The 71,435-nt window shown below is 46.6% G+C and overlaps 2 protein-coding genes across 20 annotated transcripts in view; both read right to left on the reverse strand.

Moving 5' to 3' along the window:
• Positions 1 to 2,478: 2,478 nt before the first annotated feature.
• On the reverse strand, positions 2,479 to 35,265 carry LOC309652283 (uncharacterized protein). Of its 14 annotated transcripts, XR_014258649.1 has the most exons (8): positions 34,670 to 35,252; positions 29,339 to 29,425; positions 15,559 to 15,755; positions 13,657 to 13,883; positions 10,598 to 10,717; positions 7,786 to 8,059; positions 4,155 to 4,374; positions 2,479 to 2,848 (listed from the first exon to the last, which is right to left on the reverse strand). XR_014258649.1 is itself a non-coding variant. In XM_082445892.1 (4 exons), the coding sequence occupies exons 2-4, from the start codon at positions 5,823 to 5,825 to the stop codon at positions 2,836 to 2,838; spliced, it is 846 nt and encodes a 281-aa protein (XP_082302018.1). In that variant the 5' UTR covers positions 5,826 to 5,969; positions 34,670 to 35,258; the 3' UTR covers positions 2,479 to 2,835. The 14 variants fall into 14 exon arrangements, 3 of the variants coding, with proteins under 3 accessions (XP_082302018.1, XP_082302017.1, XP_082302016.1); XR_014258650.1 differs by lacking the exon at positions 29,339 to 29,425 and having other exon boundaries at positions 15,559 to 15,730; positions 34,670 to 35,251; XR_014258651.1 differs by lacking the exon at positions 29,339 to 29,425 and having other exon boundaries at positions 34,670 to 35,251.
• A 7,542-nt stretch (positions 35,266 to 42,807) lies between these two features.
• The window catches only part of LOC309653204 (uncharacterized protein), a 34,154-nt gene continuing 5,526 nt past the window's right edge, over positions 42,808 to 71,435 (reverse strand). Inside the window, exons 2-7 of one of the 6 annotated variants that reach the window (XR_014259026.1) lie at positions 70,762 to 70,848; positions 68,080 to 68,164; positions 56,941 to 57,137; positions 55,037 to 55,263; positions 52,003 to 52,122; positions 44,405 to 44,535 (exon numbers count right to left, since the gene is read on the reverse strand). Coding sequence is in view for 3 of the 6 variants with exons in the window: in XM_082447697.1 (XP_082303823.1) it covers positions 42,999 to 43,011; positions 44,316 to 44,535; positions 45,370 to 45,982 (846 nt within the window). In the remaining 3 variants the exon portion in view is untranslated. Of the gene's footprint in view, positions 43,012 to 44,315; positions 44,536 to 45,369; positions 46,127 to 49,411; positions 49,465 to 52,002; positions 52,123 to 54,755; positions 55,264 to 56,940; positions 57,138 to 68,079; positions 68,165 to 70,761; positions 70,849 to 71,435 lie in introns of those variants that run through there. The other 5 variants (XR_014259028.1, XR_014259027.1, XM_082447696.1 and 2 more) reach the window with 5 other exon arrangements.

The raw sequence follows: 71,435 nt of genomic DNA on the forward strand, positions 1-71,435 counted from the left end.
TGAGAGGCTTCAGGTGCATACATGTGGGTAACGTAGCCCACGTGTCCTGTTCCCTGTATACACAGCCAGCACCTCGTAGATACCTCTCAGTCCTGAGAGTATAACACTGACGGTGCCACTCAGCTCTCAGAAGCACAGACTCAGTGAAGAGGAACACACATGCCTCTTGGGGCTTGGGCCACGGGGCCACCTGGGGAGTAAAGTCAGGGCCCTAGGGAACTGGAGCTCGGTAAGGGGCAGGGACACGGACTCCCAGCATGCACCAAAAAAGGCTTATCTCAAAAAGAGGTGTGCAGGCGTTTGTCTAAAGTGAACCTCCCGGGACTTCCCTGGCGGCCCAGTGCTTAAGACTCTGCGCTCCCAATGCAGGGGGCACGGGTTCGAACCCTGGTCGGGGATCTGATATATCCTGCATGCCGCACGACGTGGCCAAAAAATAATTATAAATAAATAAATAAATAAATAAATAAAGTGAACCTCCGAAAATTCTTAAGCCCAGGTAAAGGCCTTTAACATTAACTATAGTTAATACATTAACTGTATTAACACAGAAATACACACATACACACCCTGCTGGCATGGCATGAGCCATACAGAAGCAAACCAATTTGAGGCCTTTCGAGGGACCCTACATGGATAAATTTCTACTTGGACTGTTCTTTCATTAAACAATGGTGACAAAAGGCCTTGTGCCGTTTTCTGTTGTTGTTCTAGCCATAAGGAATACCCTGTGTTACTATAGGATAATGCATTTTTAAATGTCAACCCCAGTGACAGGGGAAAGGGTTGCGGATACCTCACACTAACTTCACTTTAACAGACCTTTATCAAGCATCTGCGAAGAAGGAAACACAGTGCTTTAGGAGAGAGAAATAAATAAAAGCCTTTAAGTTCCAAACAATTCAGAAGCTCACACGTTAGGCAGCTGGGGAGATACACACGTAAATAAATAATGTTAATCTACCCTAGGATACGTGAGGCACTAGCACAGAAAACAGAAAAAGGTATTGATGCTAACTAGCAAGCTCTCAAGCAGCCTTCACTAAATATAGAAATAAGGCCTTCTACCCTCAAACCCCCGGTTCTCCCCTTCTATGGTCCTCTGCTCTGCTCAAGTACCCCTTCCCCTTTTTCCCTTAAAGAAGTTCCAGATATTAGGCCCATTTCCTCCTTTCATTTTCTTTAAATTAGGACATATTTCAGACCTCGACAAAGGTACAGAGAATGCTACACCCATGCAACCATCAGCCGTCTTAAGAAACGTAAGCTTACAAATGAAATTGAAACCCAGTGTACCTCTCCCCAACTGAATTCTCCCTCTCTTTCCATACATTTAACCACTGCCTTAAATGAGTTTATTGTTCTCATACACACCTTTCTGCATACTACATATGTATGCATTACTCCTATGTATGCCTTTTACTACAAATACATGTACCTATAATCAATCTAATAACTTTTGCATGTCTTTAAACTTCATACGTGCATGGTATCATAATGCTTTTATCCTTTTGGAACTAGGTTTTTCCTTCATCTTTTTCTCCCTTCCACTACTGAATCTTTGCCCCTTGTTATAAGCTGAACTGTGTCCCCGCAAAAGATATGTTGAAGCCTTGACCCGCGGAACCTGTAAATGTGACCTTATTTGGAAATCGGGTATTTGCAGGTGTAATAAAGATCAGATGAGGTCATACTGGATTAGGGCGGGCCCTTAATCCAGTATGACTGGCGTCCTCATAAGAAGAGAAAGAACACAGAAACAGAGACACAGGGGAAAACACTATGTAAAGATGAAGAAAGAAATTGGAATCATGCATTTACAAGCCGAGTGATGCCAAGGATTGACAGCAGCCACCAGAAGCTAGGAGAGAGGCATGGAACAGATTCTCCCTCCGAGCCTCCAGAAGGAACCAACCCTGCCGACACTTTGACCTCAGACTTCTGGCCTCCAGAACTGTCAGAGAATAAATTTCGGTTGTTTTAAGCCACCTGCTTTGTGGTAATTTGTTACGGTAACCCTAGGAAACTAACACATCCCTCCGGGAGCTCTTTGTGTCTCAGGCCCCTGAGAATTCTAGTGTCTTCCTCAGCCCAGATCTTACCATCCTGTTCAGTTTACCTGCAACAGTACCAAGTCAGTGAATTAAGGCTGGTCCTACCGTAGGTGTACTTAAACGTTTCCCCCATTGCCCTAAAGCAGTGGTTCTCAAACTTTAGTGTGCTTCAGTAGCACTTGGAGGACTTGTAAAACCCGATGGCTAGCAGCCTACCTTCAGAATATCCAATTCAGTAGGTCTGGAGCAGGCTCTGAGAATTTGCATTTCAAACAAGTTCCCAGCTGCGGCTGCTGCTGCTCCATGGCAGGCCAATAGCGCCATCTGGTCTCCAGGCAAGCTAGGTCATCCGTCAGGTCCTTTCAATAACATATACTAGAGGCTGGGCCACCATCTCTCTCGTCACACAACTTGTTTGTAATCTAATATTTTAATTTATTTGAGGCTGCAATAAAAGGATTTGAAACAGGCTTACCAAATAGTTGAAAGAAATCCCTTTCAATGACAGTAAGGTGGGCCGAAAGAAACAGAACAAAGATACGTTGGAGTCAGTGTTATTTAGGTTAAAAAAAAACTGCAGCTTATTCATGTCAAACAAACTTTTATTTTCAACGTGAACAATACTATCAGATTTATCTGTAAAAGGTAAGAATAAAGTCAGATGTCAGTTAATATCCTTTTGGGATGCTGAACTTTGGAACAAAATTTGTATTGTGGGCTAATGAAAACTAGAATATCCGTGAAGAACAAATTCATCTTTTCTTTCGCCGTCCACTTCTTTTTATGCCTTCCAACTGTAGGATGGGATAAGAGTCAATTAACAATTGTACACCAATAACATGCAGCAGGGACTTTCTAAATATGAGTCAATACTATGTACATCTGTTGGCTCTCCAAGGAGAGAACAAAATGTTTTCTTCTTGTAACCCAGAGCCTTGGTTGTCAGGGTGCACATCATTTCATCACACCAACCTCATCTCTCTCTTGCCCACCACTATAAACGCTAGATTTTTTTCTTGAAAGGCCACTCTGCGATTTAAATGTCTTTCCACCTTAAGAGCCTATGCTCCTTACACAAATCATAAATCCCTTATAATCCCAGACCTTCAGTTTCCGTATCTGTAAAATGAGAATGAGGCTGTTATCAAACATCCACAGGTGTGAAAATTAAGAAAGAAAGAGCGTGATACTGAGAGAGAGAGAGAGAGAGAGATGAGACAGAGAAAGGAAAAGACGAATGGGTAGAGGAAGGAGAAACTAAGATTGAATTACCGACTCAGGGATAGCCAATAATCTTACTATGGCTAATTTTCTTTTCTTTTGAATAAAAAATCTCAATCGAACTAATATTTGTGAACTACTCATGAAATGCAGTCTTATGTGAAATCCTTAACTTTTTACTACTTTGTAAGGAGTCACCTTCTCAAAGGCATTGTTATTCCGAGAGACTCCATTTCTGTGGCCAGGGGATGAAGGTACAGCTAGTGCACAGCTTACTCGCTTTAGCTGCTTCTTCTGGTGACCATTCTCTAAAACTATAGGTCTCTATATTTTAGACCTCTAAAAACATATAGGTCTCTATTTCCAGGTCTGATAAATTTCCCATCTGTAGTAGTCTTAAAGCTACAGGACAAAGGACTTGCAGCTGCAAATGAAATACTTTTCAGAACACACTTCCTTCTATATCATCTAGAATACAAGTCCATTAGTAACATTAAACCGTTTTTCCAAAACTAAATTTCAACAATTTTTTCTTATTTACTTTACAAAAAAAAATTAAAACACGATAGATAGCTAGTGGGAAGCAGCTGCATAGCACAGGGAGATCAGCTCGGAGCTCTGTGACCACCTAGAGGGGTGGGATAGGGAGGATGGGAGGGAGACGCAAGACGGAGGAGATATGGCGATATAGGTATACGTATAGCTGATTGACTTTGTTATAAAGCAGAAACTAACACACCGCTGTAAAGCAATTATACTCCAATAAAGATGTTAAAAAAATAAACCAAAAATAAATTAAGTATGTAAACAAAACAAAACAAAACATAAAGCTGTTAGTAACAGGTATATGTCAGGAATGGTTGCACTATACAATAATACCTGTATTCTCCAGAGCTGCCCTCTGCTGAGACCGTATCCACTTTGGGTCCTTCTTCTGCTTTTTCATTTCCATCCTCTTTCTCTTCCTCAGCATTTTCATACTGATGTGCACTCTCTTCTTTAGTGTCGAATGATACGGACTTTGGCATCACAAGGTGGTGGGAAGCATTTCCCGATTTAAAATCAGCAGCAGAACCTAGTTCTCTGCCCTCAGGAGGTTCTGGAGAAGAGAAATATGTCAAAAAATAAATAAATAAATAAATAAATAAATAAATAAAAAGAAGAGCTGGCCATGTTCCTACTGGTTGATACAACACTTCCATGGGCCTCACACTTCTGCTGCTTGACAGTTTTCACAACATTTTCCCCCTCTTTCCAGTAGACCTCACAGACTGTGCTGCTGATTATTTCTGGCCCTTTGGAGAAGGGATCGAAATCATTTGATTCTCAGAGCATTTTTGTATGTTTCTGCCAGAACGTCACTGGAAAATGTTCACCCAATTTAAAGACAAGTTCTACCGCGAAGCTCACTGATTCCTCAACCACTGAAAAGTGCCCCTGTGCCATTTCATCATTTTCTCAGGTCATCCTACTGGGAATCTTTGCATTTGTAGAAGCCCGTCAACCAAAAGTGAGGTATGCCATTTGTTTGCCCCTAGGTTGGTAGAAAGCAGCATACTTTTTCTCAAGATCATAAAGGCCTTTAGAGAATTGGGCTTCTACTTGTGCATATCGTGCCTGAAGGTTTTTGAGAGCTTTGACCCGCTGCTTAACCGCCAGAGGCCAGCGCTGAGCGCGGCCTGCCTTTCAGGCCGATGCCCCAGCAGGGGCTGCGAGGGCCTGGGGACTGGGCCGCCCCTCGCCAGCCTCGGCCCCGTCGTCAGGTCCACACGCCCCAGCCTCCCAGGACTCGGAGGCATCAGCCAGGACCTCGTCCGCCCAGAACTCGGCCTCCGCCGCCGGTTCCTCTGCCTTCTGGGATGCCGCCCCCTCTGCAGGTTCCTGCGGCTCCCAGGGCGGGGTGCCCTCTGCCTGGTACTCGCCCCGCCAGACCTCACCTGCCTCTCCCAGGCCTTCCTGCTCCTGAGGAGGCGCGGCATCCTCTGCAGGGTCCGAGGGCCGTCGGGAGCGGCGCCTGACCATCACGCGGCCGGCGTGGGGCCCGACCAGGACACGGTCGTTGTAGTGGCTGTGGTGCACACGGCAATGGACCAGATCCCGGAACAGGGACTGAAACTGCGCCGTGGGGGGCCCGTGGCCCGCGACCACTCCCGCGCCCTCGGGCCCATTCTCGTCCTCCTCTTCTGTCTCTTCCTCCTCCTCGACCTCTTCCTCAGTTTCGTCTCCCTCTTCTGACTGGTACTCATCCTCCTCCTGGTCCTCGATCTCTAATTCAAACTGTACCTCCTCCTCCTCCTCCTCCTCCTCCTCCACCAGCTCTACATCCCAGTCTTCTTCCACTGCGGCCTGGGCGGCCTCCTGCCCACCATCCTCCCCGTGAAGGGCTCTGGAGAGCCCCAGGGAGGCCAGAAGGGCCGCGGCCCCCTCGGCTCCATCCATCCCTCCCGAAGGGGATGCGCGGACCCCGAGGGGACTGGGGTCGCCACCCGCCCCGCCACCAGCTCCGGCCTGGCCACCTGGGATCGGCCCTCGCTCCTCTGTGGCAGACATGGCAGGAGGGACGCGCCACACACGGATCGGGCTGCAGTGAAGATCGCGGGGAAGATGGCGGCCGCCGGGCTGAGTATCGCTGAGGGAGGGGATGATGTTGGCAGCGGGGCCTCCGGCACGGGGTGGGGGTTGCAGAGAAGCCGGCTGCACAGGGGACAAGGGTCTGCCAAGATGCCTCTGGGGGCCCCGCCACGGGAAGGGCAGACCGCCGGCCTGTGGAGTGCCCCACCGAGACTGCGCCGAGGCCGCTGCGCACAGGGCGGGAAAGAGCCTGACTGGCTGGCGACGGGAGGCGGACCTTGGAAGGGTCAACCAAGGGCCACGTCCTCCAGCGCCGGCTCTAAGCTCATTTGCCAGCAGCCAAGGATTGACAGCACCGCCGTCCAATGAGTGACCAAGGTCTTCAGCTTCCCTGGAAGCCTTAAAGGCCCAGCTCACCCTGAGCCTCGGTGAGCCCACAGGAATCCCTTCCTTTTCATTCCACCACTGCAAGAGCAAAGCTACAGTGTCCCTATAGGGCGGCGCCCTGGGGTATGAGAACCTGCATGTGTTCCCCATTTGCCACCCTGGGGCAGCTCACGCTGACTGAGACACACTTAGTTCAAAAACGAGAGAGAGAGAAGGTGTATAGATCAAATCTCAGCAACGCTTAAAACCTCCCACAAGAGAGAGCAAGAGAATTTGGAGGTTTTAATGCTGTAAAAGCTACTTAGAAAAGGACATACAAAGTCGATATGGATGCAGTGAGAATGGAGAGTGGAGAGAAAGCAGTAAAGACAGGAGCCGGACAGTGTTTCATCAGGGCTCCCCAATTCATTTCCAGCCTCCAAGAAATGAAGACAGAGAGAGAGAGAGAGAAGAGAGAGACACAGAGACAGAGACAGTGAGAGAGAGAGAGAAGAGAGAGACACAGAGACAGAGACAGAGACAGAGAGAGATACTTCTTTCAAAGACTGGGCTGAGCACATGCTCTGCACTGGAGTGTGTACATCCCCTGCCTCCCCAATTCATACGATGAAGCCCGTCCCCCACCCCACCCCGCCCCCAGGAGATGGTATTTGGAGACTGGGTCTTTGGTAGGTCATTCAGTTTCGGTAAGGTCAGGAGGCTGCGGTCCACACGTTGGGATTACTGCCCTTACAGGAAGAGACCATAGATGGTGCTCTCCGCCCACCACCCCAACGTGAAGCCACAGGAAGAAGGCGGCTATCTTCAAGCCAAAACGAGGGCCCTCACCAAGAACTCCACCATGCTGGCACCCTGACCTTGGGCTTCCTCGCCTCCAGAACTGTAGGAAATAAACCAATGTCTTGTTTAAGCCGCCCAGCCTATGGCATTTTATTAGGGCAGCCTGAGCAGACTAATACAGCACGGCACACGTTAACAGGACAGGCTTCCTAGAATGATTTCTCGGTCAACAGTCCGAGACTTTTTGTTGTACTCAGCCCCACTTAGCCGAGTGGTCAAGGGTAACGAATGCTTAAAACGAGGAAGAAATCGACAACTATTTTATGCTAATCCCACTTACTATTGTCGCTGGGCACAGAAGCAAGAGTGGGTGTTAGCTGTAACTTCACGTTCAGGAGAACATAAGCCATGTCCCTTACTTCCAGTAAGCACACCGCCTTGGGATCCAGGACATCTAATTTGACAGACCCTAACGTTTCACGGATGGGAAGCACACATTCTGCACTGCGCTCCTGGGAAGGTTGGCGAGAAGAGCTGTTGTTGCCATCCTGAGTCAGTATGGACCCCTACCCCAAGTTGGGTTCAAAGGTCAATCAAGACTGGTGACACCACACACACACACACACACACACACACACACACACTACCGAGACGCGATGCAAAGTGTATTCCTTACATGAGGAGGCTTCTGCCTCTGTATTTTCAATCATATATGAGAACAAAAAGAGGAGATATAAACCAAAAGTGCAGCAATACTGGCTTTTGCGTTTACCTGTGTAGTTACCTTGGCCTTTGTGGTTTATTTCTTCATATTGCTTCAGATAGGTGCCCAGCATTATTTCAATTCAGCCTGAAGGACTCCTTTTAGTACTTTCTGTAGGGCAAGCTTACTAGCTATGTACTCTCTCAGTTTTTGTTTGTCTTGGAATGTCTTTAACTCCCCTTCGTTTTCCCCACATATAGAATTCTTGGTTGAAAGGGTATTTTTGTTCATTTGTTCTACGCTTTTAATATGTCATTCCAATGCCAGCTGTCCTCTATGGTTTCTGTAGAGAAATGGGCACAAATCTTACTGAGGATTACTTGTAGGTGAGGAGTTGTTTCTATTGCTGTTTTCAAGGTTCACTCTTTGTCTTTGACTTTTGATAACTTGATCATGGTGTGCCTAGGTGGGGATCTCTGATTTTATCCTGCTTGGAGTTTGTGGAACTTCTTGGGTGTGTAGATTCATGTCTTTACTCCGAGTTTGGAGGTTTTCAGGCATCATTTCTTCAATGATTTCCTACCCCTTTCTCTCTCTCCTCTGCCTCTGCAACTGTCATTATGTGTACATTGGTGAGCTTGCTGATGCACATAAGTCTCATAGGCTGTGCTCATTATTCTTCATTCTTTGCTTTTCTGCTCCTCTTTTCCTTTCCAGAGACTGGATATTTCAACTAACCTTTTAAAACTCGCTGATTCTTTTTCTCCTGGTCAAATTTGCTGTTGGACATCTTTTATTAATTTTTCATTTCACTTACTGTGCTTTGCAGCTGAAGAACTTTTATTTTGTCCCTATTTATAATATCTGTCTCTTTGTGATACATCTTTCTCATTGTTTCCTAGTTCTTTGATCATTGTTTCCTTTCGCTCATTGAGTTTATTGAAGACAGTTGACTTAAAATGTATTCTTCTAGTAACCCAAATCCTGTGCTTTACCTCTGACAGTTTAGAGTAATTAATTTTTTCCATGTGAACAGGACACACATTCCTCCCATCCCCTCCAACTTTATGGAAGTATAATTTACAAATAAAATTTCTATATTCACGGTGAACAGTGTGATGCTTGATGTATGTATACATTGTTAAATGATTACCACGGTGAAACCGATTAATACATCTATCACCTCACATAGCTAAAGGTTTTTTGGGGGTGGTGTGTGGGATAAAACTAAGATCTACCGTCTCAGCAAGTCTCCAGCATACCACACAATATCTTAAATTATATCAGCATGCCGTACATTAGATCCCTAGAATGTATTTATCTTATAACTGATCATTTGTACCCTTTGATGAACCACCCCCCAAATAACAAACCTAAACCTGGAGGCATCATGCTTCCTGATTTCATTATTTTACAAAGGTATAGTAATCAAAACAGCATGGTATTGGCATAAGAACAGATGTATACATAGACCAACGGAACAAAATATAGAGCCCAGAAATAAACCCTCACATATATGCTCAACTATTTGACAAGAACACACAACGAGGACAGGAGAGTCTCTTCAATAAATGGTGCTGGGAAAACTGGATATCCACATGCAAAGATACTATATTGGACCCTTATCTTACACCATACCCCAAAATGAACTCCAAATGGATTAAAGACTTAAACGTAAGGCCTGAATCTGTAAAACTCCTAGAGGAAAACACAGGGGTAAGCTCCTTGACATAGGTTATGGCAATGTTTTTTTTTTGAATTGACACCAAAACAAAGGCAACAAATACAAAAATAAACAAGTGGACTACATCAAACTAAAAAGCTTCTGCACAGCAAAGGAAACAATCAACAAAAGGAAAAGGCAACTGACCTATGAAGCAGAAGAAAATATTTGCAAATCATGTTATCTGTTGAGGGGATAATATGCAAAATATATAAGGAATTCAATCAACTCAACAGCAAAAAAAAAAAAAAAACACAAAACCAACAAATAATTAATAAAAGGGCACACGGTCCAAATATACATTTTTCCAAAGAAGACATACAACTGGCTAATAGGTATATGAAAAGGTGTTCAAGATAACTAACCATCAGGAAAATGCAAATCAAAGCTGTAATTAAGACATTACACCTATTAGGATGGCTATTATCAAAAGGACAAGAGATAGCAAGTGTTGGCAAGAGTGTGGTAAAAAAGGAACCCTCGTGCCCTGTTGGTGGGAAAGTAAAATGGTGCAGCCACTATGGACAACTGTATGGAGGTTCCTCAAAAGATTGAAAATAGAACTAGCAGATCAGCCAGCAATCCCACTCCTGAAAACAGATCCAAAGGAGGTGCTTTCTGCTCTGCTCTCTTATGCTCATTGCAGCATTATTCACAATAGCCAAGGAATGGAGACAACCTAAGTGTTTTGGGCAGATGAAAGGATCAAGAACATATCATATATATATATAAAAGACATATAAAAGAATTCTTCTTAAGAATTCATCTGAGGGCTTCCCTGATGGCACAGTGGTTAAGAATCCACCTGCCAACGCAGGGGACATGGGTTCGAGCCCTGGTCCAGGAAGATCCCACATGCTGCGGAGCAACTAAGCCTGCGCGCCACAACTGCTGAGCCTGCGCTCTAGAGCCTGCGAGCCGCAACTACTGAGCCCGTGTGCTACAACTACTGAACCCCGTGCGTCTAGAGCCCATGCTGCGCAACAAGAGAAGCCACCGCAATGAGATGCCCACGCACCGCAACGAAGAGTAGTCCCCGCTCGCCGCAACTAGAGAAAGTCCATGCACAGCAACGAAGACCCAACGCAGCCAAAAATAATAAATAAATAAAAACAAAATAAATAACTTAAAAAAATTCATTTGAAAGACTATTCTTACCTTTAGTGGGGTGATACAGAGAGGAACAGGAACAGAGAGAAGACATAGTAGAGTCTCCTTCCTTCAGACTTCTTGTCTCTCTCAGGAAATCTCTACAGGCACAGCTTAATAGTGAGCCAGCTGGAAAGGCAAAATAGGGTTGGCAGAGACCCAGAAACTTAGAACAGGTTATAGAATTTTGAGTGTGTCGTATGTGGGATAATAATTTCTGTCGGGAATGTGGGAGCATGTTCATATGTGGGACCAGGTACTCTGGGGACTTAACACGTAAGTATATTTACATATTGAGTATGACTGTGTGTGTGATCAAGTTCATACGTGTGACTGTTGATGAGCATCAGCACGTGTTTGTGAGTACATGTGAGATTGTCTCTGTGCGAGAGTAAATTTGTTTGACGTTAAGAGTGAATAAATATATACGCATGTCCTTATCTGAGGGTGTTCATCTGTGGGTGACTGTGTGAGCGTGTTCATGTGTATGAGGTATTGAGTGTGTTTGTAGGTGAATAAATGTGTAAAGACATTCACAGATGATTGACTGCCAGCAGCATGATAAAGTGAGAGCATATCTGTGTGTGAGTGAATATGTGGGTATTTTTGCTTGTGAGCAGGCAAATGTGCATGCATAAGTGAATATGTGGGTGTGTCCATGTAAGCAAATACAAGTGTGCCAGTGTGTAAGACTGTTGACTGTGTGAGCCCATTAACATCAAGTATGCCATTGTGTGGGAGTGAATGTGTCAGTGTGTTGATGCCTGTGAAGGAACGTGAGTGATCTTGTGTATGCGATCATATTCATGTGTGCAAGTGAATTCATAAGCACTGTCATGTATGTGAACATGGTATTTCAAATATATCTGGGTGCCTGAACATGTAGATACATGTTCGTATACCAGGGTATCTACAAGTGCTAGTAAACCTGTGAGTGAGTGTGTGAGCATGTGCATGTGAATCTTTAAGCTCGTTTGATTGCGTAAGCTTGTTAATGTTTGATTACATTTGAATGAGTGAACATGTGAGTGTGTATGAAGTTATCTGAGTGTATCCATATGCATGAGTGAAGGTGTGAACTTCATGGTGTGTGAGCATGTTTGTGGGTAAGTGAATATGTGAGCATGCCTGTTTGTGAGTGTGTTCAATGTGTGCATGTGAGTGAATGTGTGAGTCTTACATGTGAGCATACTTGAGTGTGCGTGTGTGTGTGAGCGAATGTGTGGGCATCTTCATTCTATTGAGTGAATATGTGACCAAATTTGTGTGAATAAATGACTGTGTAAGCAGAATGTGCTTAAATTTGCCATCTTATACATTGCTGTGACTAAGGCAACATGCAGGTTTGTTTTGGTGGGCAATTGTATGTATGTGCTTTCTTGCTCAGAGTGGTGTTATTGTTGCTTGAGTTTCCTGCCAACTACTAGTAACAAACAGCCGGGTGGGCCAAGTGATCTCAAAACCAGATTGTACATTTGGCCCATTTCTTTCCCTGTTTATCACAAGGCTGCTGTACTTCAGTGCAGGACTACCTGTTCCACTGCTTCCATTCTAGGGGAAATTTTTCTTGGGCAGCTGTTTGTATAGCTTTAACAGCCTCAGAGAGGTGGCCTCTTGGGAGGTGGTCATGTAACGATACCAATAGATTTCCTCCCAGATTACCTTTGCTACTGGGCTTCTCATTATTGGTCTGTAAGATGTGATGTGTATGTTTTAAGATCCCCCAGAAGAGTAACATTGGGATGCAATTTCCCTCAAGTCTTTCCCAAGTGCTTATTAACGATGGTCTTGGTAAACCTGACAAATTTTGTAATTGTTATAAGCAAATAGCTGTCAATTTGGATGGAAAAACTCCCACGTAGAGACTGGTTAGATTTCTCCATGGGATCAAATATGTTTTCATGAGAACTGTCTTTGCTGTCACACCCAAAAGCTATGATTGGTTACTGTGGGCAGCAAGTGTTGCAGCTGTTGAAGAACCCAGTCCCACTGAGTGTGATGTAAATCTTGAAGTTGGTATTGTAAGAAGGTTAGGTTAGGAAAGAATTCCCAAACTGGATGAAGCTCCTGACTTTTTAGGCATGCCTTGCCCTGGGTATTATGTTGTATACATTCCTTTCCTTGTGTGTGTGTGTGTGTGTGTGTGTGTCTGTGTGTGTGTGTGTGTGTGTGTGTCTGTGTGTGTGTGTGTCTGTGTGTGTATATAAAATATGACTTCCCAACCGGGGGAAAATTCATGATAACTTGCCCTTGGTCACTTAATTTCTTTTAGTGCAAACTTCAATACATGGGACTTGTACTAGAGAGAGAGAAATCGTTATAACTACTAAGAAAAGAGACCAATCGTTGTTAAGGTATACGTTTTTGGCAGCGTTTACACGCATCATTATGCCAGGGATTAGTAAGAGCTATAATTTTATCTAATTGTAACCCCATAGAGTTTGTCGGTATGGCTCTGCATTACAGCATTTTTAATATGATTACACTGATCACAAGCATGCTGGCTGTACTACTGGGTGCATACTATCCCTGGGCACGCCTTAAATAAGACTCAAGAGACAGTGGCTCTATTTGGTTAATGGCACTACTTCATAACATTGGGTTTCTTCTGATTTCAGGTGAAAGTTGGCCCTGAGGGTTTAGAAGGCATCTACGAGTCATAAGTGTTATCTAAAGAGTCTAGCTTTTAGCCAGGATGGGTGTTGCTAGTAGTAGAAGAGACATGAGAAGGTCGCTAGCCTCAGTGTTGGTATCTGTGGTCATGTCAGTAGGACTGACCGACCTGAATAGCCAACAGCGTGGCTCCCATTGTCCCCAATCTGACCTATGTTGTAAGACTCCCTGTTGTGTGCATGTGGTATACTGTTTCCAACAGACCCTGTCAACAGTAGTGTGTGGATTACTAGGGCTGGGTGAACCACCAATAGACATACAGCCAACACTGGCAAGGGCAGTAACTCCTCAGGTAAGAAGGGGCATACAAACAGGGTAGGGATTAAGGTTGGAGGTCACCTGTAGCCATCAGTAGGGGACCTGATTGTCCCTGGGTATTGTTCACATGGGGTTACCTGGTCTGGGAGAGGTTTCGTTCCACCTCCTGGGCTCCACAGTGCCTTTACTGGAGCAAAGTACATGGATGGCAGATAAGGACACCTCTTTCTCCAGAAATTGGCGGGTAGTTTGCTTGGCTTATACTGGATGACGAATGAACACAGGCTAAGGATGGTTTCAGAATCACTGGTCCACGTCAGGTTCTCATCAGGATCAAGAAGGAAGTGGCTAAGCTCCGGGTTTTCTATGAGGGAGAAAGGAAAGATGAAAGTACCAGGTGAAAGTTTCTTTTCGGTGCATGGCAACGCCTGGGCTCCCATGTCTGTGAAAACTGACAACTGGGTTGTGTCTGCTGTGGATGTGTACACCAGAGAGACAGAAATGTCTCTGCTGGTGGTCTCGTCATTTGTTGTGAATTTAAATATGGTGTAGCTATGCCAGAGGGGTAGGAACTTAATATAATCTGGACCGTGGGCAGTATTTCTGACCACTTGAAGGACCACTGCCCTCCAAGTTCTCTCAACAGCCCTTGATTTAAAAGTTCATCATGGGGCTTCCCTGGTGGCGCAGTGGTTGAGAGCCTGCCTGCCAATGCAGGGGACACGGGTTCGAGCCCTGGTCTGGGAAGATCCCACATGCCGCGGAGCAACTAGGCCCGTGCGCCACAACTACGGAGCCTGCGTGTCTGAAGCTTCTGCTCCGCAAACAAGAGAGGCCGCGACAGTGAGAGGCCCACGCACCGCGATGAAGAGCGGCCCCCGCTCGCCGCAACTAGAGAAAGCCCTCGCACAGAAACGAAGACCCAACACAGCCAAAAAAATAAAAATAAATAAATTAATTAATTAATTAAAAGCTTAAAAAAAAAAACCAAAACCCCTATCATCTGGGACCCAAATCGATTTCCATAATCATATGTTGCTACGCGGTCATTTAAAAAAAAAAGTTCATTATGTCTTTCCAGGATCCCTGCTACTGGAAGATGATAGGATAGGTGACAAACCCAAGCAATGTTTTCTTGTAATGCCCATTGCTGGTTTGCTTTACAGTGATGTGGGAACCTTGGTCTGACGGTATAACTTGTGCGGCAGTCCCAAGGGCTGTAAAAGCTATTTTGTCAAGCCCTCAATAATATGAGGAGAGGCCTGTGCCTTGCATGGATACACTAATGGAAGGCCTGTATAGAAGGCCGGGAGGTTACGGTAAATTAACTTCAGTGGCAGGGTATGTGGTGATTTTCTCATGGAGTTGCAGCACTCTAGTAGGGCCAGGTTTAGCTCAATCCAGTAGATCCCATTATCATTTGAGTAGAGGCCTCAGTTGCTCTGCGGGGAGCTTCTGCTATTACCCAGGACATAACAGGAATCTCAATCCACAGCGTAACTGGCTCTGCTCCAGTAAAGCCTTCAGTTTCAGTAAGGGCTCAGTGTACCTCCACAAGTTGCCTCTCCACTGGCCAATACCTTGGGACTGAGTCTGGGAGTCACGTGTGCCAAAAGCCCACGGACATTTGGTCCAGTGGCTCCCGTAAGTGAACGTTAGGGTGGCCGGAACTTCCAATTGTAAGTCCTGCCCTCAGAGCACTAGTGGGAGAGCTGAAATGATAGCCTTCTTTAGTTTACCTAGTGCCTGTGGTGGCTCAGGTCCCCACTGAAAAGCGGAGGTCCTATGGGGGGCTCCATCGATGGGCGCCAGCAAATATTTGAGGTTGGCACCAGAATCCAAGCATGCCTACCAAATGTTGGGCCTCCTTTACCAATCTGGGAGGCTGGCTGGAGCACTAGGAGCTTTTCCTTTACCCAGTTGGGACTAGTTTACCCTTTTGAGTTTCAAACATAGCCCAGAAATTTAACAAACTAGGAGGTGCCTTGTACCTTATGGCGGGCAATTGCCCATCCCCTCTCAGGGAGGTGTTCACTCACAGTTGTGATGGTGTGTGACACAGAGTCTTGGCCAGGTCCAGTGACGAGGATGTCGTCGACACAATGCCAGAGCTGAGTCTCTGCAGGACGTGGCTCGTGCCGAGCAGGCATCTAGGTCCCGACTGCAAATCCCATGGGCAATCACGGGCGCATTCATGTACCCCACAGGTCACTGGGAAAAAGGTGTACTGTTGATCCTCAAAGGGGAAGGCAAATTGTGATATTTAACAAAGAGAACATGTGAGCCCAGTCTATGACTCTGAACCATTTACCAGGGTTATTCTGAATGTCATTCATTAAGGGAACAATATATAGTAGAGGGGCTCTAATACAGGGAGCAGCCTTGTTTAACTCTCTCTAGTCTACAGATAGCCTGTACTCATTAGTAGTGGCTTTAAGCACAGGCCATACCACCGAACTCAAAGGTGGGAATCCATATCCTTTCTTTAAGTAAGTCAGCTAGGACAGGCCATAATCCTTCAGTGCTTTCCTTTTAGTCAGTACCTCTTACACGGGTAGAGGAAGGTGAACTGGCCAGTGCCCACCAGTGGCATCAAAACCTTAGGCTTGTTTCACGAGGTCACCTGCTGACTGAGGAAGCCCATTCCAATAAAGGGAAAAGAGTCTCAGAGAACGACCAGCACAGAAGCGTCTTTTAGCAAAACTAAGCCCATATTAAAAGCTAAGCAGATGGGACTTCCCTGGCGGTCCAGCGGTCGACTCTGCACGTCCACTGCGGGGGCCGTGGGTTCGATCCCTGGCTGGGGAACTAAAATCCCGCATGCCACACAAAAAGTTAAAAGAAAAAGCTAAGCAGATAATTATCCCTTCAATTAATTCTCCTCCAAAGCCCGTCATCTCCTGGTGGGGGGGTGGGGGGGCGGGACTTTAAAGTATGAGTGCTTCCTGGGATTAGGGAGCTTTGGACACCTGTGTCCACCAGAGCCAGCCAGTGTTGTTAATATTTTACAGTTTACGTAGTAAAAGGGCTACTGTCGGCCAGAAGAGGCCTGCTTTGAGACCAATGGGTCCTGATGTGGGAGCAGGTCCTTGCCACTGGCAGAGGTCAGGGGCAGACGTGGAAGGTAAGCTTGTCTCTGAAGGAAAAGCCTGGCCAGGTAGCAATCTAACTTTAGTAAATATTTTAATTGCTCCACGGATTTACCAGAGATCATCTAATATCTCTGGGCTCCTTGTTCCTTAGGGTCCAATACAACCAACCTCTCTTGTTCATTTCAGGGTTCACGCTTAAGAGTGGCCTGGTTTTAAGTGGTTTATTTGACCGAGGAAGGGGGCAATCCCTCTATGGGTAGTAATTTTGATTTAGGCCAGGTGGGGTATTGTTAACAGGCAGCACTTGACTTTGAGTTTGTCTTTCATGAGTTTCTGTTAAATCCAGGGCAGCTATGTCCTCTTGAATTGTCTCAGCATGAGCCATCACTGCCTGGAAAGAGGACTTACACTTTTCACGAGCGCCCCCTGAGGAACAACTTGGTCGACTCAGGACTAAATTCAGCCTCCTCGAGACTTGGCAAATCACCACGCTGCATGCCATCTGTCGCCTGTTAAGCCCATCCCAACATCCCCAGCTGTTGGAGGCTAATGGCTTTCCTTTAAGAGTTTGCCCAGGATCACTATGAGGCCTAACGTAGGGTGGGCAGCATTCTAAGAAATAAAAATCCACATCAACAAAGTATCTACCTACTTACCTACCTATCTCTCTCCAAGGCCTCCTCTGGGACCATTCCTGGCTTCTGCACTAATTGCGTGAGATCCTTCAGTAGGGACACCATTTTCGCATCCCATGTTACGGCAGTCAATTGATTAATTACATTCCCTGCTGGGTGGAGCTCACTGTCCAGCAGATTCTATACAGCCAGAGAGCCCTTTTTTCATTTGGCTCTTAGGCTACGTCCCTAAGGAGAGACTGGGTCTCAGGGATGGGTGAGAGAAAGGATATGTTTCCTCCTCCAACTGAGAACACACCTCACCTCCTTAGCCCTCCTACTTTGTCTTTTCTGTCAATAATTTATTACTTTGTGAGTGGTTACCAACAAAACAGAGGATAAATAACTGTCAGGATGGTATTGCACTGCCTTTCCTTCTAGAGGGCACCAGACCTCTTTTCCCAGGGTTCTCCAATTTGTCTCGACTTCCAAAGGCGTTAAGGCTCCAAGCAAAAACAACAGTGAACAGAGCCCGACACGTCTTGCGGTTTGGAGCATGTGTTCATTAAGACAGCCACCTCCAGGACTTCCCTGGCGGTCCAGTGGTTAAGGCTCTGCGCTTCCACTGCAGTGGGCACGGGTTCGATCCCTGGTCAGGGAACTGATATCCCACATGCCGTGCAGCCAAAAAAACAAACAAAACAAAAAAGACAGCCACCTCCTTCAAGTCCTGGGAGCAGCTGGAATATTAACTTCCGTGCAGTCAGTCATTTTAAGTAATGCTTTAGCCCACATCCTTTGGGGAAGGGACTAGAAAGATGCCATCTGCCACAGCAGGTCAGAGTGACACAGCGGCAGAGACAGGCTAGCTGTTTACAAAGATGTCCTAAGAGACCAGCCTCGGCCTGACGCCTCTGACTTACTGACTCATTTCCCTGCCATAGCCACGCCCCGGCCATGAGGATGTCCTCTCACCTCAGAGCACCCCAGATCACCAGCCCAGCTACAGGGAGCCTGTTATGGGATCAGAGGTAGCCCACTCTTGGTCCAGAGGCCCGCACCCCTCCCCTTTTCCTATGTGGGCCCACAGGTCTTACAACGTCTAGTACCTGCCTAGTGAGGGACCCAGCTGGGTGGGCTGATCTTTCGTGGGGAGCCCAGTGCCTCTGATCCCAAAAACTCAGTTACAATGGCATGGGTTGGCTCAAATACTGCTGCTGCTGCTTGATCAGGCTAATGACACCCAGGGAGACACCATAAATACAGATAAAGTGTAATACAGCACAGAGCAACGCCATGCCAAAGTGACATGGGGGAGTTCCACATTTTGAGTCCCAACCACTTAAGACTGTCCAGGATTGTTCTGCCAATGGATAGTCCTCCTGACTGGGTGGACCCTACATTGATTTCTTGACTATCACCCAAATCCTCCACTTTCCTCATCAACACAAGTAATGAGTGCGAGGGATTTAGGGGCTGATCAAAGATTAAAGTATCACCAGAAAGTGGCAGTAGCACAAGATGACCTTTATCTGGAGGAAGCTTTCACAGCTTTGCATGCACGGGAAGTGTCTTAACAACAGGAGAACTGCCAGAGGCTACCGTGTGGGAGCACCACTCAGGAAAGAAAAGCAGGGGAAATGCCAGGGAAGAGCAGGCTCAGACAGAGGACTAGTGTGTTTGGGTGATACCACTCAGTAGCATGATGGGGAGCCTCTGGATCGGAGAGTACCAAAGGCCAGCAGTGGTGTGGGGTCTCAGTGGTGTGGGGTCTTTCGTAACTACAGGCTTGATCTTATCTATAGCTAACAGGCGTTGGCTGCAGTTCTGCATGGCATGCAAAGCACTCAAGCTCTGGATGGATTAAAATCTACTTACTTGGAATATATTCAAAGCAAATGAATGTGTAAAATTTGAGTTTGGTGCGGCCGGGCTTTTGAGCTAATGGGTTCCAGCCTGCTTGGAAGAAGGAAAGAGAGGCCATCTTTGGCTACTTTACATAACAATGTCCGTGTTGGAGAATGAATGGGTGAGCCTTTTCAAGTACAGTATGAGTGTGTTAATAGGAATTTATTTGTGTGATTAAGTAAATGTTTGTGCATCTTCATATGCAGGAGTGAACAGGTGACCATGTGCATGGATATGAGCATGTTTGTGTGTGTGAGTGAAAATGTACGCATGTTTATTTGCCTGATATTTTTTTGGGGGGGTGGGGGGCCATGCTGCACGGCTTGCAGGATGTCAGTTCCACGTCCAGGGACTGACCCCAGGCCACGGCAGTGAAAGTGCCGAGTCCTAACCACTACATCGCCAGGGAATTCCCGTGTCTGACATTTTAAAAGTACATCTGACCCTTAAACAACAGGGGATTGAATAGCGCAGATCCACGTATATGCAGATTTTTTCAACAGCAAATACCACCGTACTACACGATATGCGATTACTTGAATCCGCAGATGCAGAACCCTGGATTCGGAGGAACCTCACATACACAGGGCGGACTATACGTTATACGTATTCAACTGCACGTGGAGGGTCAGCACCCCTAACCCCTGTGTCGTTCAAGGGTCAACTCCATTAGTGTATTTGAATGAATGAATCTGTGAGTGTATGTGAGTGAATGTGTGAGGTTCTTGGTGAGTGTGAGCACATTCCTAGTTGGGAGCATGTTAGCGTGTATGTGAGGGAATGAGTGTAAGTATGTAAGTGTAAGTGACTGTGACTGAGTGTGTCAGCACATTCTCGTGAAACGTGAGCGGCTATTGTAAGCAAACGAGTGTGTGAGCGTGGTCGTGCAAGTGAATGTGACCTTGCGCATGTATATAAGCACAGGTGTGAGAGCGAACGTGGGAGCCTATTAAAATATGAGTTTGTGTGTTGAAGTAAATGGGACTTCTCATATGTATGAGTGAATTCATGAGCCTGTGCGTGGATGTTAGCATACTCGTGTGTGTGTGAGTGAATGTGTGTTTGTGAGCACGTCAAAGTGGAGTAGGTTGCTGTGAGTTAATGTGCAAGTGTGTGTGTGGGAGTATATCTGAGCATCTCTATGTGTGTGGGTAAAATGTGTGAACTTCATGGTAAGTGTGAGCATATGCATTTGTCAGAGTATGAGTATGATGCTGTTTGTGAACGTGCTGTGTGTGGGGAAATGTATGAGTACGTGACTGTGAGCATATATGAGTGTGTGTGAGTGAATGAGCAAGTTTGAGGGAGTGCATGTGTAAGCATGTTTTCATGAGTGAGTGAATGTGTAACTGTTCATTTGGGTAAGCTTGTTAACGTGTGAGTGTATTTTTGTGAATATGAGAATATGCTTGTGAGTTTGAGTGTATCTGTGTGTGAAGGTGTGAGCTTTGTGATGACTGGAGAAAATCTGTGTTCAAGTGAATGCATGAAAGTGTTGCTGTTTGTGAGCATGTTACTATGCACGTATAAGTGAAACTGAGTGTACTGTTGTCAGCACATAGGAATGTCTGTATGTGAATGACTTTGCAAACATGTTCACGGGTTAGTGGACACGTGAGGATTTTGTGTGAGTGAATGTGGGTATGATCATATATGAGTGTGTCTATGCATATGAGTAAAGTTGGGAGTATGCTCGTGAGTCAGTGAATATGCTCCAATGTTAGAGAATTTTTGGCTGTGTGCATGTATCTGAGCATTCCTTATGTCTCAGTGAATGTGTTCATGTGTTCATGTGAAGAATACGCTGTGGATGTGAGTGAATAGTGATCACACTTGTATATGTGAGCATGTTCATGTGTGTGTGCGAATGATTATATGTAAGGATGTCTATGCGGGTGAAGGAATTTGCAACCGTGTTTGTGTGGGCGACTGAGTGTTTGTGCATGTGAGGGTGTGAACATCTTATGGGTAAGTAGGTTCATGCACGTAAGTAAGTGTATGAGTGACACAGTGTATGTGAGGCATACTCGGGTGGGTGAGTGAATGCCTAACCATGTTAATTGAGTATATCTGTACTGGAACGAATGTGTGCATGTGTCAGCGTGTCTAGGAATGGGAGTAAATCTGTGAGCAGGTTCACTTGAGTGAACGTGTAACTTGTGGATGTATGTGAGCATGTCTGTGTGTAAGAGTGAATGGAGCCTGTTCATATGTCAGTGTGTTAATGTGCGTTTGTGTGTTTCTGTGTGTTCACGTGTATGAGTGAATTTGTAAGCATGTGCATGATGGTAGCATGTCCATCAGTGAGTGACTGTGGAACCGTGTTCATTTTTGTGAGCCTGTTAATGTGTGCATCTATTTCTGAGTCAACACATGAGTGTATGTGTATGTGTGAATGTTGATCAGATGCATGTACATGACTGTGTTAATGAGGGTGCCTGTGAGTTTATGAGCAGGTTCACCGTCTGCATATGTAAATATCTTCATGTTTGTGTGCAAATGACTGTGTGAGTATATATCTGTGATCATGTTCCTGTGTCTGCATGAATGTGTAAGCTTATCATGTATGTTCATGAAGGTGAATTTATGCTTTGCACATGTGTTTTTGTACATTTGTGTGTGAGTAAATGTGCAAAAAAGTTTGTGTCAGTAAATGCGTGAGCATATAAATATATATATATATATATATACAAATATGTGTGCATATTATCAAAGTGCAAGTTTAAGTGAATATAGGAACATGTGTGTGTTAATGAATATGTAAACATGCTTGTGTGTAGGGGCATGTTAATGTGTGTGTTCTGTTGTGTGAGTCAATGTGATTATGTTTGTGTGTGATGAAAAGTGTGTTCATTTGTGTGGAAGTGATAATGTGAGCATGTCTATGTGCAACTGTGAGTGCGTGAGTTTGCGCGTGAGAGACTGTGTGAGTGAATATGATCCTGTCGATATGTGAAAGTGTGATCGTGGCCGTGTCTGTGCATGAGTGGTTTTGGGGTGAGTGTGAATGTTGTTTTTTAAATAAATGTGAGAGCATGTGTGTTTATGAGCGTGTAGGCTGTGTGAATATGTGAACGTGTTCACCTGTGTGAACTTGTTCATGCGTGCGTGATGTGTGTGTGTGTGCGCATGTTGTGTTTTAAATAAATGTGAGAGCATGTCCATGTGTGAATGTGTGAGTGGAGGTAGGGAGTGAGTGTGTGTGAGTGTGCAGTCATGTCCGTATGTAAGCCCATGAGAATGTGTGTGTGTTTATGTGCGAATGTGAGTGAAAGTGGGAGTGTCCACTTGTTCGTGAGATAACGTGAGCACGTTTGTGTGTCTGGGAATGTTAATGTTTAAGTACGTTCACGTGTGGGTGAATGTCTGAGTATACTTGTGTGTTTGAGCATGAACATATGCAAAAGGAAGTTTGAACACGTTTCTGTTTTGAGCATGTTAATGTGAAAGTGTGAAAGTTTGTGTTTGTGTTTAAATGAATGTGTGTGTTCATTCATATCTGAGTGTGTGAGCATGTGCATGTAAGGGAGCATGTTCATATGTACAAATTAATGTACGAACAAGTTGGTGTGTGTGAAGCTATTAATGTATAATTATTTTCCCTGTGTGCAGCTGAATGTGTAAGCAAGTTCATGTATGTGAGCACGACGAACAATGTTAAGTGAAGTTGTGAGTGTATGCGGGTGTGTCTGTATATGCGAATTAATCTGTGAGCAAGTCCGTGGGAGTGAATACGTCAATATGTTTGTTTGATGGTGTTAATGTCTTCTTGTGCTCATGAGTGTCTGAGCAGCTTTGTGTGTGTGATCGAAAATAAGGATGTGCAGTTATGTGAACATTTTCCTTTGTGTAAATAAATGTGTAAGGTTTTTGTGTGTTTGAGTGTGTTAAAGTGTGAATATGCTCATTCAGTGAATGCGTGAATATGGGTATCTGAGTGAACGAACATGTTCGAATATGTGTAATTGTATTGAAATGTGTGTTACTATGTGTACATTCATGAATGTGACTACGTGATTGTATTCATGTGTGGATTAACATATGAACATGTTCGGGTGTGAGCAAATGGAGGAGCAGTTTTGTGTGTGAGAAGATGTTCATGTTGGTGAAAATGTTAACATCTTAGTTTGCATGGCTGTGTGAGCGTCCTGTGATTGGACATGAGTGCATCTAGGTGTGAGTGAATGTGTGAGCATGCTTGCGCATATACGCATGTTAATGTGAGTGTGCTCACTCGTGTGAATGAATGTGAGGATGGGCTCCTATGGGGGACTGAATGCGTGAATGTGTTCGTGTGGGAACGACTGTGAGCCTGTAGGTGTATGTTCACGTGCAAGTGGGAATGAATGCATTATTTTATGTGTGTGAGACAGCATCAGTGTGTTCATGTGTGTGAGTGGATGTGTGAGTATGAGTGTACGTAAGCATGTCTGTGTGCGAGTGACTGTGAGTTTGTGAGTGGATGTTATTGTGTCTGCCAGTGTGTGAGCATGGTCTTGCGTGTGACTGAGTTAATATGCACGTACGTGTGAGCATGTTCATTTGTGTGAACTTGTTCACGTGTGAGTGATTGGTGAGTGTGTATGTGTTTGAGCACATTTCTTTCAGTAAATATGCAGGCATGTCCATGTGCGAGCATGAGCATGTGTGAGTGAATGCAAGTGTATGAGTCTCTCTATGTGTGAATGCACCAGCATGTTCCTGTGTGAAAAATGTGTGAGCATGTCCGCATGTGTGAACACGCTGATGTGAAAATGTAAGAGCGTGTGTAAGTATGTTCGTGCGTGAATGTGTCAGCATGTGAGTGTGTTTGTGTAAGTGGATAGAATGCTTATATGTGTTACAGATTTAATGTGTAAGTGTGAGTGAATGGGTGAGGATGCGGTTGAGTGTGTTTCTTTTTTTTCAGGACCCCACGTCCATACAGTGAACTGTACGGCACTGTGCAGAAAGAAGTTTTTATTTTCTATTGGCTCACAGCTGTCTTTAACCAGCTCTACAGCTAGGCCACATTATTCTCTGTGTATTACATCACACTGCTGCTATAGAAACATGTGTGACTCCTGTCATTCAACCCGCTGGCTTCACTGCAGGATAACTGCCCAGAAACTGAGCTGCAGAGAGAGAAGTGTGTTACTCCAAGCCTAATGCTTCAGAAAAGCAAAGTGCTATTGGGAATAATTGTCTGAATGACACCTGAGAAGTAAATGGGTTTCTGTGTTAGGGCAAATCCCAGACTCCAGCATTTAGGGTCGCTGTGAACAAGCCCCAGCAGTGTGCTATGTAGGGACAGGGGTTCCCATAAACACAGTCCTTTATTACAACCTTTCGGACCCCTCACATGCCTCTAGAGAATGGAAGCTGTGTAAGACAGTTAACAAACCCCAGCAGGGCCGGGGAGCCAGGGACCCCACCAATCCCAGGGTCATACGTCTCACTCTAGAAAATTCAGTGCCACTCAGGCAATTCCATCCCTTTTGGTGGAATCCGGAGGACCCTAAAGGGCCAGCACAGAGCCCTGCCCAAGGGCTCCCAGCTAAAACAGCAATTGGGAGCTGAAATGCAGTCCACATTCCCCTCATCGAGCCATGTGCCCTGGCACCGAAATGCAGCCCAGAAGCTGGGAAACTCATTCTACTTTACCTGCCCAGAGGGGCCGCCTTATGTGCTAGCATTGATCAGTGTGAGAACTCAGCTAAAGTATCCAAACATCTCTAAAAGGAAAATTAAAAGTGTTACAGACTGGGCTTCCCTGATGGTGCAGTGGTTAAGAATCCGCCTGCCAATGCAGGGGACACGGGTTCGAGCCCTGGTCCGGGAAGATCCCACGTGCTGCGGAGCAACGAAGCCCGTGCGCCACAACTACTAAGCCTGTGCTCTAGAGCCCGCGAGCCACAACGACTGAGCCCGTGTGCCACAACTACTGAAGCCCATGCACCTAGAGTCCGGGCTCCACAACAAGAGAAGCCACTGCGATGAGAAACCCGTGCACCTCAACAAAGAGTAGCCCTGGTTCGCCGCAACTAGAGAAAGCCCACGCGCAGCAACGAAGACCCAACACAGCCAAAAAATAAATAAAAGTAAATAAATTAAAAAAAAAAAGTGCTACGGACTGCATGTTTGCGTACCCTCCAAAATCATCTGGGAGGTAATTAGGCTTAGATGAGGTCATGAGGGTGGGCTCCCCATGATGGGATTAGTGCCCTTACAAGAAGAGGAAGAGACACCAGAACTCTCTCTCTTTCCACCATGTGAGCACACAGCCAGAAGGCAGTCATCAGCAAGCCAGGAAGAGAGCTCTCACCAGAAACCAAAATGTCCAGCCCCTTGGTTTTGGACTTCCCAGCCTCCAGAAGGATAAGAAATAAATGTCTGTTGTTGCCACTCAGTCTATGGGATATTTGTTATAGTGGCCAGAACTAAGACAAGAAGCCTCCAGAGAGGGTGCCTAAATCCCATCTTTGCAGTGATGACCTCAGCTCCATAACCTAACACTGTCCTCCCTGATGAGCTCAGGAAGGCAAGAAAAGTTGTGCGGGTAACCACTTCCCTTCCTCTTTGAACTTCACTGCTCCAGCTTCTCTCTCTCCCCAGTGTCTATCACAGGTTCAGGCTTCACAGGAAAGACGAAGCAAGGAAGAATAAAAAATGTCTCATTTATTCCTTCACTCCACGATATGGGAGTGCCGATGTCATACCAGGTGCTGGGCTGGGCAGAGCCCTCAGGCAGCTGCTTTTCACAACACTGTGGCTTCCAGTTCTCTTGCCCAGACTGGAAGCCGCTTTGCTAGCTTTCCCTGGCTCCTCCTCCTCCTCTTCTCACTGCCCCTTCCTTCTCAAGGGAAAATAAAGCTCCTATTTGAACCTGAACAGGACAAAGTTCCCAAGGCTTCTGCTTGTGAACTTGTGGGGGAAGAGGAAGAACGGGTTAAACCCTGAGGCTCTCCTCCACCTGACACACAAAGAGAGGTTCGACTCAGTCGAGTGGGAGGCCTCACAGGGAGATCTAGGGGTCCCTAAACTCTGAGGCACTTGGCCCAACCTACCTGAAGCCCTGCTTGAGAAGAGGAATGGGTGTGATGGCAGGTGACTCTCACAGGGTAGGTGCCACTGCCTGGATCCTGCTTGCGGCTGATAACCTCACAGACCTGGGGATGGACTCGGGCTCAACTTGCCCGTGGAGCAGGCAATGGTTCGAATGGGTTTTCAGTGCTCTTGACACTACCACTTATCTCTAGGCAGTGTTCTCCTTCCTGTCCTCACTGTTCTTTACCCTCATCCCTCATCCTCTCTGTCCTGACTTCTCTACTCAACTCTGTCCAGTGTCAGCTCTCATTCTCCTGCTGCCTCTTTCTTCCTTCGATTAAAGCAATTCAAAATGTAATCCGGTACGTTCACTCCTTGATTCCTAGAGTCTCACTCTCTTCCGGAATCAAGTTGCAAATCTCTACCCAGGTGCTCTTTTCTCCCAGCGTGACGCCCCCAGCAACTTTAACCTTGCCCCCGTGGTACCTATGGGCCCCTGGCAGATGCTCACCTTCCTCTTCTCCTGCCCCCCTGGGCTGAGCTTCCTTCCTCTCCAGAGCGTGCTGCAGTGGCAGGCCAGGCAGGGAAGATACCTCCTAGGACACCCACCTTGCACCAAAGCGTTCTGCTTTGTTCTCCGCTTCCCTCAGCCCTGCCACCCACTCCATTCAGAGAGCAGCTACCCCACCTACTGGCCTCCCTGCTCCCCAAATACACACACACACGCACACGCATGCGCGCACGCACGTGCGCGCACACACACACACACACACACGCGCGCGCGCGCGCGACATCCCCAGACTGAGCGCCTGCGGTGCCCCCGTCTGTCTAAAGAAAGTCCAAAGTTGTTCTTGCACTTCCCTCTTCATCGAATATTTGGCCAAATCTATCCAGGGACCCCCTTTTTCTCATATGTCCCAGGTCTGCATTCAAAAAAAGGTTAATGTAACCCACCCCCTCCCACCTTAGGCATCAGGTGTAAATAGATCAGAGTCTGAAAGATGGTGATGAGGTGCCTCAGAGATAATGCAGATTATCCACACCTGACAATCCCCAGAGCTTGGCCCTTGCCCCTGCTCCCTCCTTCTGGCCCTGGATGCCTGCTGAGATGCTATCTTGCTTAAAACAATGGGAGAATGTGCTTGGTGTTTTTAAACTGTGGTTGTTAGTCTCTGCTGAGGTACAGGAGAACGTGGAAAGGAGGAAATGAGGTAGCTACTCCCTGACACCTACCAGTGTTTGGCCCAACTGACCCAAACGATATCACACAAGGGGCAGGGGCTGTGCTCTAACACCTGAATTCCCCTATACCCAGCCCTCTAGCCCTCGCTCTCCTCCCTAAGGTCCCCACCTAGAGCCACTGCTGTCCTTGTAACGTAAGGCTACTGACGGAGCTTGCTTTCTGCTTTCTCCACCTCAGCCTCCCAGCCCCTAGGTACACACACACTCACCTCGGAACACCTTATCCCCTCACACGCTGGAGGGAACAATGCAGCAAAGGGAAAGCAACAGTCAAGTGACCCACCTCCAAAGCTCAGGGCCCAGGGCAATGGCCTTGGTTTTCAAGGTAGCTCTCAGGGCAAACATGATGCCCTCAATGGTCTACCCCCAAGTGCCAAATCCTCACAGCTGAGTGCTCTTTAGGGTGGAGGCACCGGATATTCAGAAGACTTGTATTCATTTCCACAAATATGAACTATGAGTGTTCATTAACCCCTTAGAGTTGCTATCTAGTTCAACCTCCCATAGAACCTCTAATTAATGTACCCTTTCTTTTCTCTGTCATTGGTTTAGGGTTCCTGGGTGTCCCCTGGGCCAAAGAATACTACTCCTGTTCTGTGGGCTTAGGGTAGGTTTCCTGTCACTTCAAGCTGTGTGGCTCAGGCTAGCTGCCCTTTCCACGGGGAAGGCTAGGAGGGAATACACAAAGGAACTGACTCATTGCCTTCGTGGTGGTTTGTATTTCTGTTTCTTTGCCATTTCTCATCTCTGCTCTAGAAATCTGAATGCTAGGCTAAAGGGTTTGGATTTTATTGGACAGCTAAAGTCATCAGAAGTTCTTGACATAATCAGGCTTGATTTATAAAGACCATGCTGATTGCAGTGTGCTGAATGGATTAGAGGGACCAACACTAATATTAGGGAGACGAGAGGTTGGGAGGTTGTTGCAGAAATTCCGTAGGAAGATGCCCAAGGCCTGATCTGGGGGTGGCTCACGATCAATAGAGAGATAAGAACAGAGTTGGGATGTTTTCTGGAGGTAGAACCAATACAGCCTGGTGGGAGTTGAAGGCTTGGGGGGCAGAGGGGCAAGCACCTGGGGCCCGGGTAGGTGAAGTAGACTGGACAGAGACCATGTGCTCAGTTTTGAACACACTCCATACGGTGAGTACTCGGGGTGCAGAGAAGGTGTGCTCAAGTGCCCTCCCCATAGAGCCTGACAGATGGAGCAGAGAATTCTACCTTGAGCACCACAGCGCCCTCCGGCCTGCACACCCATTTGTGGGTAGAGCTCCTCCACTCACACCAGGGAGTGTACTTCAGTTGTGGGACCTTCTCAAGGGAGTGTGGAGCGAGCAGAAGGCCTCTTGCATGTGAAGCCAGAGAAGTGGGAGAAATTCCAGGGTCGGAGCAAAAGGCCTGGAGGTTGGGAGGCCAGGAGTACCCCGACTGCAGGTCTCTGCAAGTCAGGAAGGTGGGATCTCGAGAGGCAAAGGTGTAGAGCCTGGGAGAAGGCCACTGGTGAGCTTACGTGGTGGGCTGCCTTCCTGTGTTTCAGCGCTACTCAACTTAACAGAAAAACCTCAGGTGTCTACACATGAATTTATCTACAAAACAGGAACAGACTTACAGACAGAGACAACAGACTTGGGGGTGCCAAGGCGGCGGCGGGGCGTGGTGTAGGGGAGGGAAGGATTGGGAGTTGGGGAGTAGCAGATGCAAACTCTTATATATACAATGGATAAACAACAAGGTCCTACTGTATAGAACACAGAGCGATATTCAATATCCTGTGATAAACCATCATGGAAAAGAATATGAAAAAGGATATATACATATATATAAAAAACTGAATCACTTTGCTGTGTACCTGAAAGTAGCACAACATTGTAAATCAACTATTCTTCACTAAAAAAAAAAAAAAAAAACCAACCCTCAAGCGCCTATAAGCGGTTTACCTCCAATATGTGGGCTCAGGTGGATACCATATCCCATCAGCATCCTGTCCAAGACCTTCTGAACCACTTTCATTTGCATAGATTTTGCTGAAACAGAGAAGTCACCGGTCATCAGGAAGGCCACATTGCTTCCCAGAGAGCAAACAGCAGAGAATACCGCAGCTGTCACCTTTCCAGGGCTTTCCCTTCTCCTGCACACATGCAGACACGTACAGTCATATGTGTACACATTCTCTCCCCCACCCCCTTCTCTCCCCACAGTGAGTCAGCCAGAAGCACCCAGTGAGGAAGACTCCTCCTCCCCCTCCCCAGCTTTTATCCAGAGGATGGGGCACAAAGACTGGGTCCATGTTACCAAGCAGGATGAGGGGCTGGGGGAAGCGGGGGCAGGCATTCTGGGAAGTGGAGAGGAGAGGAAGCAGGCAGGGGGCAGCCCTCAAAAATGCATTACCTCAACCCCCTAAAGAGCCCCAGTTTGTAATCAGCAATGGACACAGCTCTCCAGGTCGGTGGCTGTCCTTCCAGGGGCAGCTGATTGCCCCAGGAAAAGTACTCTTCCACCCTCACTGCCCTCCTGAGCTGAGCTAACAAGTCTACGCCCTCCAGCACAAAGTCACATTTCCCCACCTGGGCATTTTCTTGTCATACCCATGTCAACCTTGCTCTTGTACTCCTCTGTTTTTAGGGCTGGGCATATGGCTTGACACAGACAGAGCACCTTCTGGCCCTCGCCCAACAAAGTCATTTCACACTCTTAGGCCTCAAGGCTGTCTTCTCAAAGACGTTCATTCTGGGAGCTGGCATTTCTCTCACTAATCATGGATTTCCAGCCTGGAGACGTCTTGGCTGAGCATACGCAAGTAGCCAGCCAGAGCCCTGCAGACAGCTGGCCTTTCCAAAGCTCTCTGACGTGCTCACCCAACACACCTGAGACCTTCAGCAGGGCTGTTTCCTCCCAAAGGGCATGGGAATGGGAACAGGCCCTGAGCATCACTGTGATCCTAACGTACTCTCACACGTTGACCAAGGAACATCAGTCCCTGCAGTGTGTGTGTGTGTTCACTATATGTCCTATAAAGTCACCACAAGTAATGAATCAGTGACTAGTAAACCACTGCTCCTAGGGGAAATACAGGGTTAGGTTCCTGCGAGCCTCTGGTTACAACACTTTCATCAACCAATCAATATATTAACTTGTTTTATGTCTGTTTCTGTTTCAATTTACAATTTAATCCAATTAGAAATCCAGAATTTACTAAAAGAATTTATATTAACAAAATGCTAAAAGCACCTTCCAACAAAAAACTCTAGAATCTGTCCAAGTCTAAATCACTGGACACTCCCAGTAGTGTCTCCAGAGGTTCCTTCATTGTTGAGGCTTTAGTAACCTCTGCTCATGCCCCCTGGCATCTCTGGACCACACATGATGGCTGTAAGTTGCCCATGGGCTACCGAGGCAAGAAACTGCCCTTCTTGGCCTTGTATTATAAACCATTAGCGTGGCAACTGTCAGCCACATACCGGGCCATCCTCAAAACAGAGGTTCTCACAGACCCTGAGCCTGTGACCCTCTGTACCCAGGTGCCCAGTATGCCTTAGATCACGGAACCAGCACCCCAAAACCTCAGCATGTTTACTGAGGCCTCCTTGACACCAGATAGCTTTCTGGCATATCTTTCTTGCAAGAGGGCATGGCCTCAGCTGTCCTTAGTCCCTTGCCAGATGAGATAGTGGTAGAAGAAGTCACTCCTCTCCCAGACCTCTTGGCTACCTGGGGAGCCTCTTGGAATCAAGTGAGTGGGCAATATTGGGCATTGTACACTACATATGGTATTGTCACCATCATCCATATTACTGCTTTCGATCCCTTAACCAACATGCCTAGGATAGAGGACAGGACCAAAGGGTCAGCACAACTGACCAAACTACAGTCATTTAGTACTGGATGCCCTGGCTAACAAATGGGCCCATCTGTACATTTTTATAAACTCTTGGGCCATTGCCTAAACGTTGTCCCCTTTGAGGTAAAGAACTCTGGGAATCACTTGCCTCACAGATACCCAAAATATAGATCAAGATGTTAGGGACTGACAGAATGGCCATCATCAAAAAATCTACAAACAGTAAATGCTGGAGAGGGTGTGGAGAAAAGGGAACCCTCTTGCAATGTTGGTGGGAATGTACATTGATACAGCCACTGTGGAGAACAGTATGGAGGTTCCTTAAGAAACTAAAAATAGAACTACCATACGACCCAGCAATCCCACTACTGGGCATATACCCTGAGGAAACCATAATTCAAAGAGAGTCATGTACCACAATGTTCATTGCAGCTCTGTTTACAACAGCCACGACATAGGAGCAACCTAAGTGTCCATCAACAGATGAATGGATAAACAAGATGTGGCATATATATACAACGGAATATTACTCAGCCATAAAAAGAAACGAAATTGAGCTACTTGTAGTGAGGTGGACGGACCTAGAGTCTGTCACAGAGAGTGAAGTAAGTCAGAAAGAGAAAAACAAATACCGTACGCTAACACATATATATGGAATCTAAAAAAACCAAAAATGGTCATGAAGAACCTAGGGGCAGGACGGGAATAAAGACGCAGACCTAATAGAGAATGGACTTGAGGACATGGGGAGGGGGAAGGGTAAGCAGGGACAAAATGAGTGAGTGGCACGGACTTATATACACTACCAAATGTAAAACCGAAAGCTAGGGGGAAGGAGCCGCAGAGCACAGGGAGATCAGCTCGGTGCTTTGTGACCACCTAGAGGGGTGGGATAGGGAGGGTGGGAGGGAGGGAGATGTAAGAGGAAAGAGATATGGGGATATATGTATATGTATACCTGATTCACTTTGTAATAAAGCAGAAAGTAACACACCAGTGTAAAGCAATTATACTCCAGTAAACATGTTGGTAAAAAAATAAATAAATAATGATATGGACTGGGACTTCCGTGTTGGCGCAGTGGTTAAGAACCCGCCTGCCAATGCAGTGGAAATGGATTCGAGCCCTGGTCCCGGAAGATCTCACATGCCGCGGAGCAACTAAGCCCGTGCGCCACAACTACTGAGCCTGAGATCTAGAGCCCGCGAGCCACAACTACTGAGCCCGCATGGCACAACTACTGAAGCCCGCGCACCTAGAGCCCGTGCTCCATAACAAGAGAAGCCACTGCGGTGAGAAGCCAGTGTACCTCAACGAAGAACAGCCCCCATTCGCCGCAAGTAGAGAAAGCCCGCGCGCAGCAACGAAGACCCAACACAGCCAAAAGTAAAATAAAAAAAAAAAGATGTTATGGACTGAATTCTGTTCCCCCAAAATTCGTATGTTGAAGCCGTAACCCCGAATGTGGCTATATTTGGAGATATGGCCTTCAAGGTTAAACGAGGTCATAAGCTTGAAGCTCTAATCCAATAGGGGGGGTATCCTTATAAGAAGAGCAACAGACGCCACAGAGCTCGCCCTCTCCCCACACTGAACAAAGAAAAGGCCATGTGAGGACACAGTGAGAAGACAGTTGTCTGCCAAGGACAAAGGGTATAAATACCTCACCAGGGTATAAATTCTTTTTTTTTAAATAAATTGATTTATTTACTTTTGGCTGCATCGCGTTCGTTGCTGCGCGGGCTTCCTCTAGTTGCGGCGAGTGGGGGCTACTCTTTATTGTGGTGCACGGGCTTCTCGTTGCGGTGGCTTCTCTTGTTGCAGAGCACGGGCTCTAGGCGTGCAGGCTTCAGTAGTTGTGGCACATGGGCTCATCAGTTGTGGCTCATGTGCTCTAGAGCACAGGCTTAGTAGTTGCGGCGCACGGGCTTAGTCGCTCCGCGGCATGTGGGATCTTCCCGGACCAGGGCTCGAACCTCTGTCCCCTGTATTGGCAGGCAGATTCTTAACCACTGGGCCACCAGGGAAATCTGGGATATAAATTCTTTTAGCAAATTCTAGATTTCCAACTGGATTAAATTCTGGACCGCTGTATCAATTTACATTCTTTCCTCCCTCTGTATCCAAGTTTTTTGATTTCTTTCTTTCTGATTCCATTTGCTTGTTTGTTTGTCACTGGATATAGTTTGTGTGTGTGTGTGTGTGTGCGGGTGGGGGGGGTGTCCTGCCTAATCTGCTCATATTTATAGATTTCTTCCTTCAGACAGCATCAAATCAGTTTCATAAGGGTTAGGGGCCTCTCCTGTGGCAATGGTTGCTTAATAAGTTTTAAGGACTCTGGCTTAAGCTGGGTTTAATTTCATCACCGTGTCACAAAAGTGCCATGGTTGCTCTTCCCTATCATTAGGATGATCAGGATTTTCACTGCAACACAGGCATAGGCAACAGAGTGGCACAGCAGAAGATTGCTGGGCCCCCAAGCCAGAGGTGGGTGGACTGAAAACATCTTCTGCTAGGGTGCTGCCACTTGCGCTGCATGGAATTATTATTATTATTATTTTGTCTTTTCTCTCTGTACAAATTCCCTCAGAATATTTTAGATTTCTAGCAGTGCAAATTTACAGCTGTGGGTTTTATCTCCATCTAATCATGAGTGGTCCAGACCTTCTGGGTGGTTATGGGGACAGGGTCGGAGGCCCAGTGACCCACCTCTTGGGCAGCCCAGGAGAGGAGGACATCGCAGGCCATGCAGGACACATGGGGGTTGCATTCTGGAACAGCGTGAACCAGAAGGGTCTGTGGGAAGCGGGCTTTGCAGTATCACGAGGGTGAGGTACCCCCTGGTTCCTAAGCAAGGATGTGATTGGCTTGCTTGAATCGTTCTGCTGGCTGACAAGGAAACACTATTCAGGGATAATAAGCAGGAATGCATCTGGTGCATTTAATAAGAAGGGTTGTTGCTAGAGGACCCTATCTGGCGGAGCAGAGTGGGGAGCGGAATCTGGGATTAGGCCGGTCGAGGCCCTCCCAGTTTTACCAGCCGTCAACTCAGCACACAATACTGCCTTTAGCCCTCACCGCACCATCACCCCCTCCCCGCGCACTCACACACAGGGGCCAGTATACCTGGCTGAGGAGAACTCAGTCCCTGGAGATGGAGGGGTGGACCCGGGGGCGGTAGTTCCCCGAACCCCGCCACTTCAGCGCTATTAGGCACCACAGCAACAGAGGGGCTGAAGCAAGGGGGCTCCATCGCAGCTGGTCGTCCCCATCCCCACCACCAACTCCTCTAGGGACTGGCCAGCAGGCAGCGCGCGTGGGCAGCGGTTCAAAAGCGCAGGCCCACATCGGCTCCAGCCGTCTCCTGCTAAGAGGTCGCCCACTCACCCACCGCCCTCCCAGCTCATGGCAGCCTGGCGACCCCGCTTACCAATCGAAGAAGTCCAGAACGACGTCAGGAACATCAGACGAGGAGAGCTTAGAAATCAAAGCGGAATTTCCAGCTGGGTTTCGGGTCGTCGCCCTCCAAGGGCCGGGTCCTGATGAGCAGCAGGAGCACAGCGGCCCGCCGCATGTCGGGACGCCATAGCTCCGACCTTCGGAGAACCCTGGAGACCGCTGCGGACCGGGAGGAAGAGAGACGACGGGGGGGAGCGGGATAACCAAGAGGAGCGGGGCGCGGACCTCGTGCTTCGGCCAAGAGCCACCTGTAAGGTGAGAACATCGAGGCCAAGGGGAGTGGGGAGGGTGGGGGTCGACCAGCGGCCCTGAGCAAGGGAGCGGCAAGAAGAGCAGCAGCCCAGCAGCTTCACTCCACGCAGCAACCGGACCACGCACCCAGCCGCTGCCCCAGAGCGCGGGGTCTGAAGCACGTCCGGCTGCCGCTGGGCGGGCCCCAAGCCCGGCGCACAACTGGCTCCGCCCACCCCGACGGCAAGCGAGCTTAGCCAATCCGGCAGGCGCCGGGACCCATTGAACGAGATGCGCGGTCCCGCCTCCTACCACAGCCCGTGCGCCGCCCAGCCCTCTGCTCCTTCTGGCGTCCGGAGTCATTCCTTGGTCAGCCCCAGCTCCAGCTCCCTGGCAGCTGGAGAGCTGGGCCGGGGGGTCGGCGGCGTGGGGCACCCCGCCCTGCGCCTCCCCTCCGCAAAAACGCAAAATGTGCTTTTCACCTGAAACAGCGTATGCCCAAGAGTTTGCTTTTTGTGGTGAAAGGAGTAATTTGACCGCCCGGGCTGAATCTGCAGTTTGAAAGATCTGGACACCTTTGAGGAATCAGGACATAGTTGACTGGTGGTCATTCCCAGACCCTCGGGCCTCCAGTGAACCAGAGCGCCTGTCCTCTGGAAGGGATAGAGGAGGTTCAACCTGTGCATTTCGTGGCCCGGCTCTGGCCCGTCATCAGGACAGAAATTGGGCTCCGGGAGCCCCCCTCCCATAGCTAAGGGATGCACAGTTGAAGTGAGGGTTCTTGGCTGACAGCATTGAAGGGGAAAAGAAGGCAAAGGTCAGTGTATCGGATCTTCAAGGCAGTGAGCCCCCGGAGAGCAGGCCACTGTAATGCTCCAGCATTCTGGCCCCAGCATGTGGGGGAAAAAAGCCTTACATTTTTGCTAGAGGCCTTCTCTTCTTTCCGCTACCCTGAACGTTGCCACAGAGAATAGAAATATCTCAGAGCAAGAGGAAATGCTTCCACTCATTCACTACCCTTCGTCCTTCCCATCTTGGTACCTTGATGAAGCAAGGTCAGAAAGAGGCTTCTTCAGAGCACATAAGCCAGATGGGCAATGAACAGATAAACCTCAGTCATGTTCACCAGCGCTGGACCTCGTGAGGCATGCCATTTAAAAGTGTTGAAATCAAAATGGATTTCAGGTTCACTCTTGGTCAACTAGAATATTCAAACAAACATTCTCCCCCTTCCCCTTTCCTTCAGTATTTGGTGAGAAGAGCTGGGACTGCTTGTGCCCAGCGTATTGCAAAGCTCTAGTTGCATGGAACTTCCTGGGGTGGCTGAGTGTTTTGTACAGCTAAAAACTGAACTCTTTACCCCACCTCGACCCCTTCTCAAGCACCCCACTTTTTCTTTTTAACCATTTTAGAATCACACGTTTTTTAAATGTTTCTCTTGATTTCCTTCCTTCTCTTCACCAGCAGAGCATCTTCACACCTTCGTTTCCCCTCTCCTTTCCCCCTCTTTTTCCTTCTATTGCAGTAAGTGCTTTCTTCTCACTTACGGGGCGGAGCCACATAGAACTAAGCCACATACTTACGTGGGGGATCCCTCTATAACTAACCATCACAACAGCAGTGGGTCAGCTGAGCCCAGCCCTACTGCTCTTAATCCTGCACCCCTTGTCTCTGGTCACTCAGGCATCCTCGTAGAGACAATACTTGCTTGTCAAAAATGAAAAGGTCATTTCCGATCATTTTGTCCAAGCATCTGCAGTGTATATGGGCGGGGAGGGGTGGGGACACACTTTGCTTTATTCTTTACCCTAAACTACTCTACCTCTCACTTCTAAAATGAAAATATCCCAGTCTTGGACCGCAAGCGCCTAGCCATGCTGCTCTCTCATTCTTCTACTCTCTCTACACGTGTTCTTTTATCTCACTGAGCCCTCCTATTCCTTGGCCTCTCTAGTTTTTGCCCATCTGCACTCTCCCTCTTCTACCTCTCCCTCCTGTCACCATTGATTTGGTTTCGGGTTTCTTTTTTTTTTTTTTTTTTCTGGCCGTGCCGCGCAGCTTGCTGGGATCTTAGTTCCCAGAACAGGGATCGAACCCGGGCCACGGGCCACTGTCGAGTCCTAACCACTGGACCACCAGGGAATTCCCTGGGGTTTCTCCTCTTTTCCTTCTTTTCCTGCTCACACTCAGGCATACTAAGTTGTCAATACATCTACCACCGCTTATTCTTCTACGCTTACAACACCTTCCGTATCTCCACATCCAGTTATCACCCATAGCCAATCAACTGTTGCCTTTCAGTTCTACACACTTCTTCATGTGCTTTCAATACCCCTACCTTAGTCTAGAACGTCAGCATCTCTCACATAAATCACTCCTATAATGAACACGGCATTCTTCCTCCTCTCTGACCTTTCTTCACATTGCTTTCAGAGTGACATTTCTAAAACACAAATTACATCCCAGATTAGACCCCCTTGATGGCTTCTTGTAGCCTTAATAATGAAGTCTCCACTCCTGTCTCTGGGGAAACGCAGATGGCCAATGGGCACATGCACACATGTTCAACATCACTAATCATCAGGGAAATGCAAATCAAAAGCACAGTGAGACATCACCTCACAAAAGGACACACGTAACAAATTTTGGAGAGGACGTGGAGAAAAGGGAACCATCCTACACTGTTGGTGGGACTGTAAATTGGTGCAGCCACTGTGGAAAACAGTATGGATATTTCTCGGAAAACTAAAAATAGATCTACCATACGACCCAGCAATTCCACTCCTGAGCATATATCTGTAAAAAAGAAAAACACGAATTCAAAAAGATGCATGCACCCCAATGTTCATAGCATGGTCATTTATAATTGCCAGTGTATGGAGGCAATCTGTGTCCATCAACAGATGAATGGACAAAGAAGATGTGATGTATATATACAAAGGAATACTAATCAGCCATAAAAAAAGAATTTTGCCATCGGCAGCAACATGGATGGACTTGCAGGGTATTATGTTAAGGGAAATAAGTGAGACAGAGAAAGACAAATCCTCAGTAAATTTGAAAGATTTAATAACTGGCTGAATTAAGGGACCTAGAAATGAATGTAGAACTGACTTAAGAAAGGGTAAGTGTTCAACAACACACATGCTGCAGAGAGCAGAGAAAGGGCACGGCTTATTTGAATACCACCTAATAAGTTGGTATTACTAGGTCTACAGAGCTAGTGGGCCCTTTTGTGTGCGTCTTAAATGCCAAGTTTATTGTGTATGCAGTAGAGTCATCAAAATTTTCTTACAGGAATTTGGCATGGCCAGAGTTGGGTTTTAGGAAGGTTAACTTAGCAAGTATATGAAGCATGTATCTGTGGGGAAAGACATGGAGGTAGGAGAAGGTTAGGAGACTAGGGCAAAGTTCAGGCAAGAAGTAATGGAGGTAATGATACTAAGAGTTGGCAAGAATGTGGAGCCAATAGAAATCTCATCCTCTGCTGTTGGGAGGATGAACTAGTACAACTGTTTTGAAAGATAACTGGTGTTACCAGTAAGGTTGAACTTGGGCAGACCCTACGACCCAGAAATTTCATGTCTAGGCCTATACTCTAGATCAGGGTGACTCAGCTGTTGACATTTTGGAAAGACAATTCTGGGTTGTAGAGGACTGTCCTGTGCATTGTAGGATGTTTAGCAGTATCCTTGGCCTCCACCCACTAGATGCCAGTAGCACACCCTCAGTTATGACAACCAAAATGTTTCCAGACGTTATCAAATGTCACCCTGGTTGGGGCGGAGGGGTCAGTGCGTAAAATTGCCCTCAACTGAGAAACTACAGAAACTCTTGCATGTGGGCATAGGGGGATATGAATGAGAAAATTCGTCGCAAGATAATTTGCAAAAGCATAAAACTGGAAACAACCCACATGTCCATCAACAGGAAATAGACACCCTGTGGAATTTTCATACGATGGATAACTATACGGCAATGAAAACTGATTACTACGGTTGCACACATCAGCATGGATAAATCTCACACACACAAAATTGGGGGGGGGAGAGAAAGAGTAAGGCAAGTAATAATACATCTAGTATAATTACATTCACATAAAATCCAAAATGGACAAGAAATAACATTATTTAAAGGAACAGTCCTCTGCCGTGAATATATAAATAAGTGAACTTTTAACAAAGTTCAGGATCGTGGTTACCTCAGGGAAGGAATGAGGGGATGACGCAGGAAGGGCACAGGTGGGCTTCCAAGGCATTAGCCGTGTTCTAGTTCTCAAGCTTGGTGGTGGGTACCCAGGTTTTTATATTATTATGATATACCTTACGTATATGCTGTATTATCTTCTGTATACATGAACCAGTTCATAATTTGTCAGGAAGTGATGCGGTCTAAAATAACGCAGGAAACTGGAGAGAAAGGCAGCAGAGTAAATAACTAATTGGATGAGAGAGAGAGAGAGAGGGAAGGGCCAACTTTTAGGTGCCTCTTAGAATCGTTTTAAACTCATTTTCTTCATAGATTTGGTGATGATATCAATTCCTATTCTGTAAACACGCATAATTCATTGCTCAGACTTCTAAGAAATGTACATTTTATGCCTCAAAACAGATCCTACTATATGATGTGATTCACAGGACTTGATAATACCACATTTCCCAGAACACCATTGTCTGAGAATCCTGCCCTGTTAGACTTGTAAACGTGTACTCATTTGTATTCCTTGGAGTTATGAGCATCTGAAAATAGGTGGTTTAGAGTAAAAGTGATTCTTCATCATTAACTTTAGTGTCATTAGAATATCCCTAACTGGTACAGAAAACTGTTTCCAACTCCGGCACCCACCCTACCCCTCTGTTTTTCTCCCAATGGTCACCTCTCAGGTAGTGGAATAAAAGGAGATTTTTTCGATCAAATCCTCTCAGATGATGGAGCCATAAGCAAGGAAAATATCAGAACATCCTAACCTTTCCTGGACGAGGCAGAGAGGGACAAGACAGGTCTTTTCCTACAAGGAGCACAAAGTTTTCAAGGTTGAGGGACTCACTGAGAACATATTTTATACGTGTGGACACAGAAAAACCCACAAACACCCAGAGAAACAGGAAATGCAGGATTCGTCCCTGACCTGATTTAAGGACCGTCTCTCAGAGACTCAGAGAAGCCTGATACGTTAGAGCTACAGCAGACCCTCAGAGCAGCAAGCCTGAGCTTCCTCCCTCAACATGAGAGGCTTCAGGTGCATACATGTGGGTAACGTAGCCCACGTGTCCTGTTCCCTGTATACACAGCCAGCACCTCGTAGATACCTCTCAGTCCTGAGAGTATAACACTGACGGTGCCACTCAGCTCTCAGAAGCACAGACTCAGTGAAGAGGAACACACATGCCTCTTGGGGCTTGGGACACGGGGCCACCTGGGGAGTAAAGTCAGGGCCCTAGGGAACTGGAGCTCGGTAAGGGGCAGGGACACGGACTCCCAGCATGCACCAAAAAAGGCTTATCTCAAAAAGAGGTGTGCAGGCGTTTGTCTAAAGTGAACCTCCCGGGACTTCCCTGGCGGCCCAGTGCTTAAGACTCTGTGCTCCCAATGCAGGGGGCACGGGTTCGAACCCTGGTCGGGGATCTGATATATCCTGCATGCCGCACGACGTGGCCAAAAAATAATTATAAATAAATAAATAAATAAATAAATAAATAAATAAAGTGAACCTCCGAAAATTCTTAAGCCCAGGTAAAGGCCTTTAACATTAACTATAGTTAATACATTAACTGTATTAACACAGAAATACACACATACACACCCTGCTGGCATGGCATGAGCCATACAGAAGCAAACCAATTTGAGGCCTTTCGAGGGACCCTACATGGATAAATTTCTACTTGGACTGTTCTTTCATTAAGCAATGGTGACAAAAGGCCTTGTGCCGTTTTCTGTTGTTGTTCTAGCCATAAGGAATACCCTGTGTTACTCTAGGATAATGCATTTTTAAATGTCAACCCCAGTGACAGGGGAAAGGGTTGCGGATACCTCACACTAACTTCACTTTAACAGACCTTTATCAAGCATCTACGAAGAAGGAAACACAGTGCTTTAGGAGAGAGAAATAAATAAAAGCCTTTAAGTTCCAAACAATTCAGAAGCTCACACGTTAGGCAGCTGGGGAGATACACACGTAAATAAATAATGTTAATCTACCCTAGGGTACGTGAGGCACTAGCACAGAAAACAGAAAAAGGTATTGATGCTAACTAGCAAGCTCTCAAGCAGCCTTCACTAAATATAGAAATAAGGCCTTCTACCCTCAAACCCCTGGTTCTCCCCTTCTATGGTCCTCTGCTCTGCTCAAGTACCCCTTCACCTTTTTCCCTTAAAGAAGTTCCAGATATTAGGCCCATTTCCTCCTTTCATTTTCTTTAAATTAGGACATATTTCAGACCTCGACAAAGGTACAGAGAATGCTACACCCATGCAACCATCAGCCGTCTTAAGAAACGTAAGCTTACAAATGAAATTGAAACCCAGTGTACCTCTCCCCAACTGAATTCTCCCTCTCTTTCCATACATTTAACCACTGTCTTAAATAAGTTTATTGTTCTCATACACACCTTTCTGCATACTACATATGTATGCATTACTCCTATGTATGCCTTTTACTACAAATACATGTACCTATAATCAATCTAATAACTTTTGCATGTCTTTAAACTTCATACGTGCATGGTATCATAATGCTTTTATCCTTTTGGAACTAGGTTTTTCCTTCATCTTTTTCTCCCTTCCACTACTGAATCTTTGCCCCTTGTTATAAGCTGAACTGTGTCCCCGCAAAAGATATGTTGAAGCCTTGACCCGCGGAACCTGTAAATGTGACCTTATTTGGAAATCGGGTATTTGCAGGTGTAATAAAGATCAGATGAGGTCATACTGGATTAGGGCGGGCCCTTAATCCAGTATGACTGGCGTCCTCATAAGAAGAGAAAGAACACAGAAACAGAGACACAGGGGAAAACACTATGCAAAGATGAAGAAAGAAATTGGAATCATGCATTTACAAGCCGAGTGATGCCAAGGATTGACAGCAGCCACCAGAAGCTAGGAGAGAGGCATGGAACAGATTCTCCCTCCGAGCCTCCAGAAGGAACCAACCCTGCCGACACTTTGACCTCAGACTTCTGGCCTCCAGAACTGTCAGAGAATAAATTTCGGTTGTTTTAAGCCACCTGCTTTGTGGTAATTTGTTACGGTAACCCTAGGAAACTAACACATCCCTCCGGGAGCTCTTTGTGTCTCAGGCCCCTGAGAATTCTAGTGTCTTCCTCAGCCCAGATCTTACCATCCTGTTCAGTTTACCTGCAACAGTACCAAGTCAGTGAATTAAGGCTGGTCCTACCGTAGGTGTACTTAAACGTTTCCCCCATTGCCCTAAAGCAGTGGTTCTCAAACTTTAGTGTGCTTCAGTAGCACTTGGAGGACTTGTAAAACCCGATGGCTAGCAGCCTACCTTCAGAATATCCAATTCAGTAGGTCTGGAGCAGGCTCTGAGAATTTGCATTTCAAACAAGTTCCCAGCTGCGGCTGCTGCTGCTCCATGGCAGGCCAATAGCGCCATCTGGTCTCCAGGCAAGCTAGGTCATCCGTCAGGTCCTTTCAATAACATATACTAGAGGCTGGGCCACCATCTCTCTCGTCACACAACTTGTTTATAATCTAATATTTTAATTTATTTGAGGCTGCAATAAAAGGATTTGAAACAGGCTTACCAAATAGTTGAAAGAAATCCCTTTCAATGACAGTAAGGTGGGCCGAAAGAAACAGAACAAAGATACGTTGGCGTCAGTGTTATTTAGGTTAAAAAAAAACTGCAGCTTATTCATGTCAAACAAACTTTTATTTTCAACGTGAACAATACTATCAGATTTATCTGTAAAAGGTAAGAATAAAGTCAGATGTCAGTTAATATCCTTTTGGGATGCTGAACTTTGGAACAAAATTTGTATTGTGGGCTAATGAAAACTAGAATATCCGTGAAGAACAAATTCATCTTTTCTTTCGCCGTCCACTTCTTTTTATGCCTTCCAACTGTAGGATGGGATAAGAGTCAATTAACAATTGTACACCAATAACATGCAGCAGGGACTTTCTAAATATGAGTCAATACTATGTACATCTGTTGGCTCTCCAAGGAGAGAACAAAATGTTTTCTTCTTGTAACCCAGAGCCTTGGTTGTCAGGGTGCACATCATTTCACCACACCAACCTCATCTCTCTCTTGCCCACCACTATAAACGCTAGATTTTTTTCTTGAAAGGCCACTCTGCGATTTAAATGTCTTTCCACCTTAAGAGCCTATGCTCCTTACACAAATCATAAATCCCTTATAATCCCAGACCTTCAGTTTCCGTATCTGTAAAATGAGAATGAGGCTGTTATCAAACATCCACAGGTGTGAAAATTAAGAAAGAAAGAGCGTGATACTGAGAGAGAGAGAGAGAGAGATGAGACAGAGAAAGGAAAAGACGAATGGGTAGAGGAAGGAGAAACTAAGATTGAATTACCGACTCAGGGATAGCCAATAATCTTACTATGGCTAATTTTCTTTTCTTTTGAATAAAAAATCTCAATCGAACTAATATTTGTGAACTACTCATGAAATGCAGTCTTATGTGAAATCCTTAACTTTTTACTACTTTGTAAGGAGTCACCTTCTCAAAGGCATTGTTATTCCGAGAGACTCCATTTCTGTGGCCAGGGGATGAAGGTACAGCTAGTGCACAGCTTACTCGCTTTAGCTGCTTCTTCTGGTGACCATTCTCTAAAACTATAGGTCTCTATATTTTAGACCTCTAAAAACATATAGGTCTCTATTTCCAGGTCTGATAAATTTCCCATCTGTAGTAGTCTTAAAGCTACAGGACAAAGGACTTGCGGCTGCAAATGAAATACTTTTCAGAACACACTTCCTTCTATATCATCTAGAATACAAGTCCATTAGTAACATTAAACCGTTTTTCCAAAACTAAATTTCAACAATTTTTTCTTATTTACTTTACAAAAAAAAATTAAAACACGATAGATAGCTAGTGGGAAGCAGCTGCATAGCACAGGGAGATCAGCTCGGAGCTCTGTGACCACCTAGAGGGGTGGGATAGGGAGGATGGGAGGGAGACGCAAGACGGAGGAGATATGGGGATATAGGTATACGTATAGCTGATTGACTTTGTTATAAAGCAGAAACTAACACACCGCTGTAAAGCAATTATACTCCAATAAAGATGTTAAAAAAATAAACCAAAAATAAATTAAGTATGTAAACAAAACAAAACAAAACATAAAGCTGTTAGTAACAGGTATATGTCAGGAATGGTTGCACTATACAATAATACCTGTATTCTCCAGAGCTGCCCTCTGCTGAGACCGTATCCACTTTGGGTCCTTCTTCTGCTTTTTCATTTCCATCCTCTTTCTCTTCCTCAGCATTTTCATACTGATGTGCACTCTCTTCTTTAGTGTCGAATGATACGGACTTTGGCATCACAAGGTGGTGGGAAACATTTCCCGATTTAAAATCAGCAGCAGAACCTAGTTCTCTGCCCTCAGGAGGTTCTGGAGAAGAGAAATATGTCAAAAAATAAATAAATAAATCAATCAATAAATAAAAAGAAGAGCTGGCCATGTTCCTACTGGTTGACACAACACTTCCATGGGCCTCACACTTCTGCTGCTTGACAGTTTTCACAACATTTTCCCCCTCTTTCCAGTAGATCTCACACACTGTGCTGCTGATTATTTCTGGCCCTTTGGAGAAGGGATCAAAATCATTTGATTCTCAGAGCATTTTTGTATGTTTCTGCCAGAACGTCACTGGAAAATGTTCACCCAATTTAAAGACAAGTTCTACCGCGAAGCTCACTGATTCCTCAACCACTGAAAAGTGCCCCTGTGCCATTTCATCATTTTCTCAGGTCATCCTACTGGGAATCTTTGCATTTGTAGAAGCCCGTCAACCAAAAGTGAGGTATGCCATTTGTTTGCCCCTAGGTTGGTAGAAAGCAGCATACTTTTTCTCAAGATCATAAAGGTCTTTAGAGAATTGGGCTTCTACTTGTGCATATCGTGCCTGAAGGTTTTTGAGAGCTTTGACCCGCTGCTTAACCGCCAGAGGCCAGCGCTGAGCGCGGCCTGCCTTTCAGGCCGATGCCCCAGCAGGGGCTGCGAGGGCCTGGGGACTGGGCCGCCCCTCGCCAGCCTCGGCCCCGTCGTCAGGTCCACACGCCCCAGCCTCCCAGGACTCGGAGGCATCAGCCAGGACCTCGTCCGCCCAGAACTCGGCCTCCGCCGCCGGTTCCTCTGCCTTCTGGGATGCCGCCCCCTCTGCAGGTTCCTGCGGCTCCCAGGGCGGGGTGCCCTCTGCCTGGTACTCGCCCCGCCAGACCTCACCTGCCTCTCCCAGGCCTTCCTGCTCCTGAGGAGGCGCGGCATCCTCTGCAGGGTCCGAGGGCCGTCGGGAGCGGCGCCTGACCATCACGCGGCCGGCGTGGGGCCCGACCAGGACACGGTCGTTGTAGTGGCTGTGGTGCACACGGCAATGGACCAGATCCCGGAACAGGGACTGAAACTGCGCCGTGGGGGGCCCGTGGCCCGCGACCACTCCCGCGCCCTCGGGCCCATTCTCGTCCTCCTCTTCTGTCTCTTCCTCCTCCTCGACCTCTTCCTCAGTTTCGTCTCCCTCTTCTGACTGATACTCATCCTCCTCCTGGTCCTCGATCTCTAATTCAAACTGTACCTCCTCCTCCTCCTCCTCCTCCTCCTCCACCAGCTCTACATCCCAGTCTTCTTCCACTGCGGCCTGGGCGGCCTCCTGCCCACCATCCTCCCCGTGAAGGGCTCTGGAGAGCCCCAGGGAGGCCAGAAGGGCCGCGGCCCCCTCGGCTCCATCCATCCCTCCCGAAGGGGATGCGCGGACCCCGAGGGGACTGGGGTCGCCACCCGCCCCGCCACCAGCTCCGGCCTGGCCACCTGGGATCGGCCCTCGCTCCTCTGTGGCAGACATGGCAGGAGGGACGCGCCACACACGGATCGGGCTGCAGTGAAGATCGCGGGGAAGATGGCGGCCGCCGGGCTGAGTATCGCTGAGGGAGGGGATGATGTTGGCAGCGGGGCCTCCGGCACGGGGTGGGGGTTGCAGAGAAGCCGGCTGCACAGGGGACAAGGGTCTGCCAAGATGCCTCTGGGGGCCCCGCCACGGGAAGGGCAGACCGCCGGCCTGTGGAGTGCCCCACCGAGACTGCGCCGAGGCCGCTGCGCACAGGGCGGGAAAGAGCCTGACTGGCTGGCGACGGGAGGCGGACCTTGGAAGGGTCAACCAAGGGCCACGTCCTCCAGCGCCGGCTCTAAGCTCATTTGCCAGCAGCCAAGGATTGACAGCACCGCCGTCCAATGAGTGACCAAGGTCTTCAGCTTCCCTGGAAGCCTTAAAGGCCCAGCTCACCCTGAGCCTCGGTGAGCCCACAGGAATCCCTTCCTTTTCATTCCACCACTGCAAGAGCAAAGCTACAGTGTCCCTATAGGGCGGCGCCCTGGGGTATGAGAACCTGCATGTGTTCCCCATTTGCCACCCTGGGGCAGCTCACGCTGACTGAGACACACTTAGTTCAAAAACGAGAGAGAGAGAAGGTGTATAGATCAAATCTCAGCAACGCTTAAAACCTCCCACAAGAGAGAGCAAGAGAATTTGGAGGTTTTAATGCTGTAAAAGCTACTTAGAAAAGGACATACAAAGTCGATATGGATGCAGTGAGAATGGAGAGTGGAGAGAAAGCAGTAAAGACAGGAGCCGGACAGTGTTTCATCAGGGCTCCCCAATTCATTTCCAGCCTCCAAGAAATGAAGACAGAGAGAGAGAGAGAGAAGAGAGAGACACAGAGACAGAGACAGTGAGAGAGAGAGAGAAGAGAGAGACACAGAGACAGAGACAGAGACAGAGAGAGATACTTCTTTCAAAGACTGGGCTGAGCACATGCTCTGCACTGGAGTGTGTACATCCCCTGCCTCCCCAATTCATACGATGAAGCCCGTCCCCCACCCCACCCCGCCCCCAGGAGATGGTATTTGGAGACTGGGTCTTTGGTAGGTCATTCAGTTTCGGTAAGGTCAGGAGGCTGCGGTCCACACGTTGGGATTACTGCCCTTACAGGAAGAGACCATAGATGGTGCTCTCCGCCCACCACCCCAACGTGAAGCCACAGGAAGAAGGCGGCTATCTTCAAGCCAAAACGAGGGCCCTCACCAAGAACTCCACCATGCTGGCACCCTGACCTTGGGCTTCCTCGCCTCCAGAACTGTAGGAAATAAACCAATGTCTTGTTTAAGCCGCCCAGCCTATGGCATTTTATTAGGGCAGCCTGAGCAGACTAATACAGCACGGCACACGTTAACAGGACAGGCTTCCTAGAATGATTTCTCGGTCAACAGTCCGAGACTTTTTGTTGTACTCAGCCCCACTTAGCCGAGTGGTCAAGGGTAACGAATGCTTAAAACGAGGAAGAAATCGACAACTATTTTATGCTAATCCCACTTACTATTGTCGCTGGGCACAGAAGCAAGAGTGGGTGTTAGCTGTAACTTCACGTTCAGGAGAACATAAGCCATGTCCCTTACTTCCAGTAAGCACACCGCCTTGGGATCCAGGACATCTAATTTGACAGACCCTAACGTTTCACGGATGGGAAGCACACATTCTGCACTGCGCTCCTGGGAAGGTTGGCGAGAAGAGCTGTTGTTGCCATCCTGAGTCAGTATGGACCCCTACCCCAAGTTGGGTTCAAAGGTCAATCAAGACTGGTGACACCACACACACACACACACACACACACACACACACACACACACACACTACCGAGACGCGATGCAAAGTGTATTCCTTACATGAGGAGGCTTCTGGGGGGAGAGCAGGGTAGCCTTTTCAAGCTGCTCCAAAAAAGACTTGAGAGAGTCAGGAAAGGACGAAATTGCTTTGGGAGTTCTACTGTGATTCGTGGATGGGGCCAGCATGACAGTTCCCTTGTGCTGGCAGTAGCTAGTGTAGTTTGACGCCCACTCCTCCTCCCCTCCACCCTACAACCGCGCCAAAGGAGAGAGTGTGGGGCATTGGGGAAGAGGGAGGGTTGACGTTTAAAAGCCCTCAGCAGTCAAACATCAAAGGATGCAGTCAGACGCTATACTACAATTCACCTCTGGCGTGTGACTGGCGACTGAAACGTGCCATTTTCCTGTAATGGAATTTGAACTTGTGGAAGTAAGCCACTCTGGAACTCTGAGTCCTGCAGCCTAAGGCCCGGTAGGGAGGCAAAAGGTCCACTGAATGCCGTTCAAGAGCCCAGCGTTGTGTATCCTGAGAAGTAAAATGCATGCCTCGGTCACCATCAATAAGGCCCGGAACTCCAAAGCCAAGAAGGAGGGTCTTGGCAAAGCCCTGCATAGTGGCTTTAGTATATATAGAGACACGTGTGACCTGGATTTATAATTTGGGAGTCTGTGGGCCAAGAGATTCCCAGGGCTCTTTACCCCAAAGGGGACAGTTTTACACAAGGAAACGTCGTTGCTGCCATGGGCCGGACCAGACAGCCAGACCGACGACAATGGCCTGACTGTCTATGAAAATGTGCAGACGGGGCTAACTGTTGGCCAGAGCATCCAGCGCTAAGGTGACTGCCTGAAGTTCACTCACTTGTGCTGTCTTTTCGTTGAACAGTTTTATCTATGGTTATTGTATTGATTACTGACAGGGAAAGACTTTTCCTGACCTTTTCCTATTTATTTTCCACATGCCAGCCTTTTTTTGTTCCTTCACTCCTCAATTACTGTATTTTTCTGTTATTAATTTCATTTTGCTAGTGTACAAAGTGATTCTTTATCACTCCTTTCTCTGTACCTTTTTTAGTTTTTTTATAGTGCTGGAGCTTTTTGTGGGGGCAGTGTCGGTGGTTACACTGGGAGTTACAATTAATATCTTAACTTTATAATAATCAAGTTTGTATTAATACGGAGATAGTTGCAATAGTATTCAAAACCTCTGCTTTTCCCCAGCTCTGCCACATTTCTTTATTTAATTATGGTGACACATGGCATGTTTGTATATTTGGTGCCCATTAACAGAGATTTATAGTTAATGCTTTATACATTTGTATTTTCAATCATATATGAGAACAAAAAGAGGAGATACAAACCAAAAGTGCAGCAATACTGGCTTTTGCGTTTACCTGTGTAGTTACCTTGGCCTTTGTGGTTTATTTCTTCATATTGCTTCAGATAGGTGCCCAGCATTATTTCAATTCAGCCTGAAGGACTCCTTTTAGTACTTTCTGTAGGGCAAGCTTACTAGCTATGTACTCTCTCAGTTTTTGTTTGTCTTGGAATGTCTTTAACTCCCCTTCGTTTTCCCCACATATAGAATTCTTGGTTGAAAGGGTATTTTTGTTCATTTGTTCTACGCTTTTAATATGTCATTCCAATGCCAGCTGTCCTCTATGGTTTCTGTAGAGAAATGGGCACAAATCTTACTGAGGATTACTTGTAGGTGAGGAGTTGTTTCTATTGCTGTTTTCAAGGTTCACTCTTTGTCTTTGACTTTTGATAACTTGATCATGGTGTGCCTAGGTGGGGATCTCTGATTTTATCCTGCTTGGAGTTTGTGGAACTTCTTGGGTGTGTAGATTCATGTCTTTACTCCGAGTTTGGAGGTTTTCAGGCATCATTTCTTCAATGATTTCCTACCCCTTTCTCTCTCTCCTCTGCCTCTGCAACTGTCATTATGTGTACATTGGTGAGCTTGCTGATGCACATAAGTCTCATAGGCTGTGCTCATTATTCTTCATTCTTTGCTTTTCTGCTCCTCTTTTCCTTTCCAGAGACTGGATATTTCAACTAACCTTTTAAAACTCGCTGATTCTTTTTCTCCTGGTCAAATTTGCTGTTGGACATCTTTTATTAATTTTTCATTTCACTTACTGTGCTTTGCAGCTGAAGAACTTTTATTTTGTCCCTATTTATAATATCTGTCTCTTTGTGATACATCTTTCTCATTGTTTCCTAGTTCTTTGATCATTGTTTCCTTTCGCTCATTGAGTTTATTGAAGACAGTTGACTTAAAATGTATTCTTCTAGTAACCCAAATCCTGTGCTTTACCTCTGACAGTTTAGAGTAATTAATTTTTTCCATGTGAACAGGACACACATTCCTCCCATCCCCTCCAACTTTATGGAAGTATAATTTACAAATAAAATTTCTATATTCACGGTGAACAGTGTGATGCTTGATGTATGTATACATTGTTAAATGATTACCACGGTGAAACCGATTAATACATCTATCACCTCACATAGCTAAAGGTTTTTTGGGGGTGGTGTGTGGGATAAAACTAAGATCTACCGTCTCAGCAAGTCTCCAGCATACCACACAATATCTTAAATTATATCAGCATGCCGTACATTAGATCCCTAGAATGTATTTATCTTATAACTGATCATTTGTACCCTTTGATGAACCACCCCCCAAATAACAAACCTAAACCTGGAGGCATCATGCTTCCTGATTTCATTATTTTACAAAGGTATAGTAATCAAAACAGCATGGTATTGGCATAAGAACAGATGTATACATAGACCAACGGAACAAAATATAGAGCCCAGAAATAAACCCTCACATATATGCTCAACTATTTGACAAGAACACACAACGAGGACAGGAGAGTCTCTTCAATAAATGGTGCTGGGAAAACTGGATATCCACATGCAAAGATACTATATTGGACCCTTATCTTACACCATACCCCAAAATGAACTCCAAATGGATTAAAGACTTAAACGTAAGGCCTGAATCTGTAAAACTCCTAGAGGAAAACACAGGGGTAAGCTCCTTGACATAGGTTATGGCAATGTTTTTTTTTTGAATTGACACCAAAACAAAGGCAACAAATACAAAAATAAACAAGTGGACTACATCAAACTAAAAAGCTTCTGCACAGCAAAGGAAACAATCAACAAAAGGAAAAGGCAACTGACCTATGAAGCAGAAGAAAATATTTGCAAATCATGTTATCTGTTGAGGGGATAATATGCAAAATATATAAGGAATTCAATCAACTCAACAGCAAAAAAAAAAAAAAAACACAAAACCAACAAATAATTAATAAAAGGGCACACGATCCAAATATACATTTTTCCAAAGAAGACATACAACTGGCTAATAGGTATATGAAAAGGTGTTCAAGATAACTAACCATCAGGAAAATGCAAATCAAAGCTGTAATTAAGACATTACACCTATTAGGATGGCTATTATCAAAAGGACAAGAGATAGCAAGTGTTGGCAAGAGTGTGGTAAAAAAGGAACCCTCGTGCCCTGTTGGTGGGAAAGTAAAATGGTGCAGCCACTATGGACAACTGTATGGAGGTTCCTCAAAAGATTGAAAATAGAACTAGCAGATCAGCCAGCAATCCCACTCCTGAAAACAGATCCAAAGGAGGTGCTTTCTGCTCTGCTCTCTTATGCTCATTGCAGCATTATTCACAATAGCCAAGGAATGGAGACAACCTAAGTGTTTTGGGCAGATGAAAGGATCAAGAACATATCATATATATATATAAAAGACATATAAAAGAATTCTTCTTAAGAATTCATCTGAGGGCTTCCCTGATGGCACAGTGGTTAAGAATCCACCTGCCAACGCAGGGGACATGGGTTCGAGCCCTGGTCCAGGAAGATCCCACATGCTGCGGAGCAACTAAGCCTGCGCGCCACAACTGCTGAGCCTGCGCTCTAGAGCCTGCGAGCCGCAACTACTGAGCCCGTGTGCTACAACTACTGAACCCCGTGCGTCTAGAGCCCATGCTGCGCAACAAGAGAAGCCACCGCAATGAGATGCCCACGCACCGCAACGAAGAGTAGTCCCCGCTCGCCGCAACTAGAGAAAGTCCATGCACAGCAACGAAGACCCAACGCAGCCAAAAATAATAAATAAATAAAAACAAAATAAATAACTTAAAAAAATTCATTTGAAAGACTATTCTTACCTTTAGTGGGGTGATACAGAGAGGAACAGGAACAGAGAGAAGACATAGTAGATTCTCCTTCCTTCAGACTTCTTGTCTCTCTCAGGAAATCTCTACAGGCCCAGCTTAATAGTGAGCCAGCTGGAAAGGCAAAATAGGGTTGGCAGAGACCCAGAAACTTAGAACAGGTTATAGAATTTTGAGTGTGTCGTATGTGGGATAATAATTTCTGTCGGGAATGTGGGAGCATGTTCATATGTGGGACCAGGTACTCTGGGGACTTAACACGTAAGTATATTTACATATTGAGTATGACTGTGTGTGTGATCAAGTTCATACGTGTGACTGTTGATGAGCATCAGCACGTGTTTGTGAGTACATGTGAGATTGTCTCTGTGCGAGAGTAAATTTGTTTGACGTTAAGAGTGAATAAATATATACGCATGTCCTTATCTGAGGGTGTTCATCTGTGGGTGACTGTGTGAGCGTGTTCATGTGTATGAGGTATTGAGTGTGTTTGTAGGTGAATAAATGTGTAAAGACATTCACAGATGATTGACTGCCAGCAGCATGATAAAGTGAGAGCATATCTGTGTGTGAGTGAATATGTGGGTATTTTTGCTTGTGAGCAGGCAAATGTGTGTGCATAAGTGAATATGTGGGTGTGTCCATGTAAGCAAATACAAGTGTGCCAGTGTGTAAGACTGTTGACTGTGTGAGCCCATTAACATCAAGTATGCCATTGTGTGGGAGTGAATGTGTCAGTGTGTTGATGCCTGTGAAGGAACGTGAGTGATCTTGTGTATGCGATCATATTCATGTGTGCAAGTGAATTCATAAGCACTGTCATGTATGTGAACATGGTATTTCAAATATATCTGGGTGCCTGAACATGTAGATACATGTTCGTATACCAGGGTATCTACAAGTGCTAGTAAACCTGTGAGTGAGTGTGTGAGCATGTGCATGTGAATCTTTAAGCTCGTTTGATTGCGTAAGCTTGTTAATGTTTGATTACATTTGAATGAGTGAACATGTGAGTGTGTATGAAGTTATCTGAGTGTATCCATATGCATGAGTGAAGGTGTGAACTTCATGGTGTGTGAGCATGTTTGTGGGTAAGTGAATATGTGAGCATGCCTGTTTGTGAGTTGTGTTCAATGTGTGCATGTGAGTGAATGTGTGAGTCTTACATGTGAGCATACTTGAGTGTGTGTGTGTGTGTGTGAGCGAATGTGTGGGCATCTTCATTCTATTGAGTGAATATGTGACCAAATTTGTGTGAATAAATGACTGTGTAAGCAGAATGTGCTTAAATTTGCCATCTTATACATTGCTGTGACTAAGGCAACATGCAGGTTTGTTTTGGTGGGCAATTGTATGTATGTGCTTTCTTGCTCAGAGTGGTGTTATTGTTGCTTGAGTTTCCTGCCAACTACTAGTAACAAACAGCCGGGTGGGCCAAGTGATCTCAAAAACAGATTGTACATTTGGCCCATTTCTTTCCCTGTTTATCACAAGGCTGCTGTACTTCAGTGCAGGACTACCTGTTCCACTGCTTCCATTCTAGGGGAAATTTTTCTTGGGCAGCTGTTTGTATAGCTTTAACAGCCTCAGAGAGGTGGCCTCTTGGGAGGTGGTCATGTAACGATACCAATAGATTTCCTCCCAGATTACCTTTGCTACTGGGCTTCTCATTATTGGTCTGTAAGATGTGATGTGTATGTTTTAAGATCCCCCAGAAGAGTAACATTGGGATGCAATTTCCCTCAAGTCTTTCCCAAGTGCTTACTAACGATGGTCTTGGTAAACCTGACAAATTTTGTAATTGTTATAAGCAAATAGCTGTCAATTTGGATGGAAAAACTCCCACGTAGAGACTGGTTAGATTTCTCCATGGGATCAAATATGTTTTCATGAGAACTGTCTTTGCTGTCACACCCAAAAGCTATGATTGGTTACTGTGGGCAGCAAGTGTTGCAGCTGTTGAAGAACCCAGTCCCACTGAGTGTGATGTAAATCTTGAAGTTGGTATTGTAAGAAGGTTAGGTTAGGAAAGAATTCCCAAACTGGATGAAGCTCCTGACTTTTTAGGCATGCCTTGTCCTGGGTATTATGTTGTATACATTCCTTTCCGTGTGTGTGTGTGTGTGTGTGTGTGTGTGTGTGTGTGTGTGTGTGTGTGTGTGTATAAAATATGACTTCCCAACCGGGGGAAAATTCATGATAACTTGCCCTTGGTCACTTAATTTCTTTTAGTGCAAACTTCAATACATGGGACTTGTACTAGAGAGAGAGAAATCGTTATAACTACTAAGAAAAGAGACCAATCGTTGTTAAGGTATACGTTTTTGGCAGCGTTTACATGCATCATTATGCCAGGGATTAGTAAGAGCTATAATTTTATCTAATTGTAACCCCATAGAGTTTGTCGGTATGGCTCTGCATTACAGCATTTTTAATATGATTACACTGATCACAAGCATGCTGGCTGTACTACTGGGTGCATACTATCCCTGGGCACGCCTTAAATAAGACTCAAGAGACAGTGGCTCTATTTGGTTAATGGCACTACTTCATAACATTGGGTTTCTTCTGATTTCAGGTGAAAGTTGGCCCTGAGGGTTTAGAAGGCATCTACGAGTCATAAGTGTTATCTAAAGAGTCTAGCTTTTAGCCAGGATGGGTGTTGCTAGTAGTAGAAGAGACATGAGAAGGTCGCTAGCCTCAGTGTTGGTATCTGTGGTCATGTCAGTAGGATTGACCGACCTGAATAGCCAACAGCGTGGCTCCCATTGTCCCCAATCTGACCTATGTTGTAAGACTCCCTGTTGTGTGCATGTGGTATACTGTTTCCAACAGACCCTGTCAACAGTAGTGTGTGGATTACTAGGGCTGGGTGAACCACCAATAGACATACAGCCAACACTGGCAAGGGCAGTAACTCCTCAGGTAAGAAGGGGCATACAAACAGGGTAGGGATTAAGGTTGGAGGTCACCTGTAGCCATCAGTAGGGGACCTGATTGTCCCTGGGTATTGTTCACATGGGGTTACCTGGTCTGGGAGAGGTTTCGTTCCACCTCCTGGGCTCCACAGTGCCTTTACTGGAGCAAAGTACATGGATGGCAGATAAGGACACCTCTTTCTCCAGAAATTGGCGGGTAGTTTGCTTGGCTTATACTGGATGACGAATGAACACAGTCTAAGGATGGTTTCAGAATCACTGGTCCACGTCAGGTTCTCATCAGGATCAAGAAGGAAGTGGCTAAGCTCCGGGTTTTCTATGAGGGAGAAAGGAAAGATGAAAGTACCAGGTGAAAGTTTCTTTTCGGTGCATGGCAACGCCTGGGCTCCCATGTCTGTGAAAACTGACAACTGGGTTGTGTCTGCTGTGGATGTGTACACCAGCAGAGACAGAAATGTCTCTGCTGGTGGTCTCGTCATTTGTTGTGAATTTAAATATGGTGTAGCTATGCCAGAGGGGTAGGAACTTAATATAATCTGGACCGTGGGCAGTATTTCTGACCACTTGAAGGACCACTGCCCTCCAAGTTCTCTCAACAGCCCTTGATTTAAAAGTTCATCATGGGGCTTCCCTGGTGGCGCAGTGGTTGAGAGCCTGCCTGCCAATGCAGGGGACACGGGTTCGAGCCCTGGTCTGGGAAGATCCCACATGCCGCGGAGCAACTAGGCCCGTGCGCCACAACTACTGAGCCTGCGTGTCTGAAGCTTCTGCTCCGCAAACAAGAGAGGCCGCGACAGTGAGAGGCCCACGCACCGCGATGAAGAGCGGCCCCCGCTCGCCGCAACTAGAGAAAGCCCTCGCACAGAAACGAAGACCCAACACAGCCAAAAAAATAAAAATAAATAAATAAATAAATTAATTAAAAGCTTAAAAAAAAAAAACCAAAACCCCTATCATCTGGGACCCAAATCGATTTCCATAATCATATGTTGCTACGCGGTCATTTAAAAAAAAAAGTTCATTATGTCTTTCCAGGATCCCTGCTACTGGAAGATGATAGGATAGGTGACAAACCCAAGCAATGTTTTCTTGTAATGCCCATTGCTGGTTTGCTTTACAGTGATGTGGGAACCTTGGTCTGACGGTATAACTTGTGCGGCAGTCCCAAGGGCTGCAAAAGCTATTTTGTCAAGCCCTCAATAATATGAGGAGAGGCCTGTGCCTTGCATGGATACACTAATGGAAGGCCTGTATAGAAGGCCGGGAGGTTACGGTAAATTAACTTCAGTGGCAGGGTATGTGGTGATTTTCTCATGGAGTTGCAGCACTCTAGTAGGGCCAGGTTTAGCTCAATCCAGTAGATCCCATTATCATTTGAGTAGAGGCCTCAGTTGCTCTGCGGGGAGCTTCTGCTATTACCCAGGACATAACAGGAATCTCAATCCACAGCGTAACTGGCTCTGCTCCAGTAAAGCCTTCAGTTTCAGTAAGGGCTCAGTGTACCTCCACAAGTTGCCTCTCCACTGGCCAATACCTTGGGACTGAGTCTGGGAGTCACGTGTGCCAAAAGCCCACGGACATTTGGTCCAGTGGCTCCCGTAAGTGAACGTTAGGGTGGCCGGAACTTCCAATTGTAAGTCCTGCCCTCAGAGCACTAGTGGGAGAGCTGAAATGATAGCCTTCTTTAGTTTACCTAGTGCCTGTGGTGGCTCAGGTCCCCACTGAAAAGCGGAGGTCCTATGGGGGGCTCCATCGATGGGCGCCAGCAAATATTTGAGGTTGGCACCAGAATCCAAGCATGCCTACCAAATGTTGGGCCTCCTTTACCAATCTGGGAGGCTGGCTGGAGCACTAGGAGCTTTTCCTTTACCCAGTTGGGACTAGTTTACCCTTTTGAGTTTCAAACATAGCCCAGAAATTTAACAAACTAGGAGGTGCCTTGTACCTTATGGCGGGCAATTGCCCATCCCCTCTCAGGGAGGTGTTCACTCACAGTTGTGATGGTGTGTGACACAGAGTCTTGGCCAGGTCCAGTGACGAGGATGTCGTCGACACAATGCCAGAGCTGAGTCTCTGCAGGACGTGGCTCGTGCCGAGCAGGCATCTAGGTCCCGACTGCAAATCCCATGGGCAATCACGGGCGCATTCATGTACCCCACAGGTCACTGGGAAAAAGGTGTACTGTTGATCCTCAAAGGGGAAGGCAAATTGTGATATTTAACAAAGAGAACATGTGAGCCCAGTCTATGACTCTGAACCATTTACCAGGGTTATTCTGAATGTCATTCATTAAGGGAACAATATATAGTAGAGGGGCTCTAATACAGGGAGCAGCCTTGTTTAACTCTCTCTAGTCTACAGATAGCCTGTACTCATTAGTAGTGGCTTTAAGCACAGGCCATACCACCGAACTCAAAGGTGGGAATCCATATCCTTTCTTTAAGTAAGTCAGCTAGGACAGGCCATAATCCTTCAGTGCTTTCCTTTTAGTCAGTACCTCTTACACGGGTAGAGGAAGGTGAACTGGCCAGTGCCCACCAGTGGCATCAAAACCTTAGGCTTGTTTCACGAGGTCACCTGCTGACTGAGGAAGCCCATTCCAATAAAGGGAAAAGAGTCTCAGAGAACGACCAGCACAGAAGCGTCTTTTAGCAAAACTAAGCCCATATTAAAAGCTAAGCAGATGGGACTTCCCTGGCGGCCCAGCGGTCGACTCTGCACGTCCACTGCGGGGGCCGTGGGTTCGATCCCTGGCTGGGGAACTAAAATCCCGCATGCCACACAAAAAGTTAAAAGAAAAAGCTAAGCAGATAATTATCCCTTCAATTAATTCTCCTCCAAAGCCCGTCATCTCCTGGTGGGGGGGTGGGGGGGCGGGGCTTTAAAGTATGAGTGCTTCCTGGGATTAGGGAGCTTTGGACACCTGTGTCCACCAGAGCCAGCCAGTGTTGTTAATATTTTACAGTTTACGTAGTAAAAGGGCTACGGTCGGCCAGAAGAGGCCTGCTTTGAGACCAATGGGTCCTGATGTGGGAGCAGGTCCTTGCCACTGGCAGAGGTCAGGGGCAGACGTGGAAGGTAAGCTTGTCTCTGAAGGAAAAGCCTGGCCAGGTAGCAATCTAACTTTAGTAAATATTTTAATTGCTCCACGGATTTACCAGAGATCATCTAATATCTCTGGGCTCCTTGTTCCTTAGGGTCCAATACAACCAACCTCTCTTGTTCATTTCAGGGTTCACGCTTAAGAGTGGCCTGGTTTTAAGTGGTTTATTTGACCGAGGAAGGGGGCAATCCCTCTATGGGTAGTAATTTTGATTTAGGCCAGGTGGGGTATTGTTAACAGGCAGCACTTGACTTTGAGTTTGTCTTTCATGAGTTTCTGTTAAATCCAGGGCAGCTATGTCCTCTTGAATTGTCTCAGCATGAGCCATCACTGCCTGGAAAGAGGACTTACACTTTTCACGAGCGCCCCCTGAGGAACAACTTGGTCGACTCAGGACTAAATTCAGCCTCCTCGAGACTTGGCAAATCACCACGCTGCATGCCATCTGTCGCCTGTTAAGCCCATCCCAACATCCCCAGCTGTTGGAGGCTAATGGCTTTCCTTTAAGAGTTTGCCCAGGATCACTATGAGGCCTAACGTAGGGTGGGCAGCATTCTAAGAAATAAAAATCCACATCAACAAAGTATCTACCTACTTACCTACCTATCTCTCTCCAAGGCCTCCTCTGGGACCATTCCTGGCTTCTGCACTAATTGCGTGAGATCCTTCAGTAGGGACACCATTTTCGCATCCCATGTTATGGCAGTCAATTGATTAATTACATTCCCTGCTGGGTGGAGCTCACTGTCCAGCAGATTCTATACAGCCAGAGAGCCCTTTTTTCATTTGGCTCTTAGGCTACGTCCCTAAGGAGAGACTGGGTCTCAGGGATGGGTGAGAGAAAGGATATGTTTCCTCCTCCAACTGAGAACACACCTCACCTCCTTAGCCCTCCTACTTTGTCTTTTCTGTCAATAATTTATTACTTTGTGAGTGGTTACCAACAAAACAGAGGATAAATAACTGTCAGGATGGTATTGCACTGCCTTTCCTTCTAGAGGGCACCAGACCTCTTTTCCCAGGGTTCTCCAATTTGTCTCGACTTCCAAAGGCGTTAAGGCTCCAAGCAAAAACAACAGTGAACAGAGCCCGACACGTCTTGCGGTTTGGAGCGTGTGTTCATTAAGACAGCCACCTCCAGGACTTCCCTGGCGGTCCAGTGGTTAAGGCTCTGCGCTTCCACTGCAGTGGGCACGGGTTCGATCCCTGGTCAGGGAACTGATATCCCACATGCCGTGCAGCCAAAAAAACAAACAAAACAAAAAAGACAGCCACCTCCTTCAAGTCCTGGGAGCAGCTGGAATATTAACTTCCGTGCAGTCAGTCATTTTAAGTAATGCTTTAGCCCACATCCTTTGGGGAAGGGACTAGAAAGATGCCATCTGCCACAGCAGGTCAGAGTGACACAGCGGCAGAGACAGGCTAGCTGTTTACAAAGATGTCCTAAGAGACCAGCCTCGGCCTGACGCCTCTGACTTACTGACTCATTTCCCTGCCATAGCCACGCCCCGGCCATGAGGATGTCCTCTCACCTCAGAGCACCCCAGATCACCAGCCCAGCTACAGGGAGCCTGTTATGGGATCAGAGGTAGCCCACTCTTGGTCCAGAGGCCCGCACCCCTCCCCTTTTCCTATGTGGGCCCACAGGTCTTACAACGTCTAGTACCTGCCTAGTGAGGGACCCAGCTGGGTGGGCTGATCTTTCGTGGGGAGCCCAGTGCCTCTGATCCCAAAAACTCAGTTACAATGGCATGGGTTGGCTCAAATACTGCTGCTGCTGCTTGATCAGGCTAATGACACCCAGGGAGACACCATAAATACAGATAAAGTGTAATACAGCACAGAGCAACGCCATGCCAAAGTGACATGGGGGAGTTCCACATTTTGAGTCCCAACCACTTAAGACTGTCCAGGATTGTTCTGCCAATGGATAGTCCTCCTGACTGGGTGGACCCTACATTGATTTCTTGACTATCACCCAAATCCTCCACTTTCCTCATCAACACAAGTAATGAGTGCGAGGGATTTAGGGGCTGATCAAAGATTAAAGTATCACCAGAAAGTGGCAGTAGCACAAGATGACCTTTATCTGGAGGAAGCTTTCACAGCTTTGCATGCACGGGAAGTGTCTTAACAACAGGAGAACTGCCAGAGGCTACCGTGTGGGAGCACCACTCAGGAAAGAAAAGCAGGGGAAATGCCAGGGAAGAGCAGGCTCAGAGAGAGGACTAGTGTGTTTGGGTGATACCACTCAGTAGCATGATGGGGAGCCTCTGGATCGGAGAGTACCAAAGGCCAGCAGTGGTGTGGGGTCTCAGTGGTGTGGGGACTTTTGTAACTACAGGCTTGATCTTATCTATAGCTAACAGGCGTTGGCTGCAGTTCTGCATGGCATGCAAAGCACTCAAGCTCTGGATGGATTAAAATCTACTTACTTGGAATATATTCAAAGCAAATGAATGTGTAAAAATTGAGTTTGGTGCGGCCGGGCTTTTGAGCTAATGGGTTCCAGCCTGCTTGGAAGAAGGAAAGAGAGGCCATCTTTGGCTACTTTACATAACAATGTCCGTGTTGGAGAATGAATGGGTGAGCCTTTCCAAGTACAGTATGAGTGTGTTAATAGGAATTTATTTGTGTGATTAAGTAAATGTTTGTGCATCTTCATATGCAGGAGTGAACAGGTGACCATGTGCATGGATATGAGCATGTTTGTGTGTGTGAGTGAAAATGTACGCATGTTTATTTGCCTGATATTATTTTGGGGGGGGGCCATGCTGCACGGCTTGCAGGATGTCAGTTCCCCGTCCAGGGACCGACCCCAGGCCACGGCAGTGAAAGTGCCGAGTCCTAACCACTACACCGCCAGGGAATTCCCATGTCTGACATTTTAAAAGTACATCTGACCCTTAAACAACAGGGGATTGAATAGCGCAGATCCACGTATATGCAGATTTTTTCAACAGCAAATACCACCGTACTACACGATATGCGATTACTTGAATCCGCAGATGCAGAACCCTGGATTCGGAGGAACCTCACATACACAGGGCGGACTATACGTTATACGTATTCAACTGCACGTGGAGGGTCAGCACCCCTAACCCCTGTGTCGTTCAAGGGTCAACTCCATTAGTGTATTTGAATGAATGAATCTGTGAGTGTATGTGAGTGAATGTGTGAGGTTCTTGGTGAGTGTGAGCACATTCCTAGTTGGGAGCATGTTAGCGTGTATGTGAGGGAATGAGTGTAAGTATGTAAGTGTAAGTGACTGTGACTGAGTGTGTCAGCACATTCTCGTGAAACGTGAGCGGCTATTGTAAGCAAACGAGTGTGTGAGCGTGGTCGTGCAAGTGAATGTGACCTTGCGCATGTATATAAGCACAGGTGTGAGAGCGAACGTGGGAGCCTATTAAAATATGAGTTTGTGTGTTGAAGTAAATGGGACTTCTCATATGTATGAGTGAATTCATGAGCCTGTGCGTGGATGTTAGCATACTCGTGTGTGTGTGAGTGAATGTGTGTTTGTGAGCACGTCAAAGTGGAGTAGGTTGCTGTGAGTTAATGTGCAAGTGTGTGTGTGGGAGTATATCTGAGCATCTCTATGTGTGTGGGTAAAATGTGTGAACTTCATGGTAAGTGTGAGCATATGCATTTGTCAGAGTATGAGTATGATGCTGTTTGTGAACGTGCTGTGTGTGGGGAAATGTATGAGTACGTGACTGTGAGCATATATGAGTGTGTGTGAGTGAATGAGCAAGTTTGAGGGAGTGCATGTGTAAGCATGTTTTCATGAGTGAGTGAATGTATAACTGTTCATTTGGGTAAGCTTGTTAACGTGTGAGTGTATTTTTGTGAATATGAGAATATGCTTGTGAGTTTGAGTGTATCTGTGTGTGAAGGTGTGAGCTTTGTGATGACTGGAGAAAATCTGTGTTCAAGTGAATGCATGAAAGTGTTGCTGTTTGTGAGCATGTTACTATGCACGTATAAGTGAAACTGAGTGTACTGTTGTCAGCACATAGGAATGTCTGTATGTGAATGACTTTGCAAACATGTTCACGGGTTAGTGGACACGTGAGGATTTTGTGTGAGTGAATGTGGGTATGATCATATATGAGTGTGTCTATGCATATGAGTAAAGTTGGGAGTATGCTCGTGAGTCAGTGAATATGCTCCAATGTTAGAGAATTTTTGGCTGTGTGCATGTATCTGAGCATTCCTTATGTCTCAGTGAATGTGTTCATGTGTTCATGTGAAGAATACGCTGTGGATGTGAGTGAATAGTGATCACACTTGTATATGTGAGCATGTTCATGTGTGTGTGCGAATGATTATATGTAAGGATGTCTATGCGGGTGAAGGAATTTGCAACCGTGTTTGTGTGGGCGACTGAGTGTTTGTGCATGTGAGGGTGTGAACATCTTATGGGTAAGTAGGTTCATGCACGTAAGTAAGTGTATGAGTGACACAGTGTATGTGAGGCATACTCGGGTGGGTGAGTGAATGCCTAACCATGTTAATTGAGTATATCTGTACTGGAACGAATGTGTGCATGTGTCAGCGTGTCTAGGAATGGGAGTAAATCTGTGAGCAGGTTCACTTGAGTGAACGTGTAACTTGTGGATGTATGTGAGCATGTCTGTGTGTAAGAGTGAATGGAGCCTGTTCATATGTCAGTGTGTTAATGTGCGTTTGTGTGTTTCTGTGTGTTCACGTGTATGAGTGAATTTGTAAGCATGTGCATGATGGTAGCATGTCCATCAGTGAGTGACTGTGGAACCGTGTTCATTTTTGTGAGCCTGTTAATGTGTGCATCTATTTCTGAGTCAACACATGAGTGTATGTGTATGTGTGAATGTTGATCAGATGCATGTACATGACTGTGTTAATGAGGGTGCCTGTGAGTTTATGAGCAGGTTCACCGTCTGCATATGTAAATATCTTCATGTTTGTGTGCAAATGACTGTGTGAGTATATATCTGTGATCATGTTCCTGTGTCTGCATGAATGTGTAAGCTTATCATGTATGTTCATGAAGGTGAATTTATGCTTTGCCCATGTGTTTTTGTACATTTGTGTGTGAGTAAATGTGCAAAAAAGTTTGTGTCAGTAAATGCGTGAGCATATAAATATATATATATATACAAATATGTGTGCATATTATCAAAGTGCAAGTTTAAGTGAATATAGGAACATGTGTGTGTTAATGAATATGTAAACATGCTTGTGTGTAGGGGCATGTTAATGTGTGTGTTCTGTTGTGTGAGTCAATGTGATTATGTTTGTGTGTGATGAAAAGTGTGTTCATTTGTGTGGAAGTGATAATGTGAGCATGTCTATGTGCAACTGTGAGTGCGTGAGTATATGTGAGTTTGCACGTGAGAGACTGTGTGAGTGAATATGATCCTGTCGATATGTGAAAGTGTGATCGTGGCCGTGTCTGTGCATGAGTGGTTTTGGGGTGAGTGTGAATGTTGTTTTTTAAATAAATGTGAGAGCATGTGTGTTTATGAGCGTGTAGGCTGTGTGAATATGTGAACGTGTTCACCTGTGTGAACTTGTTCATGCGTGCGTGATGTGTGTGTGTGTGCGCATGTTGTGTTTTAAATAAATGTGAGAGCATGTCCATGTGTGAATGTGTGAGTGGAGGTAGGGAGTGAGTGTGTGTGAGTGTGCAGTCATGTCCGTATGTAAGCCCATGAGAATGTGTGTGTGTTTATGTGCGAATGTGAGTGAAAGTGGGAGTGTCCACTTGTTCGTGAGATAACGTGAGCACGTTTGTGTGTCTGGGAATGTTAATGTTTAAGTACGTTCACATGTGGGTGAATGTCTGAGTATACTTGTGTGTTTGAGCATGAACATATGCAAAAGGAAGTTTGAACACGTTTCTGTTTTGAGCATGTTAATGTGAAAGTGTGAAAGTTTGTGTTTGTGTTTAAATGAATGTGTGTGTTCATTCATATCTGAGTGTGTGAGCATGTGCATGTAAGGGAGCATGTTCATATGTACAAATTAATGTAAGAACAAGTTGGTGTGTGTGAAGCTATTAATGTATAATTATTTTCCCTGTGTGCAGCTGAATGTGTAAGCAAGTTCATGTATGTGAGCACGACGAACAATGTTAAGTGAAGTTGTGAGTGTATGCGGGTGTGTCTGTATATGCGAATTAATCTGTGAGCAAGTTCATGGGAGTGAATACGTCAATATGTTTGTTCAATGGTGTTAATGTCTTCTTGTGCTCATGAGTGTCTGAGCAGCTTTGTGTGTGTGATCGAAAATAAGGATGTGCAGTTATGTGAACATTTTCCTTTGTGTAAATAAATGTGTAAGGTTTTTGTGTGTTTGAGTGTGTTAAAGTGTGAATATGCTCATTCAGTGAATGCGTGAATATGGGTATCTGAGTGAACGAACATGTTCGAATATGTGTAATTGTATTGAAATGTGTGTTACTATGTGTACATTCATGAATGTGACTACATGATTGTATTCATGTGTGGATTAACATATGAACATGTTCGGGTGTGAGTAAATGGAGGAGCAGTTTTGTGTGTGAGAAGATGTTCATGTTGGTGAAAATGTTAACATCTTAGTTTGCATGGCTGTGTGAGCGTCCTGTGATTGGACATGAGTGCATCTAGGTGTGAGTGAATGTGTGAGCATGCTTGCGCATATACGCATGTTAATGTGAGTGTGCTCACTCGTGTGAATGAATGTGAGGATGGGCTCCTATGGGGGACTGAATGCGTGAATGTGTTCGTGTGGGAATGACTGTGAGCCTGTAGGTGTATGTTCACGTGCAAGTGGGAATGAATGCATTATTTTATGTGTGTGAGACAGCATCAGTGTGTTCATGTGTGTGAGTGGATGTGTGAGTATGAGTGTACGTAAGCATGTCTGTGTGCGAGTGACTGTGAGTTTGTGAGTGGATGTTATTGTGTCTGCCAGTGTGTGAGCATGGTCTTGCGTGTGACTGAGTTAATATGCACGTACGTGTGAGCATGTTCATTTGTGTGAACTTGTTCACGTGTGAGTGATTGGTGAGTGTGTATGTGTTTGAGCACATTTCTTTCAGTAAATATGCAGGCATGTCCATGTGCGAGCATGAGCATGTGTGAGTGAATGCAAGTGTATGAGTCTCTCTATGTGTGAATGCACCAGCATGTTCCTGTGTGAAAAATGTGTGAGCATGTCCGCATGTGTGAACACGCTGATGTGAAAATGTAAGAGCGTGTGTAAGTATGTTCGTGCGTGAATGTGTCAGCATGTGAGTGTGTTTGTGTAAGTGGATAGAATGCTTATATGTGTTACAGATTTAATGTGTAAGTGTGAGTGAATGGGTGAGGATGCGGTTGAGTGTGTTTCTTTTTTTTCAGGACCCCACGTCCATATAGTGAACTGTACGGCACTGTGCAGAAAGAAGTTTTTATTTTCTATTGGCTCACAGCTGTCTTTAACCAGCTCTACAGCTAGGCCACATTATTCTCTGTGTATTACATCACACTGCTGCTATAGAAACATGTGTGACTCCTGTCATTCAACCCGCTGGCTTCACTGCAGGATAACTGCCCAGAAACTGAGCTGCAGAGAGAGAAGTGTGTTACTCCAAGCCTAATGCTTCAGAAAAGCAAAGTGCTATTGGGAATAATTGTCTGAATGACACCTGAGAAGTAAATGGGTTTCTGTGTTAGGGCAAATCCCAGACTCCAGCATTTAGGGTCGCTGTGAACAAGCCCCAGCAGTGTGCTATGTAGGGACAGGGGTTCCCATAAACACAGTCCTTTATTACAACCTTACGGACCCCTCACATGCCTCTAGAGAATGGAAGCTGTGTAAGACAGTTAACAAACCCCAGCAGGGCCAGGGAGCCAGGGACTCCACCAATCCCAGGGTCATACGTCTCACTCTAGAAAATTCAGTGCCACTCAGGCAATTCCATCCCTTTTGGTGGAATCCGGAGGACCCTAAAGGGCCAGCACAGAGCCCTGCCCAAGGGCTCCCAGCTAAAACAGCAATTGGGAGCTGAAATGCAGTCCACATTCCCCTCATCGAGCCATGTGCCCTGGCACCGAAATGCAGCCCAGAAGCTGGGAAACTCATTCTACTTTACCTGCCCAGAGGGGCCGCCTTATGTGCTAGCATTGATCAGTGTGAGAACTCAGCTAAAGTATCCAAACATCTCTAAAAGGAAAATTAAAAGTGTTACAGACTGGGCTTCCCTGATGGTGCAGTGGTTAAGAATCCGCCTGCCAATGCAGGGGACACGGGTTCGAGCCCTGGTCCGGGAAGATCCCACGTGCCGCGGAGCAACGAAGCCCGTGCGCCACAACTACTAAGCCTGTGCTCTAGAGCCCGCGAGCCACAACGACTGAGCCCGTGTGCCACAACTACTGAAGCCCATGCACCTAGAGTCCGGGCTCCACAACAAGAGAAGCCACTGCGATGAGAAACCCGTGCACCTCAACAAAGAGTAGCCCTGGTTCGCCGCAACTAGAGAAAGCCCATGCGCAGCAACGAAGACCCAACACAGCCAAAAAATAAATAAAAGTAAATAAATTAAAAAAAAAAAGTGCTACGGACTGCATGTTTGCGTACCCTCCAAAATCCATGTTGAAAGCCTAACAGTGTGATGGTATCTGGGAGGTAATTAGGCTTAGATGAGTTCATGAGGGTGGGCTCCCCATGATGGGATTAGTGCCCTTACAAGAAGAGGAAGAGACACCAGAACTCTCTCTCTTTCCACCATGTGAGCACACAGCCAGAAGGCAGTCATCAGCAAGCCAGGAAGAGAGCTCTCACCAGAAACCAAAATGTCCAGCCCCTTGGTTTTGGACTTCCCAGCCTCCAGAAGGATAAGAAATAAATGTCTGTTGTTGCCACTCAGTCTATGGGATATTTGTTATAGTGGCCAGAACTAAGACAAGAAGCCTCCAGAGAGGGTGCCTAAATCCCATCTTTGCAGTGATGACCTCAGCTCCATAACCTAACACTGTCCTCCCTGATGAGCTCAGGAAGGCAAGAAAAGTTGTGCGGGTAACCACTTCCCTTCCTCTTTGAACTTCACTGCTCCAGCTTCTCTCTCTCCCCAGTGTCTATCACAGGTTCAGGCTTCACAGGAAAGACGAAGCAAGGAAGAATAAAAAATGTCTCATTTATTCCTTCACTCCACGATATGGGAGTGCCGATGTCATACCAGGTGCTGGGCTGGGCAGAGCCCTCAGGCAGCTGCTTTTCACAACACTGTGGCTTCCAGTTCTCTTGCCCAGACTGGAAGCCGCTTTGCTAGCTTTCCCTGGCTCCTCCTCCTCCTCTTCTCACTGCCCCTTCCTTCTCAAGGGAAAATAAAGCTCCTATTTGAACCTGAACAGGACAAAGTTCCCAAGGCTTCTGCTTGTGAACTTGTGGGGGAAGAGGAAGAACGGGTTAAACCCTGAGGCTCTCCTCCACCTGACACACAAAGAGAGGTTCGACTCAGTCGAGTGGGAGGCCTCACAGGGAGATCTAGGGGTCCCTAAACTCTGAGGCACTTGGCCCAACCTACCTGAAGCCCTGCTTGAGAAGAGGAATGGGTGTGATGGCAGGTGACTCTCACAGGGTAGGTGCCACTGCCTGGATCCTGCTTGCGGCTGATAACCTCACAGACCTGGGGATGGACTCGGGCTCAACTTGCCCGTGGAGCAGGCAATGGTTCGAATGGGTTTTCAGTGCTCTTGACACTACCACTTATCTCTAGGCAGTGTTCTCCTTCCTGTCCTCACTGTTCTTTACCCTCATCCCTCATCCTCTCTGTCCTGACTTCTCTACTCAACTCTGTCCAGTGTCAGCTCTCATTCTCCTGCTGCCTCTTTCTTCCTTCGATTAAAGCAATTCAAAATGTAATCCGGTACGTTCACTCCTTGATTCCTAGAGTCTCACTCTCTTCCGGAATCAAGTTGCAAATCTCTACCCAGGTGCTCTTTTCTCCCAGCGTGACGCCCCCAGCAACTTTAACCTTGCCCCCGTGGTACCTATGGGCCCCTGGCAGATGCTCACCTTCCTCTTCTCCTGCCCCCCTGGGCTGAGCTTCCTTCCTCTCCAGAGCGTGCTGCAGTGGCAGGCCAGGCAGGGAAGATACCTCCTAGGACACCCACCTTGCACCAAAGCGTTCTGCTTTGTTCTCCGCTTCCCTCAGCCCTGCCACCCACTCCATTCAGAGAGCAGCTACCCCACCTACTGGCCTCCCTGCTCCCCAAATACACACACACACGCACACGCATGCGCGCACGCACGCGCGCACACACACACGCACACACACACACACACACACACACGCGCGCGCGCGCGACATCCCCAGACTGAGCGCCTGCGGTGCCCCCGTCTGTCTAAAGAAAGTCCAAAGTTGTTCTTGCACTTCCCTCTTCATCGAATATTTGGCCAAATCTATCCAGGGACCCCCTTTTTCTCATATGTCCCAGGTCTGCATTCAAAAAAAGGTTAATGTAACCCACCCCCTCCCACCTTAGGCATCAGGTGTAAATAGATCAGAGTCTGAAAGATGGTGATGAGGTGCCTCAGAGATAATGCAGATTATCCACACCTGACAATCCCCAGAGCTTGGCCCTTGCCCCTGCTCCCTCCTTCTGGCCCTGGATGCCTGCTGAGGTGCTATCTTGCTTAAAACAATGGGAGAATGTGCTTGGTGTTTTTAAACTGTGGTTGTTAGTCTCTGCTGAGGTACAGGAGAACGTGGAAAGGAGGAAATGAGGTAGCTACTCCCTGACACCTACCAGTGTTTGGCCCAACTGACCCAAACGATATCACACAAGGGGCAGGGGCTGTGCTCTAACACCTGAATTCCCCTATACCCAGCCCTCTAGCCCTCGCTCTCCTCCCTAAGGTCCCCACCTAGAGCCACTGCTGTCCTTGTAACGTAAGGCTACTGACGGAGCTTGCTTTCTGCTTTCTCCACCTCAGCCTCCCAGCCCCTAGGTACACACACACTCACCTCGGAACACCTTATCCCCTCACACGCTGGAGGGAACAATGCAGCAAAGGGAAAGCAACAGTCAAGTGACCCACCTCCAAAGCTCAGGGCCCAGGGCAATGGCCTTGGTTTTCAAGGTAGCTCTCAGGGCAAACATGATGCCCTCAATGGTCTACCCCCAAGTGCCAAATCCTCACAGCTGAGTGCTCTTTAGGGTGGAGGCACCGGATATTCAGAAGACTTGTATTCATTTCCACAAATATGAACTATGAGTGTTCATTAACCCCTTAGAGTTGCTATCTAGTTCAACCTCCCATAGAACCTCTAATTAATGTACCCTTTCTTTTCTCTGTCATTGGTTTAGGGTTCCTGGGTGTCCCCTGGGCCAAAGAATACTACTCCTGTTCTGTGGGCTTAGGGTAGGTTTCCTGTCACTTCAAGCTGTGTGGCTCAGGCTAGCTGCCCTTTCCACGGGGAAGGCTAGGAGGGAATACACAAAGGAACTGACTCATTGCCTTCGTGGTGGTTTGTATTTCTGTTTCTTTGCCATTTCTCATCTCTGCTCTAGAAATCTGAATGCTAGGCTAAAGGGTTTGGATTTTATTGGACAGCTAAAGTCATCAGAAGTTCTTGACATAATCAGGCTTGATTTATAAAGACCATGCTGATTGCAGTGTGCTGAATGGATTAGAGGGACCAACACTAATATTAGGGAGACGAGAGGTTGGGAGGTTGTTGCAGAAATTCCGTAGGAAGATGCCCAAGGCCTGATCTGGGGGTGGCTCACGATCAATAGAGAGACAAGAACAGAGTTGGGATGTTTTCTGGAGGTAGAACCAATACAGCCTGGTGGGAGTTGAAGGCTTGGGGGGCAGAGGGGCAAGCACCTGGGGCCCGGGTAGGTGAAGTAGACTGGACAGAGACCATGTGCTCAGTTTTGAACACACTCCATACGGTGAGTACTCGGGGTGCAGAGAAGGTGTGCTCAAGTGCCCTCCCCATAGAGCCTGACAGATGGAGCAGAGAATTCTACCTTGAGCACCACAGCGCCCTCCGGCCTGCACACCCATTTGTGGGTAGAGCTCCTCCACTCACACCAGGGAGTGTACTTCAGTTGTGGGACCTTCTCAAGGGAGTGTGGAGCGAGCAGAAGGCCTCTTGCATGTGAAGCCAGAGAAGTGGGAGAAATTCCAGGGTCGGAGCAAAAGGCCTGGAGGTTGGGAGGCCAGGAGTACCCCGACTGCAGGTCTCTGCAAGTCAGGAAGGTGGGATCTCGAGAGGCAAAGGTGTAGAGCCTGGGAGAAGGCCACTGGTGAGCTTACGTGGTGGGCTGCCTTCCTGTGTTTCAGCACTACTCAACTTAACAGAAAAACCTCAGGTGTCTACACATGAATTTATCTACAAAACAGGAACAGACTTACAGACAGAGACAACAGACTTGGGGGTGCCAAGGCGGCGGCGGGGCGTGGTGTAGGGGAGGGAAGGATTGGGACTAGTTGGGGACTAGCAGATGCAAACTGTTATATATACAATGGATAAACAACAAGGTCCTACTGTATAGAACACAGAGCGATATTCAATATCCTGTGATAAACCATCATGGAAAAGAATATGAAAAAGGATATATACATATATATAAAAAACTGAATCACTTTGCTGTGTACCTGAAAGTAGCACAACATTGTAAATCAACTATTCTTCACTAAAAAAAAAAAAAAAAACCAACCCTCAAGCGCCTATAAGCGGTTTACCTCCAATATGTGGGCTCAGGTGGATACCATATCCCATCAGCATCCTGTCCAAGACCTTCTGAACCACTTTCATTTGCATAGATTTTGCTGAAACAGAGAAGTCACCGGTCATCAGGAAGGCCACATTGCTTCCCAGAGAGCAAACAGCAGAGAATACCGCAGCTGTCACCTTTCCAGGGCTTTCCCTTCTCCTGCACACATGCAGACACGTACAGTCATATGTGTACACATTCTCTCCCCCACCCCCTTCTCTCCCCACAGTGAGTCAGCCAGAAGCACCCAGTGAGGAAGACTCCTCCTCCCCCTCCCCAGCTTTTATCCAGAGGATGGGGCACAAAGACTGGGTCCATGTTACCAAGCAGGATGAGGGGCTGGGGGAAGCGGGGGCAGGCATTCTGGGAAGTGGAGAGGAGAGGAAGCAGGCAGGGGGCAGCCCTCAAAAATGCATTACCTCAACCCCCTAAAGAGCCCCAGTTTGTAATCAGCAATGGACACAGCTCTCCAGGTCGGTGGCTGTCCTTCCAGGGGCAGCTGATTGCCCCAGGAAAAGTACTCTTCCACCCTCACTGCCCTCCTGAGCTGAGCTAACAAGTCTACGCCCTCCAGCACAAAGTCACATTTCCCCACCTGGGCATTTTCTTGTCATACCCATGTCAACCTTGCTCTTGTACTCC

Source organism: Balaenoptera physalus, assembly GCF_965194825.1.
Source record: "Balaenoptera physalus genome assembly, chromosome: X".
Classification (NCBI taxonomy): Eukaryota; Metazoa; Chordata; class Mammalia; order Artiodactyla; family Balaenopteridae; genus Balaenoptera; species Balaenoptera physalus.

Coding starts and splice junctions, on each gene's coding strand:
- LOC309652283 (XM_082445891.1), bottom strand. CDS start 5,825: ATGTCTGCCACAGAGGAGCGAGGGCCGATCCCAGGTGGCCAGGCCGGA.